A 72,089-nucleotide genomic window follows, 5' to 3' on the forward strand; every position below is an offset into this window, starting at 1 on the left:
ACTGTGCGCACGGTCAACGCTTTTACAACCCTATGAAGTTACAAAAAGAAGCATTCAATACTTATAATTACATTTTTTAGCTAGGATCATGAAAATACGAATTTTATCAACTTTTTATTTAATTCACCTGTGCACTTTTATTGTGGAACCTCGTGTTATCATGAATGAAAAGTTTTATTGAGTTATGCAATCACTTAAGGAATAACACTTGATGTGCAGTTAGCCAATCAGAATAACGAATTATAGTGAAACATACATCTAATGTAATTATTTACCAATATTCATGCAATAACTCTATATTGGGAATTGTGTCACTCACAACTTTTTCCTATATCAAGATGTTATACTTCACTGGGGTAAAGCTGATGACCGTAACTGCATTCACGGTCATCCCAAGATGTCGGATGAAAAATTAGGTCAGTTTCTGTATTGTCTGTTACAGTGTTTCTATATCATTTTCTTAACAAATCATACATTGAAACGATGAAAATTTATAAAAGATTCACACGGAAATCACTAATTACTACAGAGAAATGTGCATGAAACAGGAATTTCGATTTGAAAAAATCGCGAAGATGACCGTAAATCACAATCGAGATGACCGTAACGGAAACAGCGATTCATAACAAGGGTGACCGTAATTGGTTTTAAGATGACCGTAATTTGTAAATGATGACCGTAACTTTTAAAGGATGACCCTCAATTCTAAGAAATATCCGTATTTATATAACTACCTTTTTGTATCAAATGATAAATCGTGTTGGTATAAACATATTAATATGAGAGTATTATCCTTTAGGTAGAAGAAAATAAGACGTGCTTCAAATACAAAGTTTTCCATATGTATCTTTTTTACGGTAGAGGATTTAATGTTTAAAATGAATTTGCAAAAAGACATGCAAATAAACAGGTAGGGAAAACATGCTTCAAAAGCGCGATAAAATGACACCTTACAAGTATAATGAAAAAAATGCGGTGCACAGCCTCCAACTGCACGACAAAAGATTTTTTTTATTTCTGGGATTCCTTTTAATGCATTATAATAAATACACATTTTTAAAAATGCCAATGCATGTACACCCATTGATATTATATCGTCTTCCATTTTGTCGTGCAAATAAAATCACAGAAAATATTTTGAAAATATCATACGACTATAAAACTAGTGAAGGTGAGCTCCAGCAAAGTAGATCCTTAAAATAGTCTTGTACGAATAGCGTATCACAAGGCGGAACGTTGTCAATTTGTATATATACAGAAATGTTATTCATACAGTCAGGATTATACTTCGTCAAAATTATCTCCCCATTACGCCAGTTCATGCTCACAATCGTAGATCTGCCAATTTTGCTCTTGAAAACTGACAAATTTATCCACATAGCACCATTATGATCCTTATACGTCAGTTGTATTTTAAAAGACAAATGTATCTACTAGCTAATGAGCATCAGTTAATGATCTGCATTGATTCAACTTAAAAATATTGTCTGATCGGAAGTCAGGTGGAATTTTCGAAAATTCTTAAGCATTTAAAAAAAAAATCTAATTAAATATTTCGTGGAAGGACAGACTAAATATTTTCAGTGGTTGAAGATTATAAACCCTAGTTATCACACACAAGAAAATCATATTTTTTTTCGAAGATATTCATTTTCATCATCCAAATTAAAAGACTGTCGTCAAGAACTTTCAGAAAAAATAGCTATTCGAACACACCTACTGTTTTTGTGATTCATTAGACCGGTATTTCACTTGACCCATATATTCAATTTTCATCTTTTCGTACTGTCATTTTTTTACGTTAAAAAGTCAACCTGTAGCTTTGATATATGAAAATGATAGAATCTGAAGCGAGATGCTATATCAAATACTCTTGCTTTGTACGTTTTAAAGACAAAATATACACCTCAAACATGCCCTAACATAAAAAGGTGTTATCGATTTTCTCTTTTTGATACAATCGTTACCTATTTTGGGGAATTTTTTCTTGATTCACATAATGGAAGGGCAGACACGAAAATTTCTGAACTAAAAGATTGATATGTTCTCCGTCTCTCGTTAAAAAATTAAATAAATCGGAGGTTAAGCATTTTCTACATCCAACTTATAGATACCCATGTCGTCGACCTGATATCTTATTGTTTTGCATTACTAAATTGAAAACTTGTGCAAATGGTGTTTTTGAAATAAAACACTTCGTAATTGAGAAGAAAATTGTCGTTGTATTTGTTTCTATTAACTTTTAAAAATTTTGTCACTATAGTAAACATTACAGTAAACATTTATCGCCTTCTCTAACAAAGAGCTTCGATTCTTTTGTTCTATTTCAAGAGTGTTTCCGCCTGCATATATCAAGACAAATTAAGATTTTAATCTGCTTGCTCTGGAACCATACACATGGGCTCGATTACCGAATATCCATATGTATTATTAATGTTTTTTATGCTCCATTAATTGGCATAATGTGTTTCTGGTCTGTGCGTACGTTCGTCTGTTCGTCTGTTTGTTTGTCCGTTTGTCCAGCTTCAAGTTAAATCAACTTGAAACTTAGTACACATTTTCCCTATGATATGATCTTTTTAATTCTAATGCAAAATAACAGTTTTATCCCATTTTCACAGTCCACTAAACATAGAAAATGATAGTGTATATGAGGCACCCTTGTACCAGGGACACATTCATGTTTCTTCAAATTTTCGTCGTATCGCTGTCAATTTGTGTTAAAATTTTAACGTCGTTATCAATAAATATTTCATTGTTTACGAGAAATATGCAATTTACTATCATTGTCATAAATCCCAAATACGGCCAATTATACTATAGTTTAAAAAAAGAAATTGATGAAACATATTTATATCCGCCAACTGAGCCCCTATTGAGATCGACAAACTCAACAAAAAGCTTTCAATACAAATACGGATATTTCTTAGTATTGACGGTCATCCTATAAAAGTTACGGCCGTCCTATAAAAATTACAGTCAGTCTTTACAAATTACGGTCATCCTTGTAAAGTTACGGTCATCTGTTTACCAATCACGGTCATCCTTGTTATATGTTACGGTCATCTTGAAAATATTTTGATTATGATTTACGGTCATCTTCACGATTTTTTCAAATCGAATTTCCCGTTTCATGCATATTTCTCGGAAGTAATTAGTGATTTCCGAGTAATTCTTTTATTAATTTTCATCGTTTCAATGTATGATTTGTAAAGAAAATGATATAGAAACGCTTTAACAGACAATACAGAAACTGACCTAATTTTTCATCCGATATCTTGGGATGACCGTGAATGCAGTTACGGTCATCAGCTTTACCCCAGTGATACTTGACATTATTTATTGAATCTAAATTCTATTTTGATTCTCTTTTATTTATAACCATTATATTCCAATTGTTTTAAAATCGTTTATTCTTGAAACAGGATATGCATTTTTTTCAATAAGGAAACATTTGCTTAAAAATATTAACATCCCATATGACACAAAAAAAAAGACTCAGGAAACGTTTGTTATTAATTTCACATGTGTACTGTAATCAACATTAATAATGAAATCGAAGATTGAGTTTTTGATTTATATTTCAGTGCACATTTTGTTACAAGGTAAGGTCATATGAAAATTAAGTTAGTTTTTTTAAGTCAGAAAAGACTGAATGCTATAATAGTTTTCTGGTAGTCACTTTCTCTAACTGTTCTTTAGCAATTTGTGTTACTACACTATATATGACTCCGACTTGTTTCTTATGATTGATTTAATATAACTTTAAAAAAAAAACTCTTACTTAACGGAACCCGATTGATGTTCACACATACATAATATAGATATATATCTTTCTTAGCATATGTTAGCAGAGATATTGAGAAACACTAACAACACCATATAAACAGATGAAATGAAAAAAAAGAGAAAAAAAAATCCAACAACTAGTGATTTTCATAGTCACTAGGACGCGTGTGAAGTAATATTAAAGAGCAGGAAATGTTTCGCAAAACTTTTACATAGTTAAAAAAAAACTGAAAACGTAATTTGTTTCGGCTCACAGTGCAGTTCGAATTCGGATTCATGTGACAGTAACAAATACCACATATCTTCTTCATCAGCTATGGCACAAATACAAGCTCTCGTGTAGCTCAATCTTAAGTTTCCAATGGTGTGTTCAGAAGACTATTGTTTGTCTATAATTCGTGTTTTGTTGTTTTGCAATGGCGTTACCAGTTTGTCTCCCATCATTTATGAATCTGAATATTCTTACGGCATCTTTCATCTCCCTTTTAATATATCTAAGCCTTACCTTAACGACTGTTCTGCAACATGTTTTTTTTTATTTTTATTGAAACCATAGTAGTACTAGTTTATTATTTTCTATTTTAATGCAAACATAAACGTTTATGGTTGAATTTTAAAATTGTATGTTAGAAGTACTAACAATGTTATATTTTAATGGTAAGTTTTTATTGATCTTTAGTTTGAAATAAAACTCAAATGTTTCCCAAAAGTTTCTTTTGTTAATTTGTATTGTTGGTATTGCTGTATTTTGCTTTTGTGCTACGAAGTTAATGTAGGAATTTTTCTTCGAAGTACAACAACCGACACTGAGTATAGTCCAGCGGATATCAGAATAATTGATCACTTTATGGTAAATGCATGAAACTTGGCATAGTGAAAGATTAAGGGGTATAGACAAAATTCAGATATGGAGCCACGAAAAAAAAAATCCAATATGGCCGCCAAATTCAAGATGGCCGACATTAGTATAACATAATTCACTTGATGAAGTCTTCCAATTTTAATGAGTTCAGAAGGTGTCACAAACTTAAGGAAATACAATTAAGATATGTCAATTATTATTTTTTTAAACCTTATAGTACAGAAATCATCAAAATGGCGCGCCAAAATGTCTAAGTTTCACAGTATTCGTATATATATACCATCATTGTGTGATAGAAAGTAATCAAATCCGTGAAACTGATCATTTGATATCGACAAAGGCCTACAATGTACCATTAATGCCTGGGTGCATAGATAATATTTTCAAAATGGCGGCAATATTCATAATTGCGCCGTTTAACAAGTCAAAATTTGACGTTTGTTTTTAAATATGGTATAAAAATGGTTGAAAAATAATGGATCATTTATTTCAATACAAGCACGTATATACAAACATATTATTATTCAATGTAACAGGTCATGCCATTAACTATGAAATAAAAATGGCCGATACAGTTCAAAATGGCGTCTTTAACGAGTTCTTATTTTTCACAGTTACAGGTAAATGACCTTAAAAAATATTACAATTTTCCTGAAATGAAAAAAAACCCCAACATATGCAGTATTGAATCAGTGCAAAGAGTATTTCTTTTTTAGAAATGAGATAAGAAATGGAAAAAAACCTCACAAGTAACTATTTAACATAACAGATTAATTTTATAATTAAAATATGATACAAATGCAGGAAAATCAAAAGAAAGCACAGTCACAATCAGTTTCTCTTTCACAGTCCGGTGAGCAGTTGCATGATGCTGTGCATTTTAATGCTGCTTTCAAGAATTTACATGCTCCTCGACATCCTTTCTTACAGCCACAGTGGATGAGCTCTTGGCATGACATTGAAGCTTCAGCAAGCACAGACCAGAATGGTACCCAAGTACCATAAAGTTTTTGCCAACCAAATAAATCTGGTGATGGCATACTTGAATTTGCAACTAAACAATTGCCCCAAATAACACTTCCTTGGTAAGCTGCACGTTTCGTATGTTCAATTGAGAAGTGCATCTCGTGTTGGAGGAATATTGTCAATTGTTCTTGTCTTCTGCGTGAATAACTGTTTTCTTAACTCATTTACCATATTAGTAGTACTAGACCGATCATACAGAAGCACAACATATCGTTCTATTACTTTTAACACTTTTAAAATTTCCACTTCATTTGGATTTTCAATAACCTGCAGAAATGCTTCTGACAACTCCTCATATACGGACCATGTGTCCCAAGCTGATTTCGTACCTTTCCCAGAAAAAGCTGAGACTGTGTCACAACCGGTAAATGAATTGAACAGTGGAAAGACTTTCAATTTCAATGGTCCTAGAGCAAGGCACAATCCATGAATTGAAATATATAGGAAGTTCTTTCCAGTGCCAAAACCTATCCACAGCTGTTCAGCCATTTGAATTCCCCTTTTAATGCAGCTGGGAATGAGGACATATCAATTGAAAGTTCTCCTTCAACTAATGGGATATCTGGTTCCCTGAATCTTAGTACAGCTGGTGGAAGATTTGAATAACTCTCTGGTAAAAGAGACACTCTGTTTGACTGGCATTTCAACATAGGTTCAGATTGGTCAAATGTTTGAACAACGCCTTGAACATCCTCTGAAATATGTTGGAATAAAGATATACCTGTACCATGGAATGAATCTTTTAACGAGATACTGCTGGAGTTGTGATCAATGTTGTCTACAGCAGATTAAGTAAATACATTTGGTAGTGGATAGGTAGGGCAAACAATATCTTCTTGGACATAACGACGACAAGCATTATTGACCATGAAAGTAGAAATTTCTAACACTCGGTCGTAGGAGACAGACAGTCCAAGTTTGAAGAAAGTATCTACTAGATCACATTTGCTAGTCTTACATGGATCATTATTCCCAAATAAGCACAAACTGGAGGTCCATAATCTTTCATGTGACGGTTGGATAGTTTCTTTGTACAACTATACATCAGAAGATGTGCTATTGTTATAATTAATGTCGACTGAGAATATGAACGATCCTGAATGTTGGGTCCAAACTGAATCATGCTGACCAAAGTAAGCAATGACTTAGGTACAGAAGCTTCCTGATATCTCTTTGGGAAGGTTCCTTTAAATTCTGAATTTGATGCAAAAATATCTTTACGAACAAACGTTGCTGCTTTTGATATGTTGACAAACTCATCAAAGTCTTCTAAGCAGACTCTCTTCAATGCAGGACCAATGTTATCTTTGAAAGCAAGAATGTTTTCAAGACCTTGTTTGTAAGCATCTAAGTTAGGGAAATTACAATTTTGTGTTTAAGTCGTGTACTATTAACTCAAAATGAAACATCTGCACCTAGATATGTTATTCTTTACTTATAAAGTTTACATAGATCTGACAACTTGTAAACACTTATGGTCTCATCGCATGACCTTGTTTCATTTATATAAGAGACTAGTTCTGAAAATGCAAAACCATGGATTTGACTTTCCTTCTTAGATTCGACATTATCATTTTTCATTTCAATTCGAGATGGACGATTATATAAGGAAACAAAACATTTAGAGTGGTACTTTGCTTCCTGTGCAATTAGATCACCAGTACTTAACTTTGCAAGTAACAACGTGTCATTTTATTTTACTGCACATTCTCTCACACGTGTATCTTGTCCAAACGTTGAGGACTCATGAAGGGCTTCTTGGCCATTTTCATTACAGAATAAGCACACAGACGGGTTACTGGTGGACAACGGAAAAGCTATGTCTAGTTTTCTTTTTAGATGTGGTTGCTTTATTATCTATTCTCTCATGTGAGGTTGGTTTTTCTGCTCTACCCATTGTCCTGTTCAGTTTTAAGTTGCAAGATTTGTGCCAACATGCCTTTTGGTCAATGAAAGACTGTGCTATTCCAGATCCCTCATCTAAGTTTTCAATGCACACATTATTGCCTTCAGGCATCAATCGTAATTCATGAAACTTCTTAATATTGTCAGCTAAAGATTGATAACCAGCACCAACATTGAGACGTTTAGAATCAAATGGGCATATATAATAGGTTTTTCATCCATTATTTCTTGGCATAAGGTGCAATTTGCCCAATCAATATTATTTAGTTTAGTCGGTTTGTCATATTCTTCACTTGACACCCGGAACGTCTTTTCAATAGCCATGTTGTAAGAAATATGATCATAAATTAGTTTATATATTCCTTGTGGATAACTTCTGTATGCCAGACGCGTGTTTCGTCTTCAAATGACGTATCAGTGACGCTTGAATTGAAAAAGTTAAAAAGACAAACAAAAAGTATGTAATTCAATATTTGATGACCTGAAATCTTGAAAGTTTTGCAAAGCACAAATATTTGTTGATTATTAATAGCTTTCTAGATATACACGATATAGTTTCTGATAATAAGACTTTTGATGGCCATTTTGAATTTGTCAGCCATTAAGAAATTATGTTTGATTGTTCCATATTCAGAAAAGATTAATTATCATCATAACTAGCAATATGCCAAGTTTTGTGCTTTTAAATGATCATTTCTACCATTTTTTTTGGACTCTGTCTCATGACTGTTGGCGGCCATTTTGAATTTGTCGGCCATCATGGAATTATTTTGATTGTTCCATATTCATTAAAGATTAATAAGCACCATAACTAGCAATATGCAAAGTGTTGTGCTTTTATTTTCAAATGATAAATTATACCATATTTTTGGACTCTGCCTCATGTCTGTTGGCGGTCATTTTGAAATTGGCGGCCATTATGGAATTTTTTTTTATTGTCCCATATTCAGAAAAGATTAATAATCATCATAACTAGAATATGCAAAGTTTTGTGCTTTTATTTTCAAATGTTAAATTATAACATATTTTTTGGACTCTGCTTCATGACTGTTGGCAGCCATTTTGAAATTGGCGGCCATTGTGGATTTTTATGCCCCACCTATGATAGTAGATGGGGCATTATGTTTTCTGGTCTGTGCCTCCGTTCGTTCGTTCGTTCGTCCCGCTTCAGGTTAAAGTTTTTGGTCAAGGTAGTTTTTGATGAAGCTGAAGTCCAATCAACTTGAAACTTAGTACACTGGTTGCTTATGTTATGATCTTTCTAATTTTAAAGCCAAATTAGACTTTTGACCCCAATTTCACGGTCCACTGAACATAGAAATGAAAGTGCGAGTTTCAGGTTAAAGTTTTTGGTCAAGGTAGTTTTTGATGAAACTGAAGTCCAATCAACTTGAAACTTAGTACACTTGTTGCTTATGATATGATCTTTCTAATTTTGAAGCCAAATTAGACTTTTGACCCCAATTTCACGGTCCACTGAACATAGAAATGAAAGTGCGAGTTTCAGGTTAAAGTTTTTGGTCAAGGTAGTTTTTGATGAAGCTGAAGTCCAATCAACTTGAAACTTAGTACACTTGTTGCTTATAATATGTTCTTTCTAATTTTAAAGCCAAATTAGACTTTTGACCCCAATTTCACGGTCCACTGAACATAGAAATGAACGTGCGAGTTTCAGGTTAAAGTTTTTGGTCAAGGTAGTTTTTGATGAAGCTGAAGTCCAATCAACTTGAAACTTACTACACTTGTTGCTTATAATATGATCTTTCTAATTTTAATGCCAAATTAGACTTTTGACCCCAATTTTATGGTCTACTGAACATAGAAAATGAAAGTGAGAGTTTCGGGTTAAAGTTTTTGGTCAAGGTAGTTTTTGATGAAGTTGAAGACCAAACAACTTGAAACTTAGTACACATGTTCCATATGGTATGATCTTTCTAAATTTATTTCAAATTTAGATTTTTTATCCAATTTCACGGTCCATTGGACATGGAAATTGATAGTGCGAGTTGGGCATCCGTGTACTTAGGACACATTCTTGTTTTTTTGATGGCTCCATATCCAAAAATGTTTATAAGCATCATAACTAACACTGTGCAAAGTTTCATGCTTTTACCATAAAGTGATCAATTGTCCCAAAATATTGGACTTAGCTGCTGGACTAGTACTAAATGGCATTATTTCTTATTAGCTGGATTAGTATTTTGTAAGCATATTTTTTTAATATGGGTTGTTTTGCCATCTATTTAAGCGTTGCTATACCCCGTCTATACTATGGCAAATGGTTATTACATTTTGCAGTCTGTTTGTACGTCGGTATATTCCATCGGTATCAGGTCAAAGTTTTGTTTTCATGTAATTGTCAGTAACATCATCTTATAACTTAATTCACATGTTCATCGTGAAGTGAACTGTTTATTTCATAAGCCAACCAGTAAAGGGTGTTAACCTATATTTTTCGTGTAATTAAAAAAGGAAAAGTGATAGTGTGAGCGGTGCATGATGATTGCTATTAAGCAGATGTTTTAGAGTTGAGTGCTTTTTCTACTTCATATATGTACATTTTTTTGTCTATTATGCACTTTATTTTTAGTTTATTGTTCAAAATTAACAGGGGAAGGGAGGAGATGTAAATAATCTAGTTTAACTGCGCAAAAGTTGTATGCGAATATCTCAAGTCATGAACCTCGTCATACGTTGTCGTATGTGATATTAAAATATTTTTCAATTAACAAAGTGGATCTGAATGTCATGTCTTTTATTGTCTCTGTTTGAGCGATAAAAAATATGCAATTTAAACATATGAAAGATATACCTTATTGTGGCTTGTGCTGCGAATTTTTTTTCTCAGCACAAGCCACAATAAGGTATTGCTTTCATATGAAAACATGTCATTTTATTTGATCTTAATAAGACAACAAAGCTATGCCAGCATAATAATTTAACGTAGAAAATAACGAGGCCTTAAAATAAATTAAGCCTTCAAAACGGACCCATTTAAGCAAGAGGTTTTAATTTCAGACAAGTAAACAACAGGGAGTGACCATATTTCTATACCCCAATCAACTCTCGGGGTTGTTAATAATGTAATTATCAAATTAAACCCCGTTTTGGTGGTCTCATAATAGTGTGTTCGCCTCGAGTACGAGAACTCTTTAGCTCCAACACCGCCCGAGTCAAGCCATTCTCAGACTTAAAAATGATAGTTGCTGTTTCTACGCTAAGCACGCAGCATCAAGGAGAGAAAACTCGACTCGGAGTCAGAATAATGTGTCCGATAGGCTGACATGTCTTCCTGTTTGTGAACTATCATGTTAAAAATCTGGATCAGCGTGTCAGTCGAATACAAAGCAGGTTGCTATTCATAATATTACAATATTGTTTATTTTAACATGTTTTCATATCAAATATGCAATTAACTTCTTGTCCATCATCATTAAATTGAAGAGATCATGTGCATTTTGTTATCTTGGAATTTCAAGTACTTAAAAATTCTATTTTCAGGATTACAGAAAATATAAATAAAATAGTTAAACATTAATATTCATTGTTTATATAAGGTAATTGAATGTATAAACTATATCATTTATTTATATTCAAAATTAGTTTACTAGTATTCGTGCAGCTTGACGACATCACTGCATTTTCTTACCTCGAGTTTCGTAAAGACATTTGTTTTATTTTTCAGTACACCAGAACTGTTTTTGCCAAATCTGTATGAAATGGTCTGTAGACAGACAACTGCTAACACTGACATGTAAAGTACATCGAATGTTATTCTCAGTTTCATTCCATGATCCCTTAAATCAGGAAGTTGCATACTGCTATCAACCAATTCCAACCTCAGCTTGTTTTAGTCATTATAAAAATGGAAGTGTTTATCAACAATTAGCAACAAACGAAACAGTCTTTGTACTTCGAGGGAAGATAAACAATAAAATTAATGGAAACTGGTCATGTCTCCATGGTGCAATGAAGGATAGAACTAGTATTCGTATCCATTTAACAGGAGAATCTGGTAAAAAAATACACTAAGTAACTTTTTCTGTTTTTCTTCATCTCCCTGAAATATACCCAGCATTCTTTCTGGTCGAAGCTGCGGATATGTTCATTGATAATTGCCACACGTGCATACGTCTGTATGTAATGCATGAGAGATAACCTCAACAAAACAAACCAGACTATTTAAACTATAGACATGATTTTGAAACAAGACGATTTACAAAAAAATGTAAAATTGCAATTGAAAATATGACGTTAATGTAGGCAATTATATAGATCATCGTACAGCTTGTAATTACTCATATTATGTTCATATTAACACTGTACACGGGTTGTGCTGTTTGTTTCAGACTTTTCTTTTATTCCTCAAAGGTAGAATGCTAAACGTAACGATTTCGTGATTACTAGCAAATAAGTCGAATCTACTTAACCATTTAGGATACTCAGAAAGCTGCATTTTTGAGCACAAGTTACATTATATATGCAATGATATGATACATGCTCAAAGGCAGACCAATATGGTAGATAAACATATATTGATAAGTATTTATTGAATCTATGTTATTGGTTGATTGATTCTCTTCATTTCCTCCATTACACTGACGATTTATATTTTCATACACAACTTGCCTGCAACATCATTATGCAGCGATGAACGCAGAAAATGTGCAAAATTGTATAAAAGCATGTTACGTTAGTTATATAAATCTTGAAGCCTATTAAAAAAATATCAAAGATACCGGGCTTATAATTTTATACGCCAGACGCATATTTCGTTGTCTACAAAGTATCAATAGTATAAATCTAACAAAAAGTTAAAAGAACCAAAAACAAACATACGAAGTTGAACATCATTGTAATTGATACAAATACAGGATAAATTGGCCCTACCTCATTAGAAGCATTGCTAATTGGTATTAAGGTAATTAAAACTTCTTACAAGTTGGTTTTCAATTACAGATGAGATTTCTTTGAGCAGCGTCAACATAAGTGGACCAAAACACATACACAAAAACAGTGAAATGGACCTATTTTGCATTTCTCAAAAAGTACCCGTAGGATTAAGTGCAAATTTCATTTTGAATGGCAATCCATATACAACGATCTTTAAGGTCGGAGATAATTGTTATTCATCTCCAAACAGATCATTCTGCAGCAAAGGAAAGTGTATATGTTCAAATGAAGGACGATCGTATAATGTGACGTATCACAATTTTTATCATGAAACAACGATTACTGTTATATGCAAAATGGAACTTGCTTCTGTCGGCGTAATTGGTGACTGTCTGTTTGTTGATACTCTTGGTAAGATAGTTTTGCATTAGTTTATGTACGTAAAGCTTAAAGGAGTAGGTCCGGTAAGGACCGATTTTGGCCTCAAATTTCAGGTTCATCTGACGAAAGATTTTGACCACTTTTTAAACACTTAAGTGTCTATTTTATTTGAATCAATTAGTTTAAGTGAAAGATTTTAACTGATTTAGTCATTAAAAACGACCCGATTCAAGCTCAAATATGAAAAATCTTCCAAATATGCTGAAAAATGTCACTTTTCAGAAGGTTTTTGTCAAAAATGAAAGTGTATAATCCGTGTTCATCCTCAATCTTTATATATTTTATGTATAATCATAAAATACAACTTTCATTTTAATATTAAGGATGAACACGAATGCGGCCACTTTCGTTTCACACGAAAACCGTCTAAAATTTAACTAAAATGCTAGAATTGTGAAGATTTCAGTAATTTAGCATGACTTAATGGTGCTAATACCCGATATATTTGCATTGTATTGTCAAAAACAGCCCATATTTATGTAGCAGAAGCATTCTACTTTACAATAAATAACTAAAAGTTTACATTTTAACAATTTTGAAAAACTGCTATATTTTGGGGCCAAAAAAAGGTCTTACTGGACCTTCTTCAAATTTGATACAGATTAGACAGATCGATGGGTTGATATATCCTGTATTGACATCATACAAAGGTTATAATTGTTATATTTATTATTTCCGACCATATTAATATATTTGTATCAAAATCGTCAGAGCATTATATTTTCATTTAAATTATATCTATTCATAAATAATTTCTCTATTTGGGGAATTCTTAATCTTCTAATTGAAATAATGTTATTCATAAAATATCGGATTTTGATACAATCTTACGAACTCACAGCTATATAAATAACAGAAAGGCAAAAGATATCAAAGTGATATTCAAGCTCATGAGTCGAAAACTTACAATACCATGGCACATTGCTGGAAATGTCGATTGCATTTACTGCTGCTTATTTGTTAATAAAAGGAATAGCTAAAATTTATGTTTTGTAAAATCATATCTTTTATTTTCTATTATAGATGAAATAAGAACTGAGCAAACACCAACATCTTTTCCTCTGATAGCATCGACTGTCAAAGATCGTTATCACAAGTGGAATAGTACAGACAACTATGACGAAATGTACACACAAGGTAAGATTGTACTGTGGGAAATAATGTAAACAAAAAACAATAGAAAATTCACTCTTTTATGATAGAGTCGAGAAAGTCAATAAAACACAATGCCGGTGACGATACTGATCAAAAGTTATTTCTCAATGATAATTGTGCATTTTAAAGACATTATTAGTTACATAGTGTACTAGTGACCTAATACGGTATATATTGGGTCAGTAAATTCCATATGGGGTGAGAGCGAAGCTCAAATCCCAATATGGAATTTACTGACCAAATATATACCGTATTACGTCACTAGTACACTATTTAACGAATTTATTTTACTGACCTATCAAAAAGAGCAAGTCATCAATACTGTTAGCATTAAGTTACTACTTCCATTGATCCTACACAAACAGATGCAAACAAAAACAACTTGTTAGGTTTAAATGTATTTTATGAATTTATTTCCATCTTAATCATCAATTTCTTTGTCTGTTGAAACCTTTAAGATTTTTGTCGAGCCTTCGACTTTAGTCGAAAAAGCGAGACATAGCGATCCTACATTCCGTCGTCGTCGTCGTCGGCGGGGTCCACAAATATTCACTCTGTGGTTAAAGTTTTTAAAATTTTAATAACTTTCTTAAACTATCCTTGAATTGTACGAAAATTTGACAGAAGCTTGTTTATGATCAGGAGATAGTATCCAGAAGTAAATTTTGTAAAAATAAAATTCAATTTTTTCCGTATTTTACTTATAAATGGACTTAGTTTTTTCTGCCAGGAAACATTACATTCACTCTGTGGTTAAAGTTTTTAAAATTTTAATACCTTTCTTAAACTATCCTGGAAATGTACAAAACTTGGCCAGAAGCTTGTTTATGATCAGGAGATAGTATCCAGAAGTAAATTTTGTAAAAATAAAATTCCATTTTTTCCGTATTTTACTTATAAATCGACTTAGTTTTTCTGCCAGGAAACATTACATTCACTCTGTGGTTAAAGTTTTTAAAATTTTGATAACTTTCTTAAACTATCCTGGAATTGTAAGAAACTTGGCCAGAAGCTTGTTTATGATCAGAAGATAGTATCCAGATGTAAATTTTGTAAAAATAAAATTCCATTTTTTCCGTATTTTACTTATAAATGGACTTAGTTTTTCTTCCAGTTAACATTACATACAGTCTGCAGTTAAAGTATTTAAAACATTTTTAAGATTCTTAAACTAGCCTGGATTTTTACCAAACTTGGACAGAAGCTTCTGACAATAAAAAGATAGTATCGAGAGGAATAATTTTATTGATTTTTTTCATCATTTTTGATGAGTGTGTGATTAACAGCAAAAGTAGGCGAGACACTGGGTTCCGCGGAACCCTTACAAATTTTTTATCAGTACTGTTTTGTTTTAATAGAGGGACGTAACACCACTACTAACCGTGTATGAAATAAGCCTCGCATAACTTCTAACCTAATATGGAATATAAAGGAACGTAACACCACCACTAACCAAGTATGAAATAAGCCCCGCCTCCCTTCTCAAAGAATATTTATTGTTTCACACACCAGTTATTGAGCACACCGGTCTGCTCTTGTCACATGTATTTTTAATAGAGAACTGTTGTCCTTTCGTGAATATTAAAATTTAAAACTCTTACTGTGCAGATTAAGAAATTAAACACAAATATTCTTATAAAGTAAGTATCTTTCTTAATTTTTTTTTACAATTGAAGAAAACGGTTGTCTCAATTTTGTACATGTAGGTGTAATATCACCATTGATTCCCCCTATTAGTCTTTGTTACTTTGCACTTTAAAAAAAAATATATGCAGAATGTATCTTTGTTTCAAATAAAGAAATACTTGGCATGAGTAAAGGTACTATAGAAAAAAAAATCACATAACATTTCATTGCATATAAGAAAATAACCATCATTGGAAGTTAACCAATCAAATTTCTTCCCTGTTTCTATCTGTGTACATGTTTAGTCACCATGTAAAGTCAAGATTACAAAATAATATTTAGAAATTTCAAATGAAAAATAAATGTTTTGAAATACCCAAGACATATGTTTATGACACAGACATGTTTTACTGCAATAAAGTGTAGGATTAATTACCCTCAACTGTCAAATTCAAGGGAATATTTTTTCCGACCTACTTTCGTATGCAACCGGATGTGACGTACCATGATTTGGTGGTATTACACCTGTATTTGCTATTACTTCAACATTTACATTGATCGAGTTACGTTTGAATTTGCTCAGTAACCTAATTTCAAAAGTGCCAATCTTTGCTGCATATCAATTCATTTCTTTTGAATTTATTCCCTAACCTTTTCTGATCAAGCTGTAAAACTATACGGATAATAAGCATGTTCAAAAAGATATACAGCCATTAGAAAAATAAATTGAAGTTGCTACTCCCGGAAATAGTCGCATATCAACATGTTAAACACATTTTACATCGAGCTTCTATAGCCTGCTGTACCTGTCGTTGGCTACTTCAGGTGGGTTATGATAACTATAACTGGAAGTTTTGTTTTTATGTCATCTTATTTCACATTTTTCTTTTAATTAGAACGTTTTCCCTTGAATCTATGATTGATCGCGTCCTTGCTCAAATAGAACAAACAATGAGAAGATATGGCTTTTCGTGTTTGCAAGGAAGGTCATATTTTGTCAATGATTTTCTACTGTTTAAATAATATTTGACTTTTTGAAACACCCACTCCAGACATAATGAGAGTTTATGATTATAATTATCATTATTTAAATTTAAACATGTGTTTATTAGCAAAATAATTCTTTTGATGTGATACCACCAAAACATTAGCACGTCATACCTGGTTTTATACGAAAAAGGGTGGCAACCCCTTTCTCTTGAATTTGACAGTTGTAGGAAATCAATCCTGCATTTCATTGCAGAATATTTTAATTCATAATTATATATCTTGGATGTTTCAAAGCAACATTCGCATTTTCATTTTGAGCTTCTACAATAAACTTGAGGTGACATGGTTACTAATGCTTGTAAACATGAAAAAAGGGATGCCCATGGGTGTTATTTTACTTTGGGTAATGGTTATTATCTTTTATACAATGAAATGTTATGTGAATTTTTCACTGTAGTAATGGACAGGACTTAACCTATGCCAGGTGTTTTTGTTATTTGATACAAAGATGCATTTTGCACAATTTTTGGAAAGATGATAATTTAATAAAAGCTTAAAGATTAAAAAACAATGATAAGTGTCAGAAAAGGCAACTTAAAATGTTTTAATTCTACCTATTTTTATTATGTTTTAATAATGTTAAAGATAATAATCTTTAAACACGGCACTTAAGATCCCCAGGGTTAGATGATTCGGCAAGTGGAAGTGTTTTCTATTTGTGATCAGCAATTAAAAGTATGCACTTTACTTATAATTCATTATATTTGCAAGCTCGACAGCTCTGTAGGCTCGTCAAGGCATCATGTTTGTCTTCATTCTTCTGAGTAACTACTGTCTTCAGATCATTCCAGGCGAAAGACTTTATATATAATAACATGCTGCTCGATTAAACATTTTGCAAAAAAAAAAGAAAAACCATTAGTATATATAATTTGGTATTTTCAATACAGAAAACGACAATATAAGTGTAAGATATGACATCAGATGGAATTCATTTCTAAATACGGAATCGCTAGTTTTGATGTCGACAGGAGTCGTTGGATTCATTACTATAACTGTTCTTATAGTATTGTTAGCAAGAAGATTTTCCCATGGAGGTAACTTTTTTTTATAATTTTGAAGCCATAACTATACAGATATGACTATCGTTGAACAGGGTGAACTTTTTCAAGAGAATGCTACTTTTTATCGATAATAATAATACATATGATGCACAGAAAGCATTTTCACATATTGATTATTATATTTTTTTGTCTAATATAAGTTATATCAATATTTAAGGACAGATCGTGTACATATTAGATGTTGCAATTAAGTACTCATTAAATTTAAGTTAAATTAAATAAGGCTGATACCAAATTTAAGGGCTATATAATTATCATATTTTATTTATAACGTAGTAAAACTATATCCAAATTTTGAACAGTGTCAAATGAACATTCTAATATGACGTCCTTATTACGCTTTGTAAACAAAGCCGTGTTCTAATGAGCACAAAATATGTTTGACACATGCGCACGAACTTACTGTTTATATTAACGTTATTTCCATCGTTATCCTTTAAAATATATACATTTAAGCAGCTAACATAAACTTTTATTATATTTTTTTATGAAACAACATATATTTACCCTGCTCGTAGTTTTTAAACTTATCAAATTTGAAATGCAATGCACAGACTCCTCGAGGAGGAAACGGGAACAGCCAAACATTTTTACGGTAATTTTGTACGCTTCGACCTATAAAAATAGTGTATTTGTCCTATTAGAATCGAAATAATTCCTTCATGTCATGCTCTATGCTCATTTTAACATGGGTAGGCATTATATTTGACCACATTTTACACCTCGCTAACGCTCAGTGTAAAATATCGACAAATATAATGCCTACCCATGTTAAAATGAGCATAGAGCATGACATGAAGGAATTATTTCTTAAATGAACAATTGAATGCATGGATTCGATAATATATTTCGGCATTTTGTATGTATTTTAGTTTAGACGCCAACCAATTGACCATCGATGGTCTTATAATAAATTTCAATATTAGTATTGTTAATAAAATATTTTGTAAGGATTTGTGAATATTTTGTTAAAACTTGATCACACGAACATATGTACTTTATTCAGTTTGCACTCCAATACTGTTGTGTATAGTTTTTTATTTGTCAAAACTGCATATTGCACAGGGCATACAGCATATTATTAAACATATAATCTTGAGATCCCCAACTTTAAATTACATTGTTCATACAATAGTTGTTGATAGATACTATAACAATTGTAGCCTTTGTTTGAGGTCAAAACAAGAAATGTTTTGCAGATAGTTACAGCCTAGTAGCTATGCAATCATTACAATCGTAGCGTATTTTTTTTAACGGATTAATGTTCAATGAGATTAGTTTGTCCCAAAGGATTTGTTTTGCCCCACGGGGGAAGATAAATCCAATTTGATAGACAAAATTCTGTTAAAATTATAATAAGCGATTAATCTCGGTTTTTGATAAAAATGAAATTACAAGAAATCTTTGAAAAGACAGTACCTAACAAAACTACCGAACACCCTGGAAAATGCAAAACGGAAAGTCCCTAATCAGAAGGCAAAATCAAAAGAACAAACACATCAAACAAATCAATAACAACTGTCTAATTCCTGGCTTGGTACAGAAATTTTATTATGTAGAATATTGGTGGATTAAACCTGGTTTTCTAGCTAGATAAAAACCTCACTTGTACGACAGTTGCATAAAATTCCATGATATTGACAACAGTGTGTGAACAAAACAAACCGACATAATAGGTCATAAAGGTAAAATAAATGGGGTACAGCAGTCAACATTGTGTTGTAATCTTTATCACTTTAAAAACAAACAAATATGTCAACAAAGAAAAAACAAAATGGCATATGAACAAAGCAAATTATCAAAAAACGAAAGAAAATCACTAAAACATTTCCCATAGTACAGTAACAAAATGACGGGGTAATTAAGTACTGAGCCACGTCAGACGGATATTACCAAAACAGAGACTTTTATATTCGATTTTTAAAAATCAGAAGAGAAACAAATAGCTTTGCTAACTGGATTGAACTCAAATAGAATGCTACCGTTTATACTGTAGTTGAGTGACTACAGTTAACTAAACAATAACATACATTTAATAGGCATGATACAGTATGTTATTTATGAAATCAATTTCATGGAATTTTATTTTGTCCAATGGGTTTATTTTTTCTCATGAGATTGGTTTTGTTCATTGGAATTACATCAATCCATTGGATAGACAAAAATACCCTCGCGTTTTCTAAAAATCATATGAGCTTTTCAACTTGTTTTTTTTTTATATATCTCATGTTATTCCGAATAATTATAGAATAACTAATCGAAGAATTCAAATAGAGAAATATATTCAACGAGTGACCGAACAACACATTAATTCACGAAATCGCGTAGCGCATGAGTTAATTATCAGTATTGTTCGGTCACGAGATGAATATTTTTCGATATTTGAATTCTTTAATTAGTTATTCTTTTTATTAGATGGCAAATGGCCTTTTTAAAGAAATTAATGTAAAACATGTAAGGAACTATATTTTTGTGTACGCATTCACAATTTGTTTTGATCCGCCGTAATCGACGCCTATTGCTATATGACGTCAGAGAGTGACATAATCACGTTTATTTCACATGTGAAATTATCGGTTTTTATTTAACTTGGAAATCAATGTAATTCATTGCAACCAATGTAGTAATTTTTATTATTATATTGGTTGCAATGAATTACATTGATTTCCCAGTAAAATAAAAAGCGATAATTATTATTACATTGGTTGCAATGAATTACATTGATTTCCATGTTAAATAAAAACCGATAATTTCACTCGTGACCGAACAAAACTGTTATTAACTCATGCGCTACGCGCATTCATGAATTAATGTGTTGTTGGGTCACTCGTTGAATATTTTTCTCTATTTGAATTCTTCAATTAGTTATTCTATAATTATTGCATATCACAGTATAGTTAAGCAATCGCGTCGGCGGATTTACAATAAAGATGTTTAGCGTTCATAGTTTATTTCGTTATTTTTCAGGTTAAACCTTTTATTCGATGAAAAGTGGAAAATTATAATATAACAATTAAACAAATGAGTGTAAATGTATCTGTACACACATTTTGTTCAGTTATCAAATTGAAAATCAATAACTTAGATATATTTAATTTTACTTACAGGATTTACCATAGGACAAAATAGCACTGAGAGGGAAATGTAAGTAAAATCATTTTGTCATCACATCTCTTTAGTTACGCATTCTGTTTATGTTTTTATAAACTAAATGAACAAGATAAGGATAGATTAGTTATGTTCACTATTTTAGGGGAAATAGTACTATTACATTTTCCCAGCATTATGTTGGCCTTTTTTTTGTACCCATGGCAGGTGATTGAAGTAAACTTAGAAGCGCTGTGATTGAATGTAAGGGTACACTATTTTGTTTTTATCTATGAATAACTGCAGTGTATAAATTTTGAAACCCATTGAAATATTTTCTGGAGAATTATTCGGAAAGACTTCCATAGTTTCATGTAAAATGACGATGGGCATGGATAACATCAACAAGCTTCGTTTTAAGTTGGTCATGATACTATTTGGCTTTAATTTTTAAACAGAAAAATAAAGTACTAATACCACACATAATTGTTTTGTCTAGGTTTGTCGATTAGGGCAGAATAAATAGTACCGTTTTCCCTTTACTGTGAAGGGTGACGTGAGATATATAAGATTGCGACACTTTCAACCCGAATTCGTTTATTTCACCTGTAAATACGTCTACTCATTAGAATTATAAACACTAACTATCACAGTATACTATTTTCCAAACCTTAAATGTTAGCTGGTTGTTATGATGATTGATTCTATACCGGTATCATTTTATATAGCTATATAAAAAAGAAGATGTGGTATGATTGCCAATGAGACAACTATCCACAAAAGACCAAAATGACACAGGCATTAACAACTATAGGTCACCGTACGGCCTTTAACAATGAGCAAAGCCCATACCGCATAGTTTCTTTACAAATAATGAATATATAGTAAACGAAGAAATAACTTTTTTTAGATATCACGAGGCACAGCCAATAGAAAATCAACAAATTTACGACATTGTGTTATCCCACTACGAAGAAATTAGCAATATGCATATAAGGGAAGAGGAAGAAGAAAATGAAGGATACGAAGAAATTGATAAAGAGAGTACAGAAGAGGAGCAGTATGAAACACCTCATAATTACATAGAAATTGTGTAACAATAATGTAATTTTGAGAAGGAAAAAAAAACCGCCAAGAGAAGCCAATGTTCAGAAAATTTCAATTATGTGCAATGCAGCCTCCTGTTTATGATTTAGTATACTAGGGTTTATTAATTACGGTTAACTTATAAGTTTCCTAAAGAATTGTGCATCTATAACCAGGATCATTTTTACAAGGACACTCATGCTTTCGGTTTCTGGCTATTCTATTTTAGAGTTTATCGCTTTAATGGTTATATACTGATTTCAATTATGACCCCATAATATCAATTACGAAAAGAAATATTTTCAAGTTGTTATAACAATGGAAATCAACAAACGTGTATATACCCGATGAAGCTGAAAGCAGCGTAAAATGTACCACAGAAACATAGATTTCAGATCGCCAAATAAACTGCACCTGCACTTACTTTTGATAATTTTATTCACACTTGGTTTCCACTTGACTTTCGTTTGTTCTTGAGTTTCAGAACATTCTAGCTCGAATTGAAAGCTGATTATACAGTTGCCCTTTATCAGTTATAGAATAGTAATGCCATTTGTGAACGATGTGTTGTTATATTTATAGGTTATCTTACGTGTATATATATGTCTTTTTAGATACCAATGTGTAAATGTCCGATATGATGCTAGAAATGCAGTTGTAAACAAGTTACAAAATGATAGTGCCAAATGCTTTTAACCGATCTGCACATCTACTAGTATTGAGGGAAACTGTTTTTAAATTTGAATTACGTCATCCGTCGTATGTCGTCTGTCGTCTTCGTAGTCGGTGTCGTCTATCGTCGTCTATCGTCGTCTATCGTCGTAAACTATTAAAAAAATCTTCTGTGAATCTACTGGGCCAAATACCTTCAATCAAACTTTATCTAAATGTTTCTTAGGGTATCAATTGTATCAGAAGATTTGATCCATCGACAAACATGACCACCATGGCTAAAAATAGAACATAACGGTCAAATGCAGTTTTTGGCGTATATCTGTGTGGCTTATAGATCAAATATGACATAATAGAGTTGTTCAATGGGTCAAGATCTATCAGCCCTAAAATTTTCAGACAAATCGGATAACTCATTGTTGGCTTGCTGCCACTAAATTGGAAGTTGTAAGGAAATTTTGCAATGTTTTTTTATTATCTTGAATATTATAGATAGATAGACATAAACTGTAAACACCTATAATGTTCATCAGAGTAAGATCTACAAATAAGTTTTAAGACCAAAATCGTCAATTGACCCCTTAAGGAGTTATTGCCCTTTAAAGACAATTTTACACAATTTGTTCATCAAGTTTGCTAGCATTTAAGAAGCTTCTTCTCTGAAACTATTGTGCCTAATATTTCTTAACTTGAATTGACTGTTCTTTTAGGAAACTAGTTTATGAATTGTATTTCGAATTGTTTATCCTTCACGAAACACGACCGCTATTGCTAAAAATAGAACAAAGGAGTCAAATGCAGTTTTTGGCGTATATCTCAGAAACTAAAGCATTTAGAGTAAGTTTGACATAGGTAAAAAAGTTCAAAAAGTGAAGATCTATCAGCCCTGACATTTTCAGACATACCGACCAAACCATTGTTGGGTTGATGCCACTAAATTGGTTATTTTAAGGAATGTTTGCAGTGTTTGGTTATTAACTTGGATATTATGAAGATAAAGATAAACTGTAAACAGCAAAAATGTTCAGCAATGTATCTACAAACATGTTTATCTGAACAAAATTTTCAATACCCTTTAAGGACGATTTTACAGAAGTTGACTATGTTTTTTAACTTAACAATCGTCTTAAGTTAATCTAGTGTGAATTTGATATTTTATTTTCTTGTACGTCAAGAACATAGACACTTTGGCTTAAATTGAACATATGGGTAAAATACATTTTTTGGCTTTTGAAGAAAATATGACAGACACAATGAACATTTAACTGGCATTTTTAAGCCACTCATTTATATATATTCAAAAACAAAAATAATTATTGAAGAAAGATTTAAGCACCAACAATTACAAGTGAGTACTTGAGAGCCTCTTGTTTTAATATATAAAATTCTATTAAATTATTGAAATATTATTGCTATACCTTGTAAATATCAATCGTATTTTCTTATTGTAACCCTTATGTGAGTATGTGCTCCTATAAATTGTTCTTTAAAAAAAAAATTGAACACCTTTGACGTACTATGTTGTCCAAAGCTAGACTCATGACAAGGTTTTTTAATTTTCTGATGTGCAGTGTTTCATTTGATAGAATATAGTTTGTAAAAGTTTTTATTCTTCATTTTTTTTATAACAACACTATCTCGTTATTCTCGTAAACTATTTTATACATATATCATGTAAATATTACAGGTTTGTTACGGTTATGAGTTTTACTTCGCTCAACACCTACCGTATATAAACTATTTCATTCATGTCCTGCTGCTAATTTGCACAGATTAATTTTCAGCTCGCATTTCAATTGAATAAATTATTGTAACGGAAGTCAACCACATATGATGGAGTCGTCTTTAACACATGATGATGACCAAATACGAAAAAGACTCACTGGGTGCGACAAATATACTTTGTCATCACTCGCTTTGCAACATACGTCATGTACGTTACTAAAGCGTAATGGAGCATTACATTTCAGTAAATACATAAAAAAGGGACACGAAATTGAAGTGTATGAGTGACCGTTCATGTCAAAATAGCGATGGTTCCATCTAGATGCATTTTTCATCTAGATACTTTGCATAACCATCTAGATGCTTCTCACAAGTATCAAGCTAATTCGTGTTAGTATATAGATAGTTCGTGTTTGTGTCTAGATAGTTCGCGTTAGTATCTAGATGCTTAATTGAAGTATCTAGATGGTCGAAAACTCTAGATACTTCAAAGCAAATTGAAACATATTTAGCTATTCCCATCTATATAGATAGTTAGTCATAGTATTAAGTAGATGCTTAGTTAAAATATCTAGATATTTGTGCGAAACATCTAGATAATTTAGCTTAGTCACAAGTTTGATAGATTATGTAGAAATTAACATATTGTAATTCCGAAATATCTTGTTTATCATGCTTTTCATTACATTTTACTAGAATGTGTGTCTCAAAAACGCCCATTTTTTTTGGATGGTGTATTTTTTCTGACACAAAATCCCAAACGAACTTCATAATCATTATCAAATAAAGAGTTTTGTGTGGCTTATTTTTTCATAGTGCAAAGTGAGGTTAAATGCAGACATTCTATTAGGATTATTCTTTGCTAACATTTAATGTAATTTTGAATGCGTTCAAAACAGTTCCCATCTTCTTTCTTATTATATTTTTAAACCCCCTTGTTCCTACCAATTTTATGCTACAATGTCTAGGAATTTAAGATTTCAAACTGTCAAATAAATGATATTATTCAGATATATGTAATCATTCGGTTATGCTCCTATTGAATTAATGAAATCGACAAGCTGGAGTTTATTCCCCTTTAAGACTTTTACTTTTATCAACACGACGGATGCCACATGTAGAGCAGGATATGCTTACCTTTCCAGAGCACTTGAGATCAAACCAGTGTTTGATAGGATTCGTGTTGCTAAGTTTTCTATGTTGGGTTTTATGTACTATTATTTGTGTGTTTGTCATTTTCTATTTTAGCCATTGCGTTGTCAGTTTTTTTTTCCATCTATGAGTTTGAATGTCTCTCTGGAATCTTTCACCACTCGGTAATGTTTTTTTCTATCACTTTCTTATTCAATTGTACAGTGTGTTTTAAAATATGTGTAACTTATTCAAAGAAACCAATTGATAACTATCTGAATGACTGTCTTTTGTTCATGATTATTCATTTTTGTTCATACTTATCGTAATATTTTGTACTGTTTTAGTTAGTATATATGCAAATATTTTTTTTTTTTTTTTATAAAGTTTATCAAAATTAACGAACTCGACGGTAAATTTAAAAAAGGGAAGTCCATAAAACGAATCAAATCAAACGCTCGACTATATCGAATCCCAAATCCTATCTTGGAACAAGCATTTTTCGAACAAATATTTGGGTTTAACCTGGTTTTATTGCTACTGTTTCCGACTTGTATAACACCGTTAATGGTTCTGTTATACATATGCAGATGATTAGCCCAATAAGTTTTGGAGTTCAGTGTAATCTGGCGACTATTAGCTGAAGGGGAGGGATAGAGCTGTGTTGAAGACCCATAAGTGGCATTGGGCTGTTTCTACTCTTTGGTCGGCTTGTTGTCTCATTGGCGCTTACCCCGTTTTCATTCCCAATTTTATAATTGGTAAACGTAGCAATAATTAAAATCAAACTGTCAAAATAGTGTAAAATACACCACAGACACAACTAAATAAAAAAAAAACTCAAATAGAGCGGGTAAAGACGCACGTTTTTGTAGTAATTGTACTAACATTATAGAAAAACATATTACATTCTAGTAGCTTTCACTTAATCGATAAAGTACACATAAAGTGAAATATTAAAGCAGGAGTATAGGATATGAAAACAACAATATGAAAAACTTATTCTGACGATCAGAACCAGTGGACACACCCGCACCAAGAACTTCCAAAGCCACCCCAATAGACATTTACACAAAAGGTGTATAATAGGACTAGTGCAAAAATCAAATACTAGTAACAATTAAGTAAATAAAAAAATTTACAATGTCAGCATCTTGAATCTATATCTCTATATCCATTCTTCCTTTTTTATGAAGGAGGCACTCACTATTCATCTGATAAGTCTTTTCGAGAATCTTTTGATAAAAGAAAACGGCGAGACATTGGCTCAGACACCGATGACGTTTTACAAAGTCTGAATTGCAGCTGTAAGCTCTTGAATATCGTAAGAGTGCATATATTTAATATGGAGCAACGGTACTTTACAGATGTAACAAATCCATGTGGAATATCCGAACCAAGTTATAAAACTGTGTGAAATCAGCGCTTCGATGGTGTAAGCGCCTATTTCTATGCAATCATAAACATCGCCTGCCTGGCAAAATACGGATTCTGTAAAATCAAACGATCGGGAATAGGAAAATATTGGTATTTTTTTTTTACTATGTCGTTCTATACCAAAACCTTACGTCAGAATGGAAATTTCAATAACGAAACGTAAAAATATAAGTTTAAAATAAAAAGACAATTAATGTAAAATAGATAATTGATTAACAATTATTACGAAACGGGAGAAAAACTCGGAGAGTGTATAGGGACAGTAGATGGTCTACCTTAGGAAAATTGAGTTACAAGATAAACTGACGCCGTTTCGTATGTCAAACATCAAAGTTCCAGAAATCCATGTAATCAATTAAAAACAAATATCGATTTAAAAACATACTTAGTAGGATGTATTTTCGGTTGTAGAAGAGATACGAAAGATACCAGAGGGATAGTCAAACTCATAGATTTAAAACAAACTGACAACGCGATGGCTAAAAATAAAAAGACAAACAGACAAATAATAGTACAGAAGACAAAACATAGAAAACTAAAGACTAAACAACACGGACTCCACCAAAAACTGGGGGTGATCTCAGATGCTCCGGAAGGGTAAGCAAATCCTGCTCCACACGTGACAGCCATTGTGTTGCTTAGGTAGCAATACACAGTTAGGAGTTTAGTTTCGCATTTTGGCCCCGGTGGATTTTTCAAATAGAAAAGTTATTGTGTAATAAAATTCATTTTTAGAAAGCTGAGTGCTAACTTAGCCTTCAAAGATGGTTTATAAGAGCATCAAGATTATTTTTTAGATGTTTTATGGGCTATTTTCTGTTTGACAATCCGTATTTTCATAGCTAGACCGGCTATCGGTCCAGAAATTAATGTAATGTTTACAAACACTTTTTTTCTACACGAACCTTTTGACGCAATTTTACAAAAAAATGAGACGAAAGACATATGATTTTCATTGGATTTGCTGAATGGTGTATGTACACAATTTCAGAAAAGGTATTACTTCAATCGATTGAAATTCTACTTTTAGCCAAATTTTGGGGAAATATGTGACATCTTTTCCCCACTTTTTGCAATATTTTATTACAAATAAATGCAGATTGTTGCCATGGATACACCCAAAAGAAATTATATTTTACCATTTTATATACTGGATATAAAATCTATGGAAGATTCTGACTACATACATACGCACATATATGACACAAACAGTAAGCTTGATATTGCAAGAAAGCAATGAAAAGGGGATGGTAAAATCTATAAGGGCAAATTTTAATATTTTTTCCTAACTGTTTATTGCTACCTTATGTAATTACAAATCCGGTAAAAAGTCTAGTTCGGTAGGTCACAATTATGTTAAGGGAAGGGTATTGTAGTTACGACATAAGGAACATATCCGATATCATCTGTGAATTGGTTACTCCATAACGGTCAAACAACTCGTGATGGCGTCTGTAAAATTTATTAAAGGATGATTTGAACTTGACCATTTGGAACTCTTGGTTTAATAACTTCCATGTTAGCAGTAATCCTGTATCAAGTAAATCATGATAGGAAATACAAGCCCGGAATATCGTATCAGTTGGGAGATATATACTCCGTATGCAGGCGATACTTGAATGTTGCTACATAGAAATGGAAAGTTCACAATTGGGAAGGCCTTGGTGATGTAAGTACTAGATAAAATGTTGTAAATCATCCATAGGATTAAATGTGAAATTGAAAGAAACAAGAATGTGTCTAAAGTAAACGGACGCTCCACTCGCACTATCATTTTCCATGTTCAATGGACTGTGAAATTGGGTAAAAAACTAATTTGGCATTAAAAGTAGAAAGCTCATACCATAGGGAACATGTGTACTAAGTTTCAAGTTGATTGGACTTCAACCTCAACTTCATCAAAAACTACCTTGACTAAAAACTTTAACCTGAAACTCACACTTTCATTTTCTATGTTCAGTGGACCGTGAAATTGGGGTCATAAGTCTAATTTGGCTTTAAAATTAGAAAGATCATATCATAAGGAACATGTATACTAAGTTTCAAGTTGATTGGACTTCAGCGCCATCAAAAACTACCTTGACCAAAAACTTTAACCTGAAGCGGGACAGACGGACGAACGGACGCACAGACCAGAAAACATAATGCCTCTCTACTATCATAGGTGGGGCATAAAAACAAAGATGTATTTCTTCTAGTACAAGAGTAGATTTTGACTAACTTTGCTTTTTACGTCTCATTTACCTTTTTTTGGTAAAGTACTCATTAACGTTAACATAAAACAGCCACTTAATAAAACAAGGGAAAAAAAACATATTTGCAAATATATGTGCAACGTCAATTAAGATCTACCCGAGGGTGATCAGGAACACACAATGATCTCCATTTGACCGACAATTAAAAAAAATTACCAAAGTGTGGCGTCTGTTTGGCTAGGTTAATTTAGAAATTTGCAAATATCAAATATGAGCATAAAATAATATTGACAAACGTGAAAGAAAGTTTTCAATATGTAATATTCTCCGATATCTCCATTCAATGGAAATATATGAGACGAATATCATATGTGAAAACATATTGGAACCGAGAAATCCAAAGCATAGAAACTTAATAATTATCTAGTCAAAATATTGTTCTATCCTAGTTTCCAAACTTATTAGTTATCAAATAAAAAAAACAAAGAATGTACATTTTATTCAAGCATTTCTTCATTGTAATTTTCTTTTTCTTATATTGTTTAAAAAGTATATATACATTTTTAATAAAAAACAGAGTTTTACTCATTGCATAGTGTAACATATGATTTAATAACAAACAAAAAATATATGCGTCTCTGAAAGATGAAGAACCGGTTTAAATTTTTTTATTTTTTACCAAAATGGCCGTTAAAAAATGATGTTTTTAAAATGATATTTTTGAATGCACTGTTTCGAGTATGACGGGTTATTATGATTTTATTAATATAAACCATAATTTACATAACAAACAAGTTTGTTCCTTTATAACACAAAAACAAATATATACAAGATAAAAGAGTGTACTTCACTGTTTGTAATGTATTAATAACATTTGCATGCAGTACTATCTATATTTTATTTGTACACAGTCAATAGATTTAATTTGAAATCTTCATATCTGAAATGCAAACAACTATTAAACTAATATAAACATGTGATAATGATGGCTGACTGCTTAACGTCCAGCGGCAAATTAATATGCATATTCAGGATGATAACATATTATAAGTAATATGGATATTAACCTTGCGTTGTACTGGTTCACGAGATAACAGTCCGTAGGAAGACATAACGCTTTACCCGTAGACATTGTTCCGACTCCAAGTTGAGCAGTCTTTTTACACTTACTTCTTCTTTAATGCAGTGTGCTTAGCGGAGAAGCAGTAAATGCCAATTTTAAAGTCTTAAAATTTGGCCTGACCGGGATTTAACCCACGACCTCCCTACACACAACTGAAGCAGTCTGTTAACATTTGAAGTTATGAGCTTAATATATTACATACTGGATAATTATTTAAACTTGTATTATTGTATGCATACAGTTAACTGTATATTGTCCATGAAGTTTTATGGGACAATCTACTTTAAATAATGGATCGGTGTCCAATTTCATTTCTAAGATTAATCCGTCAAGGATTGTCTGTAATTGCTTTATTTTTTCTTATCAGTATAAATTTTTGACATGCGAAATTACAGGTATTTCAAATACTCCTAATAGGAAAAAAATCATAAATTATGTAATTATACAACGTCTGATTGTTTTTCAGAAACAGACATACATAAAGCTATCAATACAACCAACACGTTTGGTTCTTTCTTGGTCTGAGATTAAATCGTGGTGAAACAGAAGGAATTTGTACAGGGACGATCATACATAGCAGAAATAAAATGCAAACACTGGACAGACAAAACCGAAAAAAACAACTTTATTTTGTCCATGACAGAAACGAATACGAATAAGTAAGGAACCTAACATAGATATATTCCAAAAAATAAAAAGTAACTATGGTTGCGAAAATATCAATTATGAAATCATTTAATTCTGTCAAAACTTTTTGTCCATTTCATGTATTGTTCTTTACAAATACGTTAAATAAAGTTGAAAGCTGCTGTTTATAAAAATATTTTGGGAAGTCAACAAGGGCTTTATGAGAACCTGATATCGCTCACCTGTGTATTCAGTTTTAGGCATTTAACTTATTTGCTTAACACTTTTATCATTTACACTTTCTCTCTTTCTATAATAATAGCAAAGATAATACATAACCCCAAAACTGCAAAATTTTCTAAAAATTAATTTATTCTAGCCAGTAAGCAAACAATAAGTTGTCCTATTGGGATGAGGTTACTTGACAGGTAAATATAATCTTGTTCAACACTTTCACCTAGGTCAGTTTTTCTCTTACTGCTTGGGTTTTTGATCGGAAAGCCAAAAACTACGAAAGCCTTTAGTGCCATGTTAATTCAATTATCCAATTTGATTTAACAAATTATTCATTTGATATAACAGAGTATCAATTTGATATAACAAATAATCAATTTGATATAACAAATAATCAATTTGATATAACAAATAATCAATTTGATATAACAGATTATCAATTTGATTTAACAGATTATAAATTTGATATAATAGATTATCAATTTGATGTAACAGATTATTACATTGGTTCCAATTAATTACATTGATTTCCCAGTTAAATAAAAACCGATAATTTCACATGTGAAATAAACGTGGTTATTTCACTCCCTGACGTCATACAACAATAGGCGTTGTCAAGACAAATTGTGAATGCGTAGAAAAAAGATATAGTTCCTTATATGTTTTACATTAATTTCTTTAAAAAAAGCCATTTGCCAATGTAATAAAAAGAATAACTAATAGTCTATTCAAATATCGAAAAATATTCAACTCGTGACCGAACAACACTGATAATTAACTCATGCACTACGCGCATTCGTGAATTAATGTGTTGTTCGGTCACTCGTTGAATATTTTTCTTTATTTGAATTCTTCGATTTGTTATTCTATAATTATTTATTTGATATAACAGATTATCAATTTGTTATAAAATATTATTAATTAGATATAACAAATTATTCATTTAGTATAACAAATTATCAATTTGATTTAACAAACTATCAATTTTATATAACAAATTATCATTTTGATATAACAAATTGTGAATGTCTATATCAAAAGTAATATTTTCTAATAATAAATTTAAAGATTGCATAGCCCAACCTGGCGCATTTAGAATATTAGTTCATTGCTTATCTGACGTTTAGAGATAAATATCTAATGAATATTAAAAACTCAATTTATAAGTTTAATGATTCTATAACCCATCTTCCTCCCCTTTTCCCTTTATTTGAGACAGTTTTCGGTATTGGATCAATTTAAGTTGTTTATTTTCAAGTCAAAACGAAACAAAGAGTTCTATTAAGTTATTGGTGTTTCTAGGAACATAGGAACATGAAAAGATAAAAAAATGTTTTAAAAAACCCTGCCATGTTGCTTTATTAATTTCAAAAGGACCAATAAAGGATTTATGAAACATCCTTCAATTCATCATTGCATGTGTCTTTAACAAATTTGTTTCGATATATATATATATAAGATTTTGATTTATTAAAAATAAAGAAGCATGCGCAAGATTTTGAATGATTGTGGACTCTTAATTTCTGTTGAACGCATTACATGTGTATAATCTGAGCAGCTTAATTACGTTGTATATATAGGTTATGGATTTCAGATCAGGAGCAAATGCAAAAAAACATTTAGGTCTTTATCTCTAAACATTTTTAACGTTTGTCAAATAGAGAAGGGAGACAACCCCAATCCATACATAAGTAATTTGACATTAAAATTTCCTTTTATGTTATATCAAATTGTTATATCAAATAATCATAATCTCTTATATCAAATAGGTAATCTGTTATATCAAATAAATAATTTGGTATATCAAATTGGTTATTAGTTATCAAAGGTACCAGGATTATAATTGAATACGCCAGATCTATTATATCAAATTACTAATTAGTTATTTCAAATTAATAATGTGTCACATCAAATTGTAAAAAGTAAATTAACATGGCCCAAAAGGCTTCCGTAAAAAACTTCATTTGATCCCTTTGCTCAATATTAGAAACTGTCGATATGTTTTAAATGGATCAAATCACCGAATGCAATCTATAAACTAGTTAACCATTAGAACATTCAATCAAAGTTTTTATGTATTTGGTCAAGTAGTTTCAGAAGGTAATATTTCTTAAAAAAGTCATTAGAGTTTCACAAAATTTAAATATTTGTTTGACTAGTTTGTAGATCTTACTTAGCTTAACATGGATTGCCATTTATACTTTCTCTCTATCTTTTATAATATTAAAGAAAATAACAAAAAACAGCAAAATTTTACTTTTTCCAACAGTAACCAAATAATTGGTTGTCCATAAATTGCATAATACATCGAATGAAATTTATAACAGTGTAGCCAAACGTAAAACTTTTGTTGGTAATTATACTGAATAATCTACCTACAACTTGTTTGTCGTTGGCTATTTAGGCTCACTCAGTCTATCAGATGCCTTCCAGAGGGGATTTAAATTATCACTCGTTACACATTTCGATACATAAAATGAAACTTTCTTTTAACAAAATTTTACAGAGAAATTTGTTTTAAATATTTGTTTTTACCATCACATAAAACAGTTTCCTTTTTCAGAATAACAGAGGTGATATCATTGAATGATAATAAAAAAAAAGTTTATTCATTATAAAAAGCTATAAGTTGATGGGGTTAATTCACAAAATATCTTATTGATTAAGAGAATAAAATCTTCTACGTTGTCATCATTTAAGAGTGACCTTCTATTTATTCAATGATACATGTGGGTTTTGTATTTGAAGAGTTTCCGATATTGAAAAAATAAGTTTTTTGTTTTATACCATAAATCGATTTATTCAGCCAGTTTGCCTTAGATATTCAAGTCCTACACAACTTCTCACGAATTTGGTCTTTTACTAACAAAACGTATAATCTTGTGATGTATTCTTTTGTTGAAGATTGAATGTTACCCTTTTTAAAAAAAAATTTCGGGTCTCGTTGACGTGTAGGACAACCGAACTACCAATTTCCTCTTATTTAAAAACATACAATATGGCATCAATACCAATTCATGACGCAAAATGATTCAATTAAACAGAAAGATAATGAACATCGCTTTTATGGTCTACGTAATTTCGAAGTAACAAGGTGGTTTTTGTAAAAATGTTGCAAACTAATAAAAATGTATACTAGTTCAGTTACATATAAACTCATCATAGATACCAGGACTAAATTTAGTAAATACACCAGACGCGCGTTTCGTCTACAAAAGACTCATCAGTGACACTCGAATCCAAAAAAAGTTAAAAAGGCCAAATAAAGTACGAAGTTGAAGAGCATTGAGGACCAAAATTCCTAAAAGTTTTGCCAAATACAGCTAAGGTAATCTATGCCTGAGGTAGAAAAGCCTTAGTATTTCAAAAAACAACGACAGCAAACCGGATTTATTAACATTTATTTGTGTCCTGGCAATATCACAAGAACCATAACTGATGAACGGTGAAAGTGAAAATCGTCAATATCAAATATGAACTCCATTTTTTAGTCAGTATCAACATATTTAGATTTGAAAAGTTTAGGTTGAATGGTTCATGAGTAAATGCAACAACATGAATGGAAATGCCAATTTTAGCTCACCTGGCCCAAAGGGCCAAGTGAGCTTTTTTCATCACTTGGAGTCCGTCGTTCGTCGTCGTTAACTTTTACAAAAATCTTCTCCTCTGAAACTACTGGGTCAAATTTAACAAAACTTAGCCACACTCATCACTAGGGTATCTAGTTTAAAAAATGTGTTCGGTGACCCGGCCAACCAACCAATATGGCCGCCATGACTAAAAATAGAACAGATGGGGTAAAATGTAGATTTTGGCTTATAACTCTGAAACCAAAACATTTAGAGCAAATCTGACATGGGGGTAAAATTGTCGATAAGGTCAAGATCTATCAGCCCTCAAATTTTCAGACAAATCAGACAACCTGTTGTTGTGTTGCTACCCCCCAATTAGTAGTTTCAAGGAAATTTTGCAGTTAATGGTTATCATCTTGAATATTATTATAGATAGAGATAAACTGTAAACAGCAATAATGTTCAGCAAAGTAAGATCTGCAAATGTTAACATGACCAAAATTGTCAATTGACCCCTGTAGGAGTTATTGCCCTTTATAGACATTTTTTTACCATTTTTCTAAAATTTAAGTGATCTTTTAAAAAAGTCTTCTCCTCTAGAACTACTGAACCAAATTTAACCAAGCTTGGCCACAATCATCACTAGGGTATATTGTATAAAAAAATGTCTACGGTGACCTGGCCAACTAACCAAGATGGCCGCCATGGCTAAAAAAAGAATATAGGGGTAAAATGTAGATTTTGGCTGATATCTCTGAAACCAAAGCATTTAGAGCAAATCTGATATGGGGTAAAATTGTTAATTAGGTCGAGATCCATTTGCCCTCAAATTTTCAGACAAATCGGACAACCCTTTGTTGGGTTGCTGCCCCCGAATTAGTAATTTTAAGGAAATTTTGCAGTTTTTGGATATTTTCTTGAATATAATTATAGATAGAGATAAACTGTAAACAGCAATAATATTCAGCAAAGTAAAATCTACAAGTAAGTCAACATGACCAAAATTGTCAGTTGACCCTTTTAAGGAGATATGACCCTTTATAGTCAATTTTTAACCATTTTTTTTTTAAATTTTAGCGATCTTTTAACTTTTACAAAATGTTTTCCTTAGAAACTTCTGAGCCAAGTTCATTATAGATACAGAAAATTGTAAACAGAAAGAATGTTCAGTAAAGAGAGATTGACAAACACATCATCATCACCAAAACACAATTTTATCATGAAATATATTATTGTCTATAATTGGTGTCCTTTGTTTAATATGCTGCTTGCACAAAGACCAAGCTGAGCGACACAGGCTCTTTAGAGCCTCTAATTCGATCTTTCAAGAACCATAACTCCTGAAAACCTTGGTTGAACAGTTCATATTAAATGCACGGACACAACTGGAAACGCCATTTTTCAATCTTTCAAGAACCATAACTCCTGAACGGTAAACGTCAAAATCGTCATTATTGAACCTGACCTCAATTTTGTCATCAGTAACAACATATTAAAACTTGGGAAGCTTTGGTTGAACAGTTCATTCGTAAATGCACGGACACGACTGGAAACGCCATTTTTCAATCTTTCAAGCACCATAGCTCCAGACCGGTAAAATTCAAAATCGTCCTTATTAAACTTGACCTTCATTTTGTTGTCAATAACAACATATTAAAATTTTAAAAGCCTTGGTTGAACGGTTCATGAGTAAATGTACTGACAACAATTGGTTGCCGCCCGCCCGCTTGACCGCCCGCCGTACATCCCCAAATCAATAACCAACATTTTTGTCACAAAAATCCGGTCAAAAATAGACGTCATACTAATAAAATTTTAACTTTTAACCAAATTCATTTGTATTTAGTTTATGTCTAGCATTATGTTTGATTGCGTCTGGTCACAAAATGCAATCAGGTTTTACCAAACAATCTTTTTAGAAGATTACAAAAAATTCTTAATTTAATTGTTAAATACATACATAAGTGATGTAATCAAATGAAGTCAGTACAATACAAAACAACAAAATATAATCAAATCTCATTTTCAGCATTTTTCGTTACTTTACAGAAACACAAATATATTTCCATATCTTACTGTTTCTAATAAGTTTAAATGCTAATTGCTAGTTAGTTTTGTATAACAATGCAGTGGTTGATTGATAACATAAAACATATAAGCAGTGGTTAATCAATGAGATAATTTGTAAGCATATGTATACTATTTATACAAAAACGGTACAGAAAGGGAAAAAGGGTGGCAAAGGGAGGGGTATATAAACTGTAGAAAATGATTTTTTTTAATAAACACATAACAAATATTTCATAAACTAAAGATTAAAGATTTCTCTACTTTGCTGAAAACCTCCATATTTTCATAGTTTTATTTAAATACAAGAGACTAATAGTTTAGATCAGTGTATTATTAATTATAAATCTAGAAATTCCCAACATGAGTTTCCTAAAGTGACGAACTGATAATTTTGTGTACAAATCAATATTACTCTTCTACAAAAATGTAAAAAAGTAAAAACATTTTGTATGTACGGCATAATAATCATAAAATCAATAATATGATAAATACATAGTTCAAAGATTAAAAACATGTGACAGATATAACTTCCCTTTCTATAGATTTCTGCTTAAGTGATTACACTACTGTAGAAAATTGTCTGATTGGTGGGTAAAAAAATATTTGCTACCTTAATCTGAATATTTCAACCTTAACTAACCTACCAGCAATATCACAATAAAGAAATACATAACGAATCAATATAAAACCTATCGTTTTTACAAATTTAACACGAAATCGAATGATTTTATATGCATATTCTGATATACAAATATAATTCAACGCTTTATTTTTGCAATTGTGTCATTTGTAGAGGTAATTAGAAAAATGGAGCATGTCCTTGTCTAAGTACTACATTTATACACACATAAAACTACAAATGATGTTGCTAAATTTGTTGTTACAATATTTGTTGTAATATTTTCAGAATTGATTTGTTTTTAATACGCAGTGGATTTGAAATTGAGATAGGTGTTATCTCAATTGTTTTCCGTTTAAAAACTTTACATTATTTTTCACAAGCATTTTATATTAAAACCACAACAAAGACAGATTATTAGTCAAAATAGTCTATGCAAAGTAATATCATAACTGTTTTCATGTATTATTGATAAACATGAAATGCAATATGTTATTTCATCTTTATCATTATCAATACCACAATCAAAAAAGACAATGACGTAAATTCATTTGTGACTTTAAAACTATCGAAACGTCAAATTGTATATACATGTATGTATTTAAAAAGTTAAACAATATGTACATACAAATAAGAAGATGTGATATGATTTCTATTTATCCTTTTACCTTCATAAATTTTTTGCTGTTAGTGAGAATTCTAAAATTTTCCCTGTGTTTGAATCTGTATACAGTAGATACTCAGTTTCGGTTTCTTTATATCCAATACATTTTGTAACTGTTAATCCATCTTTTTCTTCAATCAGTAAGGTAAGTTTTCCACTTTTAGAATCAATTTGATAGATAACATTCGGGCTCTGGCAAGCCAATATAATATATTTCTGGCGTAAAAATGTTGAGTTAGAAACAGAAACGTAAAGTATACCTTTAGGACATGTGACTGGTGTGGTCCACATAGTCTGGCCATCGAAGTTAACGCAGTAAATCGTATTTTTATCAACTGATGTTATAAATATACAACCTTCAATAAAACTGAGTGCGACTTCAACAGAATTTTCGTTGAAATCACCGAATTTATTCTTTGTGTTCGAAATAATATGAAGAATATCCCCTTCTGTATTCAAAATAACGAACCGCCCTTTCAATCCTAATCCGATTCTTACAGCAAAATGGTTTTTATTGTATGCAATATTAAAGGGTTGACCCAATTTTTGAAGGTCAATTTCTTTGCCGATATAAATCATTTTATCTGATGAGATTTCTAAATACTGTATAATTTTTTCATTTGCAAAAATAGCTGCAATGACGTTTTTAAACAGCGGGGTGACCCTTAATAGTTTTGATTTAGGTTCACTAATATTATGCCAGATATTGTTCTCATCTAGAACCTTAAGGCAATTGTTTTCTTTGTCGACAATCAACACTTGGTTATCTACTGTTATGACCATACTGTCAACTGTACACTTTTGGTCACTGTCAATTTCATGTTCCTTCTTAAGAACCGACTCGTACATCTTTTCATACTTTTGTAGAATATCTTCACATTGTTCAAAATGGGAGGTTGGAGGAACATCCTCTACACGAGTTGGACAAATATCAAAGTCTGTCGATAACGTAGACGACGTAGGTTTCGGACCTGAACAAAAAGAGAAAAAAGTAGATAAAAGTACGGTAGAATTAATGAATGTTTATTATACCAGCGTTATATGATTTAAAAATGAGTCGCACGTAAACAGTAATATAACATCACATTATAATTATAAATAGACACCATAAGATCTTCAAAAACAGATGGGGTTTAGCTTAATATCATTCACCCCTAGCTTAGATTCAATTTGACAAAGACTACCATAGATCAGCCATCAGTCCCAATTTGTACAAAAAATGAACAAAGTACTTGGTGTTATTGACGGTTATACCATAGTTCTTAATCTGATGTTACAGGAACTATGTCGCACCCAGTTGGTTATGTTTATTCCTCCTATTCCTACATTTGATAATCCGGTATGTAAAATGTAAGAAATTCATGTAGGAATAGCAGAAATACTTGTACAATCATGGATTAAGGCGGATTATGTTGTAAAAACAGAAGCTAATTAATTTCAGGTAAATTTAAATGAAATATCCTCTTAGTTTTCAATTCATATGCAATTTTAGTGTACTAACAGTATTAAAATGTTTCAAATAATGTAAAGAAATATACATTCTTGTCTTTTTTGTACTGTTTAATTACAAATGCAGACAATACATTTAAAAAAATGGCATAGATGCATTGATTTGTTTCATCAGATTCATGGAAAACAGTAAATAGCACAATAATGTTAACACTATCTATGGGCCCAAAACATTTAACCACTGTAATATGAATTGTTATAAATACATGAGCAAAAGGAAATCAAAATTATAGGACATTAGTCAACATATAGTGCGGCGACAGAAGTTTAAAAAGTCCAAAACTTGAATGACATTATTTTTGCTTACATTTAATGAATATATTTTTTTTCTAGCTATTATCATATGTTAAAATGTTTTATTCTGTATTTTATCATCACCAATTCTATAAAATTTGCAAAGTTTGGACTGTTTAAAAGTTAAGTATTTTTTTATTTTATATCAAATTCGGACACCATCTTTTACAGGCCGTTCTTGCAAGGCAAAGGCAGTTTAATTGGCATCTGGTAATTGGCAATGTTACCGGAGATATTTGACATGGTGTACGGGACGATCGATGTCAAAACTTATTTAAAATCTTTTCTATAACTCTTACATGTACTTCTAGGTTTGAATGACAAATAGAAGTATCAGCCATGGAATGTTTTCTGGGAGATTGGTAAAAAAGGCCCCAAATAAACAACAAGTCTTGATCTTATTCGTTTTAATCAACTTCATACTTTGTAGCATTATTTCTAGCATCAACGCCAATTAATAATTATATAAGAACATAGTCAAAATAAATATCAACGTACATTATAATATCCTCATCAAGATGTCTATTTATCTTTTAGAATAAAAGTCGGATTTCTTGTATTTAGGGTTTATTATTTTTAAAACAATTTTTTCAAAATTTTTAACAGAAATACCTTTATTTGGGGGGGGGGGGGGGAGAGATGTTCTATTGTATATTCTTTACAATGCATCTTCTTTTTATATTATTTATTTGTATCATTGTAATAATCCATTCCAGATTCCCTGTACTCATCTGCATTTCAATCAAATTTATATTGCTAAAATTACAAAACACCTTATACCAACATCTATTGTTCTTTGTTTGTAGGAATAGATATAACATATAGGAATAGCAGGAAGACACCGTTGGTATTATCTGCCTCTATATACCCGAGTGGACGTCGAACATTAATATCAAGAACAGTGCAGAAAACGCGTTATTGTGCAATGCAAGGTGTTTACCTGTGTGCAAAATTTCTTGACAGAAAAGGCTTAAATTTTAGAAACTTGTAAAAAGGGAAAAGGTTCAAATAGAGCAATTATGCGTTAATCAAAGACAGGTATTGATAACTGTAAGTCATATAAAGTCAAACATGGTAGCGAAAAGACAAACAACCCTTCAGGCAACACTTATAAAAAAAAATGGCCAACACTCAGGCACATTCGAGGGATGTTTTTGCAAATTGATATACATCTAAATCTCACATAAAGCAACAATTTTGCTACATTTGTATAAAGTATAGTGTGTGATAGAAATTCATTCAGCCAAGAACTTAAATTTGCATGACATTTCAAACTATTGGTTGCTTTGTTACAATATATAAAAAACAGCATCAGGGGTACGATTTTAGTTTTTATAGAATCTTTACTCAATATTCGCAATAAATCCAATATTTGTTAGGTAATTTGGTTTTAAGACTTTGTGGCATCTGGTTCCCTGCTGGTAAAGCTGTTTTAAATAATAACAGACATCACTGTAAACTAAGTCATACAAATACATTTCATATAACACCCCTTCAATAAGATAATAAGTAAACAATAGGCAGGGATATTCTTATTTATCTTAATAGAGGCGAAAGATACCAAATGGACATTCAAACTCATAAATAAATTCTTGTATCATGATTTGGCAGATATTCGAATATCAAATCCAAAGCTAGAGGCACGAAGGAGCATATACTGCTCACTGTCAATTCAGTCCCCTTTCCTAACTTATTTTATGGTCAGGAACGATCAAACCCATATATATAACTGACTTTTTCGGTGATAAACCATAATTTTGACAGAAGATAATTAATAAAACGTTTTTTAAAACTTTGTTGTTAGGGGATTATTTTCACAGTAGTCATATATTTCTATAATTATATTCATAAAAACTACTAAATATCCCATTTTATCGGTCGTTCGTATGAAATTGTTTGTTCGAATAAAAGAAAAGTCAAAAAGGCTTAAGAAAGTACGAAGTTGCAGAGAATTGAAAACCAAAAAACCCTAACAGTTTATCCAAATACTGCTAGGCAATATATTCCTGCGGTAGAAAAGCCTTAGTCTTTAAAAAATCAAAGTTTTGTAAACAGTTGATTTATAGTTATGACAATATCAATAATAATTCTTGTGAACACAGAAAATAGAGAAAACAAAACTTTCTATGTTTTAGATTCATCTTTGAAAGATCTTTAGAACATCGCAGACTCTTAGGATTGTTTGATGCATTTAATCAGGGAACCATTGTGATCAGACGTTTTTATATACTTCATAACTCAAACCATAAAAAGGTCTTCAGTGTCTGAGTAGAAAGTTGACGAAACAGGGGTATGTCAAAGAACGTCTCGTTCTTTTTCTAAAAAAAGTTCTTCGGAAGGTACCAAGACCTTGTTGATAAATATTCCGTATCAACTTCTCAAATAATACACGATGGTCTTGATGTATAGATTCTTCGTACTGATGTTGTTTATCATCTTAACAACGTGTTTTATAGTTCTTTCATTTGTCTTTGTTCTATTATTAATATTACTTTTACTGTTGAATGGTTTCATGTGATATCCGTTTCACGTGGCTCGGTACTTATACATCTCGTCAATGTGTTTGTATTGGCTTTCATTTTTTTGTGGTTTGTTTTGTATTTGCGACTTTTTGTAATTCTTTTGTTCTTATAACGTGACTCTGTACTTTAAAAGATCCCGTCAGTATGATATTGTTCTATTATATGTCATTATGATATTGTTCTATTATGAATTACAATATACGTTGAACCACAAACGTCAAAATCATTCAATCGCGTAGTGGAATTAACTATTTTTGGATTCTTATAAATTCTATATATAACTTTTGGACTAGTTTAAATCTCGGTCTATTTCTTAAATTTATTCTTACATACTTTCGATTTTTTAACCCTGTATGCTAACATTCCCATGAAAATTTTAAAATTGTTTGTACGCACATTGAACGACAAATTTATGTGACGTATAAAATTTTCTGACGTCAGACACTCAATAAATGTGTTCGTAGATAGTAGATGTTTTTGTGTTCTGTTAAATTGTTCCTTTTAGAATTGTTAAACGATGATGACTGATGTACCCATATTTTGACTATTATATTTATTGTGTCAGTTTATTTAACGCATCAATGTAAAAATATCGGAAATTGATGAGACTGTCATTAAAGTGAGAGGGTTAGCGCTATATAACCAGGTTTAATCCACCATTTTCTACATTTGAAAATGCCTGTACCAAGTCAGGAATATGACAGTTTTTGTCCATTCGTTTTTGATGCGTTTTGTTATTTGATTTTGCCATGTGATTATGGACTTTCCCAATTGATCTTCCTCTAAGTTCAGTATTTTTGTGATTTTACTTTCTTCTATTGCAAAATATTTGTACAGGGTAACACAGTGAATTCTCCATAGCTTATACAATGGCAATTAAAAATAATAATAGTATTAAATTAAGTCAGTTTTTTAGATAGACTTATAGATTACAAAATATACTTACATTCCCGTTGCGATGAAGTATGGGCATTCTCTGAGTTTGATCTTTCAAGTTGTGACAACACTAATTCCGGTTGGGATTGGTTGTAAGTCACAATACCTAATAACGGCTGGTCTGTAAATTGTTCGTTTGTTCCATTTCCTGTTTTTTTTAAAAGATTTCGTCACATTTAATATGCTGATCATAGGTTGAATGCACATTTAAATTAATATTCATAACGTACGTAAATATGGTTGCTTCTCTTGAATTCGAAAATAAGAAAGTTAATAAATCAGCCAAATTTTATCCCTCAGATATATAAAATACATTAAGCTTTCATTCAACAGTACTAGATTTTTTTTATTCATTCGGTCTATAGCAAGGCTTTACATATCTTCATATCTTCATGAATGTAAGGATCAAATAGTTATCAAAAGTACCAGGATTATAATTTAGTACGCCAGACGCGCGTTTCGTCTACATAAGACTCATCAGTGACGCTCATATCAAAATATTTATAAAGCCAAACAAGTACAAAGTTTACACACATGAACGGACTATATACAGGTTCTTTATCAAAATTTGGTGTCGAAAACATCATACATGTATATTGGAATGTATCGAATCATCAAAAAAATCAAAACATTATGATAATATGGGTCAGATCGTACTTAAAAGTATATCCAAATTATAAAAAGTCTAAAATAAACAATAAACAAGGCATGGTCTCGACAAAATGTATCATCGATTCATGTGTATTTTAGTCTAGACGCCAATTAATTCACTTTCGAGTTGAAGTCCGAAGACTGCCAACGGTCATATAAACGATATGAATATAAATTCAGAAATAAATAGATAGCGAACTCGTGCAATTGAATTTGTCTTTGCCTGTTAAGCTTCACATTACAGATAAAGTACATATTAACCATCGTTTTTACATGTACAAGAATAAGTTTTTGAGGACCGAATCAGTCAACAAAATGATTTAACTTTGTTTCACTTTCAATAATGACATTCTGTTCATTTTAATAACTGAACACGGATAATTCATGCGTAATCCATCTCTAGCTAAGGGGTTTATTGAATACGGATTCAATGAGGTCGAAATATTCACTTGCAAGTGAAAAATTTATCATCGATATTTCTTAACGTATTTCAAAAAAATTGAACCGTACTTGCTTTTACTTTTTCTTTTTTCATAAATGTTTGATTTATATATATATCTCGTAGCAAGTGTCCTTTTAAAATTGTCATGTTTGATTTATAGCATATTAAAACAAAAATACAAATACAATTCCAAAAAAAAAAAAACATTCAACACTGCATGGACTTGTCATAATTAATTAGCATTTCGTGTGTACATAAACTAGACGCCATCTAATTAACCATCGCAATTACCCTCGAAGACTGCCGATAATCATGCGACCCGATATTATCATAACTGTTAATAAAAATAGACCGACAAGTTGTATGATTACGATTTTCCATGTCTGTTTGATTTCATGTCATAGATTTGAAAAGTGCAAATCTTGGATATAAGGGATATGTGTCAATGTAGTTTTTTTGTTCTTATCTTATCTTCATATTTTAATGGAATATGTTATTCTCCTTTTGTTTAACATCTATAAATATAATAGTCAAAAATTAACATTGTCATACCGGTAAATACCAGAATATCTTTGCATGTATTTGGTTGGATAAAACCACAAATGATAATCAGTTTTGAAGTGCAATCCAAATATTTCTACTATTTAAGTGTAATACAACTAATTCATAGCTCAATAAATCCAGTTGCATATAAAAAAAAAAAGAAAAGAAAAAAGGGTCGAACAAAAGGTTTTCTTGAATTTGACGGTTGTAGAAAATAATCCTAACTGTATTTCCAATACAACATTCTGAGTCGTAAACATATGTATTTGATGTTTCAAAGCACAATTCTTTCTTTATTCTGTGTTTTTATAGAACATTTTGGAAACATGAGGTTATATGGTTACACAAGATTGTACACTGTGAAAAAAAGGTGCCAATTTGATTGAATAACTTAGATTTAATTAGAATTAGTTATAAGCAATCCCACCAAATCTTCTTTTTTTTATTACTACTATACACATTATTATCGCCTATATAGATACTAAGTATCTAAGAAAGGTGCCTCCGGGTGCGGGAATTTCTCGTTGCATTGAAGACCTGTTGGTGACCTTCTGCTGTTTTTTTTTTCTATGGTCGGGTTGTTGTCTCTTTGGCACATTCCCCATTTCCATTCTCAATTTTATCTAAGAAAGGTGCCGTTTTTGATATATTGAATGACTTTTAGAAATAACTTTAAGAACAACTTAAATATACAGAAATGAAACGTTAAAAGCTAACCTAGTGAAATTTAACCCCTTTACAAATGTATATACATCTACTCCGAGTTCATATTTCGAAAAAGAAAGATGACGATATGCATCAATCAGGCAAAAAATTGTTTTGGCATCAAGTATAATCAAAATCTAGAGTATTGCCTAATGTAATCATTGTATAACAATTTCTAACCGACGATTCAAATAGTAATACTATCTTAAGGTAGCAATACACAGTTAGGAGTTTCGCATTTTGGCCCCGGTGGATTTTTTTTTTAAAATATGGAAGTTATTTTGTAAAAAGATTAATTGTTAGACAGCTGAGTACTAATTTAGCCTTCAAAGATGGTTTATAAGAACATCAAGATTTTTTACATGTTTTATGGGCTAATTTCTGTTTAACTCTCTATTTTTGCATAGCTAGACCGGCAATCGGTCCAGAAATTAATGTATTGTTTATAAATACTTTTTTTCTACATGAAGTTTTTGTCGCAATTATATACAAACAATGAGATAAAAGAGATATGATTTTCATTGGATTTTTTGAAAGATATATGTAAACATTTTCAGAAAAGGTATGACTTCAAGCAATTGCAATTCTGCTTTTGGCCGAATTTTGGGGAAATATGTGACACCTTTTCCCCCCTTTTTGCAATATTTTATAAGAATTACATGCAGATTGTTGCCATGGATACACCCAAACGAAATTATATTTTACCATTTTATATACTAAATATAAAATTTATGGAGGATTCTGATTACATACATATGCACATATATAACACAAACAGTAAGCTTAATATTGCAAGAAAGCAATGAAAAGTGGATGGTAAAATTTATGAGGGAAAATTTTGATATTTTTTCCTAACTGTTTATTGCTTACTTATTGGCACCTTTTATCTGAATTAAAAAAGTTCTTGTAACCACAAATCGATTACACGGATCAAACAACACCCCGTTCTTCTAACTGTTTTAGGACCGTTTAGGATCCTATAGTTTGTCGCATTCATTCAGACCTTCAAAAATTTGCATGTCATTTGCTGATGTAAAAACTACCAGAACAGAAAATAAACAGAATGTTTTAGATCATTGTAATCAAAAGATGGAGCACCCCCCCCCCCCAACTTACTACAAAACTACAAAAATCTATTGTCAGCCACACTGATATTTTTATGACTTTTAAGTGTTTTTCCTAAGAAGAATGTTAGTAAATAATTCGCAGTATTTTAATGAAATCGTGGCATAATGTGCACTTACGTTTTTTATAACAATATATTATAAATGTTGCTGTTGCAGCAGCTATACTGCAAACCAAGATCATAGAGACTACTGCTACAATCGCTGTTGAATCTGTAATAAAGAAATTTAAAGTAAGATAAAAGAAAATCCGTGCTTATATATTACTCTAAATCCGAGTGTTTTATATATCAAAGCAGCTACATAGAATTATCATAACTTTGCTAATATAAAGATGACCGTACTTTGACCTAGAATGGTTCACTTTTATAAATTGTGACTTGGATGGAGAGTTTTGTCATTGGCACTCATACCGCTTCTGCCTATAACTATTCTATTGATGTACGTATTCATGTATCTGTTTCTAAATAAAATATTGTTTACATTTAAATGTGAGATACGCTCATCGAAATGGTTCATTTATTTTTTTCTTGGAATGCAAAGACGACAACGATATCGAGAACTAGTACTAGTAACTGACTTTCCTTCATCGTTTCTAAAAATGCAACTAGTCATCATAGCGGGTACACAACGGTGAGTGTATGAAAAAGACATTTTTTTTGTCCACTGAATTCGAAAAATCAGAAAGTATAATAAATTAAAAGGGTAGTAGTTTACCGATGTTTTAATTTCGTAAACGGAAAAAGAGAGAGGAATGACAAAATCAGTAAAACAGATATGTGAACGCTGTACGACGAAGCTAATGATATGTTACTGCTGAAAAATAGGAAGTTGACATTTAGAAAGTTTAAATCATCCTGGTTGTCATCAATTTTGCTTGAAGTCCTCCATCTGTGTCAAAATCGATGAAAAGATAAAGCTCTGAAACCGACCGTCGGTCGTATCCCTTATCTCAGATTCTTGAGAATATAGGAAATGTAATCAATCTTTGAAATTATTGAGAAACAAAACATCATGAAGATATCTGAAAGTGAAATGAAAGATTTTTCCTAGATGATTTTACCTTTTGTCTTTGAGAAAGTTTTGTTTGAAATGTGTTTCTTATGAGAACAAAAACAAGTCGGCCTGTAGTGGTGCACATGAATAAAAAAACGTTTCGTTAACCCAGATAAAATGGGAATACAGGATTATAGAATTATTCAAATATTGTAATCACAAACAATTTTTTTCTTTTATCGAGATGTTTTTTTTTAAATTTTTTTTTACAAAGGTCAACCAGGGCTATTGTTGAAAGTGTAATCAAACAAAACAAAATTTTATTAAATAGAGATTCAAGAAGAACTGAAAAAACATTGAAAAAAATCTATTCTGTTTTTCCGTATTTTTGAGTATGCTTATGAAGTTGTGGGACATGAGTGGTATTTTCTCTTCAAACAAATTAGAACAAAATTATCAGATAATGCAACTTTAGTAACAGGATTGCATTGTTTTTATAATGTAACTAAATATAAAATAAAGAGTAAAATCACAAAAATAGTGAACTTTGAGGAAAATTCAAAACGGAAAGTCCCTAATCAATGCAAAAATCAATAGATAAAACACATCAAACGAATGGATAATAACTGTCATATTTCTGACTTGGTACAGGCATTTTCTTATGTAGAAAATGGTAGATTGAACCTGATTTTATAGCTAGCTAACTCTCTCAGTTTCTCACTTGTATGACAATCGCATCAAATTCCGTTATATTGAGAAAGATGCGTGAACAGAAGAAACAGAGACATATTAGGAAAATGTCAAAAATAAGGGTATAGCAGTCAACATTGTGTTATAATCTTGATAACTAAAAACACAAACAAATATGTTTCAAAGAAACACAAAATGGCGTATAGACCAAGCATATAATTAAAAATTAAAGACACAAACTTACCATAGTACAAAACACAATGACGGGATGTACAGAACCACGCTATATGTATCGAAGTAATACCAAAAGGCATATAGACAAAGCACATTAGCAAAAATGAAAGGCAAGATAATATCATCAACAATAAAATAATGACAAGGTGTACAAGTACAAGAATGGCTTTATATCTTAATTGCATATTAAATTATTACCCATTGAAATACAGATTGTCTTTTAGAACATTAATTTACATTAACAAACATGTTCTCGATCATAGCAAATTTCAGCATTTTGATGATATCAACTTTGATGTTTCGGTTGTGACAATCAGAAAAAAAGATGTGGCATGATTGCCAATGAGACAACTTTCTACAAGGAACCAAATGACATAGAAATTAACAACTAAAGGTCACCGTACGGCCTTGAACAATGAGCACAGCCCATTACGCATTGTAAGCTATAAAAGGCCCCGAAATGACAATGTGACAAGTGTGAAACAATTCAAACGAGAAAACTAACGGCTAAATTTATGTGTACGAAAAAACAAATACGTAACACATCAACAAACGACAACCACTGAATTACAGGCTCCTGGCTTGGAACAGGCACATACATACAGAATGTGGCGGGATTAAATATGTAAGCGGGAATCCAACCATCTCATAACCTTGAACAGTGGTGTACTGGTAACAGTAGAGCAACGACCTATAAGAACAGTTGAAATAGAATTTACTCATCAAATTGACTAAAAGAAATACATCTTCCAAAAACACAGAGTGGACGTTGCCGGGTACTTTTATATCCCAACAACAAAAAGACTGATCTGAGAGTACCCACACTTACTGACATTTAGCTCAAACCACTAACAACTAAAACAAAAAATGCATCCAAGACTAAATTAGCAATCAGTACTTAGCCAACATTTGATGTATTTAGTGTAAAGACGTCATAAACAGTCAGAGAAAAACATGACCTTGTGCAATGACAAGATACAGGTATGGACATACTGTAGACCCATGAATGTGTATATGTATATAACAATAATATTTAGTTTGCTTTAATTTACTGATAACAAAAGCAATATCAAAACCAATAAAAAAATCAATTTAATACCAATAAAAACAATATTCAATGATTAAATTACAGTGTTGAATTGGTAACCTTTTTGAATAAGTTACTTTAAAGGCTCGATAAGTTTACCAGGATTGATTCTAAATTTCACGGCACGATAAACAACAATTCCGTAAAAATATATTTGTGCTATCCCGTTTGAAATAGGTTTTCTTCAGGTACAACTAAACTTTAAAAGCAGATCTTTAAGTCTATGGAAAAAATTAGTAAAGGTTTTTAGTAATTTGTGGTAATAAAATCACTGGCTGAAAAAGTTACCAGTAATACATTGATTACGTTCAATAAAAAAAACCCTTCAAAACAAACACGGGCATAGCGAACTATTCGTGAAATATTAACACCTTAAGAAGGTGTCAAAAGAACATAACCATCCAAAAAGGGAATATTAACAACAGAGAACGATAAATCGTCACTTTTGGTCGGAAAGTTCAGTTTGCAGTTTCCCGTATGATTTTCAAAAGGTAAATTTTAATAAGGAGTTTTCAGTTTTGTTTTTCACAAGGAAAGATGTGTTCATGACTTTAAACAAGGATTATGTATATACTTTTCCCATTCATGTTGACATTAAGTTAATGGGTCGATGTAGTAAATCTTTATTTTTAGCATGGAAATTGCAATACATATACAGAGAACAAATCAAAGGTTTTGATATTACTTAGAAATTGTGAAGACTACGATTTAATATTTTGGAGTAGATGTTTTAATAATCCACTATCTCATTAACACCCAGGGTAATGCGAATGATGGGACTGGATTAATATTACAATAATAAGAACTAGTATTCTGAGATCTTATACATATACATGTATCTATAGGCAGAATTTTCAAATTGCAGTAATTAATTTCGCATTCTTGTCTATGGTTATAAGAACTTTTCAAAGATGTACCGATTTGAATTGTGAGAAAAACCGACACGTTAAGTAAATGCATATAGTTACACCATTTCTAACACAATTATGCATTATTATTCTTGTAATGGTCAGAAAATACATCAAATAACCCCATTACAAACTTAATCCCAATCTTATAACGTCACTTGTTTACGTTGATGCTTTCTTGTGACTGACAGTTCATTAATCAAATGTGCTTTACTTGTGTATTGTTATAAATCTATTTAATGTGTTCGTTGCTATTCTGTGGTTTACATGTTGAGACTAACAATAATATATTATTTTTTTTTTGTATTTCTCTGTCCTGAGTGTTCTTGCATTTATTTGCATTGTATTCCTGTCTCGTGATGCTGTCATTTTAACGGTGTTTTTAACACTGCTATTTAAGCGGGAGATTTGGGTAGCCATAAAGACAAGTTCAACCCACTATTTTTTCTAAATGTCCTGTACCAAGTCAGGAATATGTCAGTTGGTATCAACTAATCTGTTTGTGTCTGTGTCTGTATTCTTTTGTTTTCTTCTTATACATGTAGTTGATTTGTTTCCTTTGGTATGGTTTATGACTCAGATTTTTTCAATTAAATTAATAGATAACTTTTGAACAGCGGCATACTACTATTGCCTTACTTAAATACCATGGCTTTACATATTTTTTTTTACATGTTTTTTTTTTTTAAAGTTTAGATATCCAGTATAAAGATAGCGATCTGTTTAATTGTATCTATATTTGATTTTTTTTTTGTAATGTTGTATCTCACTAAGTGCAACACTATCAAACCTGCCAACTCTGCGAAAATGGCCTCATGTTGAGATTTTAGAATTTATATTTACTAATAGATCAGAGCAAATGAATACTGAAAAAAATCTTTTGGTACAAGGTGTGTTTAATAAAGATACATGTGTGTACACTTTCCTTTAGTTTTCACGAATTCGCTTTAAGTGTATTAACCAATTTGTTACTTATGTGGTCATCAAAACCGCCAAAACTCGATGTTTTACGATTTCAAAAGTGATAGTTTTTAAGGCTTCTTTATTTTTGTAAACCATGTTGACATTTTAAGCAGTTTTATAATGTCCATTTTCTCTACCTATTATAGTATTCCAGATATAAGACAATATATATCTGCAAGTTTTTATTTTAACCATGATGGTCATGTTTGTAATTCATTTTAAATATACGACAACACAGACACACACAATGTCGTATAGAACAATAACTCCATGAGGAGTTATCCGATTGTTGAGGTCTGATATTTTTTTATAGATCTAAAGTAAGTGCTTGACAGACCCGACCCTTTAAAACTTATCAATGTCAAACTGCAAACTAAATATGAAGTTATTTGTTCAATTATTATTCAGAATAGTGAAAACGAAATATTTTGTCTAATTTGTACAACATATTTAAAAATTATATTTCTCGGCGTTAGTTTTGGTTCTAAATACTGCAAATATTACTACAATGGAGCTGATCGCATATGAGTCTTTTTGTTCTATATAACATGGGATAAAGTATGCGGAGAGGCAACATGAATAAAATTTACCTGTAACTCTAGAATAAAACTGTTTTAATTGAAAGAGCGAGCAAATATTAAAGTCTTAATACCATTAATCAATGTGAACACTAATACCATCTATTTTTCTAATAAAAAAATACAAATGATAACAAAGAAAGTTGTCAAAAACGAAAGAAAAATGAAGATAATGAAATCAAAACTGTGTACGGGTTCCGCGGAACACTGTGTCTCGCCTACTTTATGAAGCTAATAAATGTTTTAGGATTTTTAACCTCAGATTATGTGTAATGTTTACCCGAAGTAAAAACTACGTCCATATATAAGTTACATACGAAAAAACAGGAAATATATTTAAACAAAATTTTCTTCTAGATACTAGCTTTTGATCATAAACAAGCTTCTGTCTATGTTTAGTAGAAATCAAGGATAGTTTAAGAAAGTTATTATCGACTGAACTGTTTGTAAACTGGAAGAAAAAACTACGTTTATTTATAAGTAAAGCAAGACAAAAAGGGTGTGTTTTTTTTTACAAATTTATTTCTGGATACCATCAACTGATCAAAACAAGCTTTTTATCAAATTTGGTAGAAACACAGGATAGTTGAAGAAAGTTATTAGATTTTTAAAAACTTTAACCACAGAGTGAATGTTATGTTAACTGGCAGAAAAAAAACTAAGTCCATTTATAAGAAATATACGGCTTAACAGGATATTTAAAAAAAATTATTTCTGTATACCATCTTATGATCACAAACAAGAATTGGAAGAAATCCAGGACAGTTTAAGAAAGATATTAAAATTTCTAAAACTTTCAACATAGAGTGCATATTTGTAGACGACGCCGACGACGGAATGCGGGTTCGCTATGTCTCGCTTTTTCGACAAAAAAAATCAGAAGCTGAGTTTTGGTGGAGTTTATCTAAATAGTTTTCTATATTCTGTATTAAAGAAATACTACATTTTTATTGTCGTCTCTGCATGAAGTAGCCCCATGCTTTAATAGTGTGGTGACAGAATAAGAAAAAGTCGATTATTAAAAGAGTTTAATTTCACTTCATGGTATGCGGCTAAAACTTGGCAAAGTCCTAGAAAAACAATTTTCGGGAATTTTAAAATTGGTCGTCAAAATTTCGTATTGTGCATTTTTTAAATTTAAGCTTTTAGTCAGCAAATTTGACTTCAAATACAGATCATTAGTGGCATGCAGTTTGGCTTTTTATTCAAAAGCTGCCGTCGAATATCTTTCTTTTTTGTTTTATTCAAACATCAGACATAATGCTCTATGCATTAGGCGAAAAAGATAATCCTAAAAGTTTTTCGATGACAAATTATGATGGAAAAAAATACTGTAAACGGGGATATTTTGTGTTTTACCTGGTTCCAACATCATACAATAAAGCGCTGATGAATGGATTATATCGTATCTACTATAAATTAATAAAACTGTAATTTTTCTTTTCATGTACACATGTTTTTATGAGGTAAGATTGTTAAAAACGATATTTTTTTAACTTTCAAAAATCTCTGCTATTTAATCATTAACTTAAAAAAATCCGTCCATGATTTTATCCGAATAAATAGTTTTCCTGTAATATTTTGGACTTAATATTACATGTTTTTGTTGATGATATATTGTTTCGTTGAATTATTAGGGTGTCCGTTATTCTTTTTAAGGTTTTTTTTTAAATGATTTTATTTATATAAGAGGCAAAATAAGTTTTTAGGTGTTAATTTAAGAAATAGGGATCCGACAAATCCCAAAAAGATAACAAAATTAGAAAGTCCGTTGAAACCTGGCTTTAACATTTAAAAAAGCAAGCACTTAGTTTAATCTCTTAAATAGTGTTATTTTTATTAAATGCGGAAATGGAATAATTGATATTTTTTTTACTACTTACAGTAAATCGAGGTATTTTGACAAAGTAGATGGTGTAGTGATGAAATTTACCCGAAATTGCGCAGATGATTGTGATTTGTTCATGCATAGATGTACATCTATGGTTCACTCTATTCGCTTGAAAATTGTTTATAATAAAAGTGGATAAGTCTACAGAACACAGTATTATTTACAGTTCGCACTGCAATTTGAAATGCAGAACATTTTAAAAAACCTAAAGAAAACCATTTTGCCTAGGTCTTTGATTTCAAATTCAGATATATTGAAGATTTCCTCTTTCGTTCACCCACACATCAGCCTGTGATAAAGGATACTGACAGAAACTAGAATGTTTGCTTCATATCTTGACCTTTTTTTGATATTGAGACAGATTGACGAATACAAACAATAATGTATGACAAACTTTGGACGGCGATTTTAACTTTCCAATTGTCAATTTCCCCATGTCTCAATTTACTACACTCTTCAACGCCATCGTATAAAGTGCATATATCTTCAATGATACCTTACGCTCTAGCATGTTAGTCAATGAAGACTTCATAAACAAGGGTGTACCCCTGACCAATTAAAACAGGCCGCAGATTTCAAAGGGATATTCAAACATATTAATCGACGATTATATAAAAACGGCATGGTAAAAGTCGAAGAACGACGTAAATGACAAACAAAAATCTACATTACTCTACATAGATGACCAATGATCAACACGAAACATACTGAAAACCAGGCGTTATCTCGTGTGCTCCCGAAAGGTTTAGCAGATTCTGTTTAATTATGACACCTGAGTGTCGAACGCGGAAATTTATATTTGGTGGCATTTACTTAATTATGAAGAAGAACTGGCGACTGCAATAGACACACAATAAGTTTTTAAATCACTGTATCGCCAATAATGTTACCCTTTAGCTCTGTCGTGACCCGACTCACTAGCTACATCTTTTTTGCGGTTTAAGATTTTTAGATACTAGGTATCAGATTAGATGTAAACATTTGCAATTAATTTGTGTTTCATTCTTGTTTGTAACATACTGATACTTATGATTCGCATGACACGGGTTACATGTTGTTGACACTGCCGAACTGAACGTTTGTGATATTTTGGACTTCCCCTAGCGTTTGTTTAAAAACATAAATATCGGTAAACTACTGTTGCCTCTAATGTTTCCTTGAGACATACAAATAAAATACCAGCTAGTCAGCTCAAGTCAAGATATCGAAGTAACAGCTATAAAAATTTGTGCTATGTGTACTATTGTTTGCCTGTGGGTGTTTTTCTTTATTTTTACCATGGCGTTGTCAGTTCATTTTCGACTTTTAATGTCCCTCTGATATCTTTTGTCTCTTTTTCATATCCTTGCATCTATTGTAAAAAAACTGCAACCAAGACAAGAAATTTCCTTCTCTAAAACTGAACATTTAAGTAAAGGCTGTTTAATTCTAATTTGTCATACAGCCACTATAAACCTTTACCGGGATTCAAACTGTAATCTGAATTACAAGAACATTCACAGAAGAAAGGTTTTTTACCATCAGCAGTGCGATATGAATGTTAACCCTGGTTCAGATATCAAATCAATTATACAGACCAGACTATAGGGCATAACGACCACGACAATCGGAAACATTCTGCAGACTACAGTCATGAGATCATGGTTAGTGTATACTGTCGGTCAGAGATGGCTTTTTTCTTGACTTAATTTGGTTAGAGATATTTTGAGTTGCAAGCAGTAGGACAAGACGTTTATTTCAATACAGGGTTCTTTTGACATTTGCCCTAGAGGTCCACTGATTTTTCAGTTGTTTTATGTCCCCCATTAATAGATTAATATAGCCAAAGTGTATTTTGCAATGACGAAATGTTTTGAATTTGATGTCTAATGATGCTGGATAAAAGCTCGCTATATGTGGTACACAAATATTGACCACCACTCTATTGCAATGCACAACATGATACATGTCCGAAGTTTAACATTCATCATCGCAATACTATTATAGGATTCGTGGCTTGAGAACTTTGACATGTTCTTTAAACACTATGAAACAATACTGATATTCGAGATTTGCTAAACCTTCCACTCACGAACATTTGTATTCCAGCCATGGGTCAGATTATCGTAATAACGTTCCCACATTTCAAGAGTCATTTGAGGTCTGAAAATCTGCTTAAAGTTACGTATATTTAGTGCTATGTTAAATTATCCTGCATAGAAACAAACATATTATCTTGCGTCACTTAGTTTGGGATTAAATTACAGAAACTTTCTCCATTTTCAAATAATAAAAGGCTGTTATAGCATAAAACATATCTTTTTAATGTTGTTAGTTTATCTTAAAATGATTTATATTCCTATTAATACAAATTTATTTCAAAGAAATCGTCATGACATTGTAAAAACTCAATTATAAGCATGTTTTGAAATTATTTTATTTTTCTGTTTTGCATATCGTCGTTGGGGTTCTAAAATGTCGTATATGACTTTTTTTGGCTAAAAATACTTTTTGACACCAATGGTCTTTGCGGGAGGAAATCTTTGGTATAACAAAATAGCATACAATTAGACCAATCAAAACGTTTGAAATAAGACATATTACAAAATTGCCAATGTCAGTTGTTTGTAAAGTTTGCCTCCAAAATGTTATATGAAAACTTGAAAATCGTTGTATAATGGCTTTAAGAATAAGTAATTGTACATTTCTTTATTTCTGTGAAAATATATTAAGTTCTCGGATAATCCAGAAATGTCAAAGTTTTTATTTCACTGCTATTTACTAAAATGTTCAAGTTCACATACGATATTTTGGAAGCATGCATTTTGTCAAAATTTTCAAAGCCTGTTTGTGAGATTTTTTTTTCTTGAAACAATTGTAATTTACAACATTTTGGAAGCCCAGCGACGATATACCGAATTCAACGTATATGGCCAAAACTTAAGTTTTTTACCAGATGGTTATTTTAATAAATACATATTTGTTTATACTTTTAAATAAATTTTGTTAAGTTTTGACGGACGTTGTTCTTATAACTTCAGAAAAATACATCATTTAAAACTGAAAATTACCCTTCTTTATTGTAAAATCACATACGTGTGTTAGGAACTCTCATTTAATAATGGTTTCCACTTTTTTTTTTTTATGAAAAATTGAATAGAAAGAAAAGAGATTCAAGTTTTCAATCATTCTACTGCAAAAAGGGTATTTAAATTGGAGTTAGATATTTAATTTTGTTTTTCCTTGAAAACGACATGTGACCATTGACCAAGATTTCTGAAAAACTGTCCCATATTTTCTTTTGACGACCAGAAGAATCTCAAAGTACCCATATTTCCGAATCTAATGATATATGATATAGACGTATATCATTTTTGACGATTAAAAATTCATAATTTTGATTTTGGTCACCGACCCATAAAGAGCTTGTGTCCCTTACCTATATATGGTGTAGTACAAAGTATGGATACTTTCATATTATTTTTATAAAACGGCTGGTTTATTAAAAATAAATGACTTTATTATAATAATGTTGTAGTTATCAATGGCTTTGCGACATGGTAGCCTCGATTGAAATATATAGAAAAATATCTTTGATATGCACATGATAAACAATGCATATTTCAAAAATTCTAGATGATGTAGACGAAAAATTTTGGTGATCCGTTTGTAGTAGGCCTAAATGCCAAGTTATCGAAATTATCAGTAGATTCTAAATAAGATTGATTGTCAGAGTAAATCAGTTTTGACATTTATATGTATGCTTGCGTAGTTCAGATTTTTTTCCACTAGTTAATTTACGTTGAGTATTGTAAAAAATAATCATGTTAAAGAGGGATGAAAAATATCCGAGGGACATTCAAACTTATTGAAAAAAGCTAAACTGACGACGCCATGGCTAAAAAGGAAAAAACAAACAGACAAATAATAGTACACACGACCCAAAATTAAAAAAAAACCCTGAAGACTAAGCAACACGAAACCCAACAAAAAATTTTGGATGAATACATGTGTTCCAGAATAGAAAACAGACCCCGTTTCACATATGGCACCCGTCGTGTTGCTTATTTTATTACAAACCCGGTAAATAGTCTAATTCGATAGCTCAAATTAGTGAAAAGGGAACGGATTGCAGTTACGACATAAGGAACACATCTGATATCATCTGTGAAACGGATATTCTATAACGGTCAACCAATTCCTGATGGCGTCCGTAAAATTTACGAAGGGATGATTTCAACTTCACCATTTGGAACTCTTTGTTTAATAGCTTCCTTGTTATCCATTCATTAGATCAACTTTTGATTTTGCATTTGATTTAAATAATTTCCGTTTTGAATTTTCCTCGGAGTTCATTATTTTTGTGATTTTACTTTTTCCTTGTCTGTTGCAACCCTCTTTCAAATAAATCGTGATAGGAAATACAAACCCGGGAATATCGTATCAATGAGCCGATATATACTCCGTATGCAGTCGCTGCTGGAATGTAATCATGTATTCCTTTTTGTGTTCACATGAAAATTAAATATTGTTTCACCTTATCTTAGTACTGAATTCTAATCTGTGTCTAGGTCTACCTATGGTCCTTTCTGAATACAAAAAAATAGAAATTTTTAATTGAAAAGACAAAAGTTCTCCCGCACTCTATTGATTATATAACTACTTACCGCTTTCGTTACCGTCCGAACTTTTGATTTCTACTACTGAATTTATTACAACGTTTTCATGAGTTGATTGTTGTTTCACAAAATCTGAAATATTAATCACATTGTATATAGTTATGATGTGTGTTATGATGCTAAATAAATGTACATTTATATTTTCATCCTCGCCTATAAAATTGGGTCGTTACTATGCAATATCGGTAGAAGAGATTTGAGGGGGGGGGGGGGGGGGGGATATGTCAATTCGAATAAAAACCACAATGTGAGTATACATTCATGAAATAGCATTTACAAACTATAAAACAAATGATACCAAGAGACAACTTCAATCATAAGCTTTGCAATGCTTTAATAAAGGGTAGAAAGTTGTAAATCAATTTGATAACTATTCACACCACTGGGTCGAGGCCACTGCTAGTAAAATATGAGCAAGGTACCTTTGATAACTATTGAGAGATGTTCAACAATCAGCAATTAATACGAAGTGTGTCTCTTTATGTTATGATTTTACACTATTGTTTCAGATAAGTGTGAATGTTTGGTACTATTAAAACGTCTAAACCCGCTTATTTCTAACTCAGAAATTTGATGTTCAGTAAGTAACGTTTGTTGATGTGTTTCTCGTTTTTTTTACATAGATTGAACCGTTGCTTGTCCCGTTTGAATGGTTTTACAATAGTATTTTTGGGACCCTTTATAGCTTGTTGCTCGGTGTGAGCCAAGTGTGTTGAAAACCATACTTTGACCTATAATGTTTTACTTTTATAAACTGTGACTTGGACGGAGAGTTGTCTCATTGGCACTCATAGCACGTCTTCTTATATTTTAGAACACAATTAATATCGAGTCAAATAATAATTTTGAAATAGGAATTTACTACTAAATGTTAAAATTCTACGTAGTACACTGACTTTTCCTTCAATTCATTCAAAACTATTTGTTGTTGCTGTTGATAGATATGTTTGTCCGTCTAAGAACTATATTAAAGATTCTTTTTCAAAATTTGACAAACTATAATTTTTTCCGTTTTTTTTATAAAGTCTAACGTTTGATTTTGTCATCTTTTCACGGTCCCTCCCTCTTTTTAAATTTATTTTGGAATTTGGTCTTTTGTTATATATAAAATCAAAATTGAGATTGGAAATGGGGAATGTGTCAAAGCGACAACAACCCCGACCATAGAACAGACACCAGCCGAAGGCCACCGATGTGTCTTCAATGTAGCGAGAAACTCTCGCACCCGGAGGCGTCCTTCTGCTGGTCCCTCAACAAATATGCATACTAGTTCAGTGATAATGGACATTTATTAAATTGGAACACGGCCTAGTGTTTTTTTTATAAATTGAATATGAAAAAGCTAATCATTGGACGTGGTTGGAAAAGTTTTTGGTGCTGATGTTATATGCAAATATTTCTACAGTTTATAGTTGGGACCATCTCAAAAAGCCCAGATAATTATTCATTAAAAATAACATGTATGGATGTGTTTGATACTGCTGATATGATTTTTAAATAATATTTTTTTTCACTCGATTTTATTCACCCCCCCCCCACCCCCCCCCCCCCCCTCGAATATTCATATACTTTCTGCTTTCTAGAAATGAAGGTATATAGTAATAGGTGTAAGGGATAATCTATGATATATATTCATTTTTTTTTATCTTTAGTTCATCTGTTTGTCCATTTTTTTTTATCTGATAATAATCCATGAACTGCAGAAAATGTTAAACTTATTGTTATTGTCACTCAGACTTTGTAATACGTCATCAGTGTCTGAGTAGAAAGTTGATGAAACAGGGGTATGTCAAAGAACGTCTCGTTCTTTTTCTAAAAAAGTTCATCGGAAGGTACCAAGACCTTGTTGATAAATATTCCGTATCAACTTCTCAAATAATACACGATGGTCTTGATGTATAGATTCTTCGTACTGATGTTGTTTATCATCTTAACAACGTGTTTTATAGTTCTTTCATTTGTCTTTGTTCTATTATTAATATTACTTTTACTGTTGAATGGTTTCATGTGATTTCCGTTTCACGTGGCTCGGTACTTATACATTTCGTCAATGTGTTTGTATCGGCTTTCATTTTTTTGTGGTTTGTTTTGTATTTGCGACTTTTTGTATTTCTTTTGTTCTTATAACGTGACTCTGTACTTAAAAATATCCCGTCAGTATGATATTGTTCTATTTATATGTCATTATGATATATTTCTATTATGAATTACAATATACGTTGAACCATAAACGTCAAAATCATTCAATCGCGTAGTGGAATTAACTATTTTTGGATTCTTATAAATTCTATATATAACTTTTGGATTAGTTTAAATCTCGGTCTATTTCTTAAATTTATTCTTACATACTTTTGATTTTTTAACCCTGTATGCTAACATTCCCATGAAAATTTTAAAATTGTTTGTACGTACATTGAACGACAAATTTATGTGACGTATAAAATTTTCTGACGTCAGACACTCAAATCAATAAATGTGTTCGTAGATAGTAGATGTTTTTGTGTTCTGTTAAATTGTTCCTTTTAAAATTGTTAAACGATGATGACTGATGTACCCATATTTTGACTATTATATTTATTGTGTCAGTTTATTTAACGGATCAATGTAAAAATATCGGAAATTGATGAGACTGTCATTAAAGTGAGAGGGTTAGCGCTATAGAACCAGGTTTAATCCACCATTTTCTACATTTGAAAATGTCTGTACCAAGTCAGGAATATGACAGTTTTTGTCCATTCGTTTTTGATGCGTTTTGTTATTTGATTTTGCCATGTGATTATGGACTTTCCCAATTGATCTTCCTCTAAGTTCAGTATTTTTGTGATTTTACTTTTTTTTTTATTATATATCACACTATCATGACTTTAGTATACACTTTTATCTCCGGAGCCCTGTTTTGTTCATACAGATAAAGGGTTGTGTTTTAAAAGTTAAGTGCTGTTTAAACCATTGTAGTGACGTCAGCCTATGAATTAACCGGGGATTCTTTTTCTAAAATCAACGCCTCCTAAATCTCACTGGGGTAAAGCTGATGACCGTAACTGCATTCACGGTCATCCCAAGATGTCGGATGAAAAATTAGGTCAGTTTCTGTATTGTCTGTTAAAGTGTTTCTATATCATTTTCTTTACAAATCATACATTGAAACGATGTAAATTTATAAAAGAATCACTCGAAAATCACTAATTACATCCGAGAAATGTGCATGAAACGGGAAATTCGATTTGAAAAAATCGTTAAGATGACCGTAAATCATAATCAAAATATTTTCAAGATGACCGTAACATAAAACAAGGATGACCGTGATTGGTAAAAAGATGACCGTAACTTGTAAAGGATGACCGTAAATTGCATATTTCTCGTAAACAATGACATATTTATTGATATCGACGTTAAAATGTTAACACAAATTGACAGCGATACGACGAAAATTTGAAGAAACATGAATGTGTCCCTAGTACACGGATGCCTCATCTACACTATCATTTTCTATGTTTAGTGGACTATGCAAATGGGATAAAACTGTAATTTGGCATTAGAATTAAAAAGATCATACCATAGGGAAAATGTGTACTAAGTTTCAATTTTATTTAACTTGAAGCTGGACAAACGGACAAACAAACAGACGAACGGACGAACGTACGCACAGACCAGAAAAACATAATGCCAATAAATGGAGCATTAAAAACATTAATAATACATACGAATATTTGGTAATCGAGCCCATGTGTATGGTTCCAGAGGAAGCAGATTAAAATCTTAATTTGTCTTGATATATGCAGGCGGTAACACTTTTGAAATAGAACAAAAGAATCGAAGCTCTGTGTTTATTGAGAAAGCGAGAAATGTTAACTGTAATGTTTGATATAGTAACAAAATTTTTAAAAGTTAATAGAAACAAATAAAACGACAATTTTCTTATTTTAAAAACACCATTTGAATAAGTTTTCAACGTATCTATTACATAGTAATGCAAAACAATAAGATATCAAGTCGACGACATGGTTCTTATCGGGGCCTTTTATAGCTGACTATGCGGTATGGGCTTTGCTCATTGTTGACGGCCTTACGGTTACCTATATTTGTTAATGTTTGTGTCATTTTGGTCTTTTCTGGATAGTTGTCTCACTGGCAATAATAACACATCTTCTTTTTTATATATAGTATCTATAAGTTGGATGTAGAAAATGCATAACCTCCAGGGGCGTAGCTAGGCCAAAATGATTTGTACGCAATGCCGGGGAAAGAAGTCATACGGCAAGGGGTATGGGGGATACTCAAGGCCCCCAGAAGCTCTAGAGTAAATGGTGCAAAATCCTACATTCTCGCGATTTCCTGGGACTGAAAATGACCTCACAGAAATTTTATTTTCATGAGTAACAAGTCAACTTCTGAAAATAATTAAATTTGAAAAAAAAAAATTGGAGAAAAAAAACTTTTAATGTGTAGTGGGTAGAGCTTATTTATATATTAGGTAACAATTAAAATATATGGTGCCACTACCATATATTTTAATTGCTACCTAATCAGTCTCAACCCACTATACATTCACTGAGAAAATCCAAATTTCTAATCCTTAAAGGGTATTTTTTTTATTGAGAAAATACATAAATAAATCGAATCACATTTCTCTATGTTTTATTTTATAAGAGAACAAGCAGTCTTTCTTTTAGCTTTTAATTCTCAAAGTTAGTTCTGAAAGTCAATGACCATTCCCTTTCCAGTTATCCAAAACCGTGTCTGTTGAAATTTGTTTTTCGTGGTATATGTTCAATAGAACAAGCCCAGATAAACGCATGGATTTCATTGTATTTTTTTAGCCGTCTCATGGTACTGAAAGACTGTTCTATCGTTGCCGTCCAGACCGACATACATGCATATATGTTAAGTATTTTAAAGATTCCCGGGTATAAATCCTTGTTTATAACATCATAGTTTTGAAACCTTTAACTATACATTTGTATATAAATACTTTTGAAGTCCCAAAATCTACAAGGAAAAGCTTCAAATTAAATCTGAGTTCTTTTTATCAACTTCCAAAAACGAGTCTTTTATTTTTACAAAGCAAGGAAAACAAGCACTTTAAATTTTGCACATGGAGAATAAGCACTTTTAATCTCGAGACACGCATAATTAAATGAACGAGGCACCCATCTTGCACGACCGAACATAAAATAAAAAAGTAAAAAACACGTTGATCGTAAAAAAAACCGGCGGATAGGTTGCAAAAATATTACCCTAAATAGAACATCACGTTTTATTTCATCAGTCATTTTGAAATCTTCAGAAAAGATTTCAGGGTAAGGAGGCATAGTAGACGCACTTATTAAATTCTGAAACCCCGAGGACTCAGCTATTTTAATTGTTTGCATCAGCAGCACAATCACGATGCTGGTCCCGAAAATGTAAAGAGAAAAATAGTTTCCGGAACGGAATATAGTTACAAAGTGACCATTAACATATCTTTATAACACTTTATAATTAATTATATTACTTAAGTTTTATTCTAACTAGATTTACCATATTTTATTTTTGTCAAATTTTCTATGTGTACGCAACTGCGTTTTTGCGTACGGGTTGCTACGCGCCTGACCTCCGATTTTTTTTTATCACGGACGGAGAACATATCAATCTTTTAGTTCAGAAATTTTCGTGTCTGTCCTTTCATTATGTGAATCAAGAAAAAATTCCCCAAAACAGGTAACGATTGTATCGAAACGAGAAAAATCGAGTGCACCCTTTTATGTTAGGGCATGGGGTGAATATTTTGTCTTTAAAACGTACAAAGCAAGAGTATTTTATATAGCATCTCGCTTCAGATTCTATCATTATTATATATCAAAGCTACAGATTGACTTTATAACGTAAAAAAATAACAGTACGAAAAGATGAAATATATGGGTCAAGTGAGATGCCTATCTAAAGAATCACAAAAACAGAGTAGGTGTGTTCGAATAGCTATTTTTTCTAAAAGTACTTGACGACAGTCTTTTAATTTGGATGATGAAAATGGATGTCTTCGAAAAAATATGATTTTCTTGTGTGTGATAACTAGGGTTTATAATCTGCAACCACTGAAAATGTTTAGTCTGCCCTTCCACGAAATATTTAATTAGAATTTTTTTAAATGCTTAAGAATTTTCAAAAATTCCATCTGACATCCGAACAGACAATATTTTTAAGTTGAATCAATGCAGACAAGATCATTAACTAATGCTCATTAGCTAGTAGATACATTTGTCTTTTAAAATATAACTGACATATAACGATCGATCGTAATGGTGCTATGTGGATAAATTTATCAGTTTTCAAGAGCAAAATTGGCAGAGCGTCATCCCTACAATGGCTTCCATTTCTACGATTGTGAGCATGAATTGGCGTAATGGGGAGATAATTTTGAAGAAGTAGAATCCTGACTGTATGAATAACATTTCTGTATATATACAAATTGACAACGTTCCGCCTTGTGATACGCTTTTCGTACAATACTATTTTAAGGATCTACTTTGCTGGAGCTCACCTTCACTAGTTTATTCGAATAATATTTTCAAAATGTTTCTGTTATTTTATTTGCACGACAAAATGAAAGACGATATAATATCAATGGGTGTACATGCAATTTTTTGGCATTTTAAAAAATGTGTATTTATTATATGTCTTTTAAAGGAATCCCAGAAACAAAAACAAATCTTTTGTCGAGCAGTTGAATGCTGTGCACCGCATTTTTTCATTATGCTTGTAAGGTGTCATTTTATCGCGCTTTTGTAGCATGTTTTCCCTTCCTGTTCATTTGCATGTCTTTTGGCAAATTCATTTTCAAAATTAAACCCTCTACTGTAAAAAAGATACATATGGTAATCTTTGCATTTGAAGCACGTCTTATTTTCTTCTACCTATAGGATAAAACTCTCATATTAATATGTGTATACCAACATGATTAATCATTTGATATAAAAAGATAGTTATATAAATACGGATATTTCTTAGAATTGAGGGTCATCCTTTAAAAGTTACGGTCATCATTTACCAATTAAGGTCATCTTAAAAGCAGTTACGGTCAGCCTTGTTATGAATCGCTGATTCTGTTACGGTCATCTCGATTGTGATTTACGGTCATCTTGGCGATTTTTTCAAATCGAATTTCCAGTTTCATGCACATTTCTCGGAAGTAATTAGTGATTTCCGAGTGATTCTTTTATAAATTTACATCGTTTCAATGTATGATTTGTAAAGAAAATGATATAGAAACACTTTAACAGACAATACAGAAACTGACCTAATTTTTCATCCGACATCTTGGGATGACCGTGAATGCAGTTACGGTCATCAGCTTTACCCCAGTGAATCTGTCGCTGAATTTGACTCATTTAATCATTTCAATAGTTTATTTTGAGTGTCAAATTTCATTAAGTTGTAATTGGTATATATATTGATTTCTAATCATTAATGGAGTTAATTTAAAAACTTACTTTTTAGTTTTTTGTAATATGCCTCAATTGGGAAGTGTGACTGACGTTAAAAAAATTCGACGAAACCTCTCGACTACCAATGGGTTACAACTTGGATGTCTATCATATATGTCGGATATAGTGCAAGGCGATTTGGTGTCACGATACCCCAGTAGCATGATCCCGGTGAGGGAAGAACAAAAAAATTGCGAAGGCAAATTTACAGATCTATTATTGTTGGGGTGATGTTTAGACGATTTATATATATATATATATGGTGATGTTTAGACGATTTATATATATATATATATATATATATACAACTCGTCTAAACATCAACCCAACAATGTTAGATCTGTAAATTTGCTTTCGCAAATTTTTGGTTCTTCCCTCGCCGGGATTCGAACCCATGCTTCTGTGATATCGTGACACCAAATCGCCTGCACTGCAGCCGTCCCGCTAGACCACACGACCACCTGGGCTCTCAAAAAAAGAGCTTTCGGTGGCCATATGTTACCTTTCCACGTCAGTTTTAATCTAGCGGCGTACTACAGTACATGATATATAAGGCATGAAGATGTTATTGTTACAGATCAGCTAAATTATCTATAGTAAAGGATCCTACAAATTAATGTAAGATACAGTCACAGAAAATAATTATATTCATAAGTACGTCTGAGTCAGTGACAACCCTACAACAGATGTATCCATCGGATCGCCATCAATGATGGTGATACATGGCTGTGTACATAATGTATATACAACTCGTCTAAACATCAACCCAACAATGTTAGATATATATATATAAATAGTCTAAAATATTATTGTTGGGGTGATGTGAAGTTTAGACGATTTATATATATATATATATATATATATATATATATATATATATATATATATATATACAACTCGTCTAAACATCAACCCAACAATGTTAGATCTGTAAATTTGCTTTCGCAAATTTTTGGTTCTTCCCTCGCCGGGATTCGAACCCATGCTATTGTGATATCGTGACACCAAATCGCCTGCACTGCAGCCGTCCCGCTAGACCACACGACCACCTGGGCTCTCTTGTGGTCTAGCGGGACGGCTGCAGTGCAGGCGATTTGGTGTCACTATATCACAATAGCATGGGTTCGAATCCCGGCGAGGGAAGAACCAAAAATTTGCGAAAGCAAATTTACAGATCTAACATTGTTGGGTTGATGTTTAGACGAGTTGTATATACATTATGTACACAGCCATGTATCACCATCATTGATGGCGATCCGATGGATACATCTGTTGTAGGGTTGTCACTGACTCAGACGTATATATATATATATATATATATATATATATATATATATATATAAATCGTCTAAACATCACCCCAACAATAATATATATATATATATATATATATATTTATATAAAGTTCCTAGAAAATCAACCTAACGATGTTAGAAACTCTAACTTCTACGAAAACACCGCCTAGCATTGCGCAGAGACCTTATCCCCTCCTCTAACTCTAGCTTATCAAAATAAGCTTTCGTTTCGGGAGGTGTTACCTTGTCGTAGGAATTAAACAAGGATCTCTGATACAATACACGAAGTATTCTTTTTAGTGTACAGAAATGATCATCTACTCATCTCTTCAGTATAATTATATTTATATATATATATATAAATGTCTAAGAATCTAATAGATTTTAAATAGAAATACGCAATATTTCGCTAAACAAATTAGCTTCATCAGGCGTGAGCATCTCTCAAGGTAAAAATGGAAGCATGACAAAAAAATTATTTTTGTAGCTTCATCTCTACAAGAGTTGAGGAAAAGTGTAACATATTGATTGATGTTGCATAAAATATGTTTGTAGCTACAACTACATGAAGTTGGAATAAAAGTTTAACACACTAATAGATGTTCGATTAATTGTATGAATTTCTATAAATTAATTTGTATGATTTCAAGATAATTATGGTTTTGATTTGCTTTAAATCTTTTTTCGTCTCTCTCATTGAGTCCATCAGGTTCAAGAGTTCGTAACTGGTGCATCCAAAATCTCTCTCTTTTTTTGTCTCCTTGTGTATCCCAATTTTGATTTTTCTCAATGATTTGAAATGTGACGTTTTCAAAATCATGTCCTGCTCTTAAAAGATGTCCTGTAATTGGGCAGTTCCTTTCTTTTGTATAAAATGACCGATGGTTATTTAGTCAGATGTTAAATGGTGTTTCTGTTTCACCAACATATTGTAATTTGCAATTTCCACACGTTAGAACATAAATGCAATTTTGCGTTTTGCAATTTGATGTTATAAATATGTTGTATTTTTTCTTTGTGACTGTGCTGACGAATTGGGTTTCGATGTTGGCGACTTTGCAGCACTTACAATTGCCCCTTCCGCATGGTTTATAACCTCCGATTGTTGATATCTCCTGTTTAGATACTTTGGATGTTACTAGAATATCTTTGAGGTTTTTGGGTCTGCGGTAAGCCATAACGGGAGGTGAGGGAAAAATCTCTTTTAAGGAAGGATCATTTTCAATAAGACGCCAGTGTTTGTGGACAATTGATGAAAGATTTGTCAGGTGAAGATGAAAGCTAACAACAAACGGGATTTTATTTGTCTGGGCCGTCTTTTCTTTGTATTCAAGTAGGTTTGTTCGGTCTTTTTCTTTTGCTTTACCGAAAGCTTCTGAAATATTTTTGTTCTTACAACCTCTTGATTTGAGTTGCTGTCTGAGTTGCCTCAAACGATGGTTTAATTTTGATTCCGATGAACAAATCCGTTTTAACCTGATGGCTTGGCTGTACGGAATGCTCCGGGAGCAGTGTTTCGGGTGACAACTCTTCGGAGAGAGAAATTGGTGTTTATCAGTTTTTTTGGTGTGAAGGTTGGTTGTCATGACCCCGTTTCTAAAGTTATGGTGCTGTCGAGAAACGCAATTTTCTCATTTGATGTGAACTTTATCGATTGATGAAAGTTGTTTCAGAAATCGAGAAATTCTTGCAGACGTTCTGCAGTTTCGTTCCATTTGATGTCGATGTCATCAATATAACGGAGCCAAGACAAGGGTTTGTATGGTACATTCGAAAGGATGCGTTCTTCGAGACTTCCCATGAAAATGTTGGCAAAAGAAGGTGCCATTTGGTTCCCATACTGGTACCGTCAACCTGCAAGTAGTGCTGGTCGTTGAATACAAAATTGTTGTTTTCAAGCACTAGTCGCAGCAACTGAACCAGACAATCTGTTGGGGAATGTTTATCCTTACGATTGTTCCATACTTGTTCACAAGCGACTATTTCTTCATTTTTGGAATATTTATGTATAAATAGGACACATCCATCGATACCAAAATTGTGTTGTTTGGTTAGGGATTTAATGATTCCATTTTCTTCAAGTAATCTGTAGTATCTTGAATGTAAGATGGTATTGTTCTAACAAGTGGTCTAAGATGGTAATCCACGAATTCAGATATTTTTTCGGTTGAATGGCCATTTGCAGATACTATCGGTCTTCCCGGAATCCCTTCTTTATGAAGTTTTGGGAGCAAGTAAAATCGACCGGCTGTGCAGGTTTCATCAGGGCGTAGATAGTCGTACGTGTCGTCATCTATGTGTTTTTTGCTGTTCATGTCTGAAAGGACCTCATTAATTTCTTTACTTATTTCTTTTGTAGGATCACTTTCTAATAGTGTTGTCAACGGTTAACCGTTCGAACGACCGAATACCGAATACCAAAAACGCTAACCGGTTAACCGGACTTTTTTCAATTTTGATAGATTTGATATAAATTTGTATTGAAATCATTAAATAGTTGGGTTTTATTTAAAAATTGTCGTCGTGGTTATTAATTTGACAAATCAATTGTCCAGTAAATTGATTGCTATTGTTAATCCTAATAACATAAAATTAATTAAAACTTGTCTCTCAGCTCGGGGCGTGATCTTAAAGACATATTCAATTCTACGAGATCAAGACTCGAAGTTTTTTTTTTTATTTTTCAATCTGAAGCTGGTACACACGCTATTGTTGATACGGTGTAGTTGATTATTAAAAGTCAAACTTCGCCAGGAACCCACACAGACAAGCCTTAAAATGCCAAGGGACAAACTTCAATTCTAAAAGCGTAAATTTATGACTTGGATGAAAGGTTTTCTAATTGACACTCATACCACATCTTTTATCTATGTGTAGGGTACTATTGATAAGGGCTTTCAAGCACCAATTCAAACTACCGGTTAACCGGTTAATCGGTCGAACGATTGTTCGAGTAACCGGTTACTCAAAAGTGTACGATTTAACAACACTACTTTCTAAATGTTTGTAAAATTTTGTATTTGAAAGCTGACGATTCCCTTCTTCAAATGTAGTCGAGTAAATCACCGTGTACTTAGAATTACGATTCTTGCAAGAAATTTTGGAAATGTACTTATTATATACACATGTACATATAAATAAGTTCGAACATGTCATAAATATTCCTTGTAGAAATAATTAGCTATCTCAAGTTTGAATCTACACTACTATTTTCATATGGACAACATTTACATGTGGCTTAAATCTATAAATCCATTATTTTACTCCATACGTTCAATTTACTATATATAAAGACAAATATGTATCTCCAGTTGTCAAGAGAACACGTACTGAGTGACCAAATGTCCTTTCTCAATGAAAAATTAAACAATTTATGTGATTATTCAAATGGAAAGATAAAATTATGTTTAAGCAGATTTAGAAAATAAATTGTATTTGCAATAACATCATTAAGAGATAGTTTGTTTTACTTTATACTAATTGCTTTCTCAAAGTTCTTTCACTTCAAGCCTTTGTCTCTTTTAATTTTTTTAATTTTTTTTTCAATCAGACATGTTCCAAACTGCTGAAAATGTAAAGTTAAGCGTATTAACAAAACAAAACAAAAAAATTGTTGTAATTTTGAGTATGCAAATGTTGAAACTATAATAGCAATACTTAATCAGCTTACATAGGTTATGCAAATAATAAAAGTCAATGAACCATGATTGAGGAACATGGCATAACAATCTCCTGAAAATTGAGATGTGCCAATTATAATACAACTGCATACCAAATACAAATGACTCATCATAAGTCGTTCTCTTTTAACAAACCTATGCACACATATTAACTTGTAAACTAAGTGAAAGTTTTAAAGTCAATTAACCTAAAGAAGAGGTAGAGCTATATAATTTCCATGGAAACGATACTTGCAATTGCCAATAACTTTGCAACTTAATATCACTGACTTAACATTATCAGTTCATCTTTAACTGATCTAATCACAAACTAATAAGTGTTAACGAATAAGCAAATGTTTCAAAATCGAAAGACCTTGACTGAGGGGACAGGGCCAACTATTCTCCATGGAAATGAAATAAGCTAATGCTTATGCAACTGAATACCAATTAACATGGGGATACCACTAATAGTTCTCCTTGAACTGACCTAATCACAAACAAATAAATGTTAAATTAGCAAAATTTTTAAAGTCAATAGACCATGACCAAGGAGGCGGAACCAAATAATCTACATGGAAATGAGATTTGCCAATGCTTAAACAACTGCACACCAAATATCATTGAACTACCACTAGTTGTTCCACATAAAATGACCTAATAACATTCTTATACATGTTAAATACATGTTAAATAAGCAAAAGTTGCAAGTCAATACATTATAACTGAGAGGGCGGGGCCAAATAATCGTCAATCGAAATGAGATTTGCCAACATTAATACAACTGCTCACCACATATAATTGACATATCACTTGTGGTTTTATAAATATTTTGATATTGACCTAATCACATACTAATACATTGGAAACAGCATACCTATGTGTTGC

Source organism: Mytilus edulis, chromosome 5, assembly GCF_963676685.1.
Source record: "Mytilus edulis chromosome 5, xbMytEdul2.2, whole genome shotgun sequence".
NCBI classification, from domain to species: Eukaryota; Metazoa; Mollusca; class Bivalvia; order Mytilida; family Mytilidae; genus Mytilus; species Mytilus edulis.